Raw genomic sequence first — 71,788 nt, 5'->3', positions numbered from 1 at the left:
TTATTATTATTATTATTATTTAGTTATAACATAAAAGAGCAAATTATCTTGAAATTCACAATATATAACAACATTTTTATATATAGTAAAGTGTTAGGAATAATAATTTTTGTAAAAAAAAAAAAATTTATTCAAGATATAAAAAATATATAATGAATTTTAATACTTTTTTTATATTTTTTAAAAAAACACAAAATTGAACAATATTCTGAAAATATTGAAGAGTCCCTATAAGAGGACATTTTAAGATAGAAAAAGAAGAATATTACACATCAATACAAATATAATGTTCTCATTTGTGGGCCGGAAACATAGAGCCCAAGTCTATTTTAAACTTTCACTCATAGTTCGGACATGACACCGGCCCAGTTCTCCACTGTATGCAAATGTGTTGGTGCAAATTTGAACCCAATTAAGCCCTAAAAATGCCCAATAGATGGAATGCACGCAGGATATATATTTATTCTCAGTAGCAGATGAACATAATTCAATAACATTTTGATCCATTCGAGAATGTGAAATGCCTCATTAATGTCAGTAAAACAAAAATCGTACATAAAAAAATGACAAATTAACTGTGCAGTGAAATATCTAATGCCGTCCACTTCGAGTCACGATTCTCCCGATAACGTGATGTAGCAAAGGAACACAAATATTCCCCCGAGAGTTTTCATGGCTTTTGGACACCTCTTCCAAATGAGCCAGTTTTTCGTTAACTACCAGCTTTTCTTTATTCGCTGCCTTGATTCCTATTAGCCGGCCCAGAGAAACACTTCGGTCCCGAAAGAAAGATGCTGTGGACTGCAAAATGCATGTAACAAAACCATAGCTACACGTGAAAATCGGATTCAAATAGTTTTGGGAGATCTTCATGTACATAGTTTACCTCGGTGTCAAGATTAGAGGATGAATATGAAGAGAAACTAAAGGAACGGGGGATTGCAGAAGGGTGAGTTTGTGTTGGCGGTGCCGCCTGCTGAGCGGAGAGCTCAACACCGCGAATTCTATAACTCATGTTTCCTAGCCCAAGAGGCCACCCGTTCGATATCATCTCATCAGTTACCTATATCAAATCAAAAACACCCAAACGTTTGAAATTTAACTTAATTCATACATCTGCAAGCACATGCAACTGTAATTTTAATTTATTTCACTATGGGAAAAACATGAGAAAGAAATTGCAAAATACTTAAGAGGAAGCTAATTTAAGCTGGATGAATTCAGGAAGATGCATGATGAGATCGAGATGAAATATACCTCGATGAGTACCATTGTTTTGGAAAAAAAGTTGATCTCTTTGGGTAAAATATTATCTAACTATCACTCTGGTGAAAGATTACATCTTCATCCGAAAATGGGCACTGAAATACTTGGAAATTGACTTCATGTGTCATGCATGTGAAGTCTCTTTTTATTCTTCAATTCTTGATTGTTGATTCAACGTTCAAATATAAGATAATTGTTTAGGCCCCACGCACAGGAGAGGCTTGATAGTGCTACTGTATGTATTTGTGCTGACCAAGAGAATTTTTTTTGAAATAATTTTTTGTTTACCATTTCATTTAAGTTATGAACTCTATATAGATCATATATGTTATTTTGTATTTTTACCACATATCAACATCTACGCAATAATTAAGTTTTGGAAACAGCAGTACTATTTTCCGTTGAAGTCTTTCCAATTTGAGTGCTCATTAAATACCCCACATGATGCTAGTTAATACACATATGTGAGTATGAAGCAAATTTGTTTTTTTTTTCCTTTTTTTCCTTTTGGTCCAATCCCATCTAAGGAATTTAAGGAAAAATGGGTGGGGGTCCATGCATGCAAGGGGTTACAAGGTCTGTCGATTAGTGGTTATATTGCTCAGATCCCAACTAAAAACAACAATTACTTGTGGTCTACTACAATGATCTATTCAACAAATTATGGTTGATCGATGATGATGACTATCTACATATTTCTGCATATATATAATTATTAGTATTATAGTGGTTGAGAAATATATATTTGACTACCATTAATATTACATTTTTGGTTACATTGTTTCAATGGGTAGGTACAAAGATTAACCTAACTATCTAATGTTTTTATTTTTATCCACGACTAACTATTAAAAATACCTTGAATTCGATCGAGTTTAGTAAATTATTGTTGATATGCCATGCACATAAGTATCTAACTTAACCATAGTTTCTATTACGTCGCTATCACACATAAAAATTAATAATAATATAAGAACTCCCACGAGATCATCTTACGAGTCAATTTTACGATACAAATTTATTAATCGATCCAATGTACTAATGAAAAATGTTAGCTTTTATTATTATTATTATTATTATTATTATTATATATATATATATATATATTTACTGAAGTTAGAAAACCTACTTCATAAATAATGGGAACATGTATATCGATCTATCAATTTATATCAGTCAGTAAATATATATTACTATTTACTACTAGACAAGTATTAAATATTGATGTATATTTGGTGTGGCTTTTTGTGAAGGCCTCGATCGAGCGCCATTTCATTCTTCACCAACCCAATATAAATGCATTGGTTGGATATGTTGTACTGCATGCGCTAGCTTCATTTATATATTCTTCAACTGCCCTCTTGTTTTCTGAAGTACTCTAAAGTCTTTTTTTTTTTTTTTTTTTTTTGAAAAAAAAGATCTCATAATTTTATTGTACAAGATCAATCATCCAGAAAGGAAAACACCTGCGCACCCAAACAAAGGGTGTGAGTGAGGAAGCAGCAAAAGACGCAATCGAATGAGCAACTCTAATCGCAGATCTAGACATATGACGAATAGAATTAAAATGTTTATCAAGTTACACATGCGATGTCACTATGTATTTTAAAAAACATCACATCGTTATCGAAATTCACATGCAACCCTCGATGAACCAATGGTTGCAGTTTCGATCGGGATATATGAGATGAAGAGACTGTACTGTACGTTAACCATAATCGACTGGTTCTTGCAGACACTATCAGTGATACCTAGGGAATCATGGGGCGGTGCTACTTAACGCTCTTACCATGATTCGATGGGTTAAATCAAAAATGAGTTCTGACATTTTATGATCAAGGAGTTGATGCATAAAATAAGGCTAATAAGGGTAAGCCTAGACCCACAACTAGCTGTATCCCTGAACCATTGAGGGTTACACAAGTACTGGTTTTCCTGTTCCCATTGAGATAATAAATTCAAAGAGTTGAATTTATGATAAACAAATTTGACTGGATCGATAGATAATCTTTATAAATGGTTTATAAAGAATTATAGAAATTTTGAGAGCAAAATTAATTAAAAGGATTTAATTAATTTTTTCGAGTTGGACTCGGATTTAAGGACTCACACAATATATATAAATGCATATATATAGATATAGAGTTTCTTTCAAGTGCCCACCTACCATGTCCACCACCATGCTCACCAATGATGTGGCACTATTCTATTGGACCTACAGTTTATCACATTTTTATCACATCCAATAGAATAGTGTCACATCATTGGTGGGCATAGTAAGTGGGTACTTGAAAGAAACTATATATATATATATATATATATATATATATATATATATATATATATATATATATAATAAATATATATATTTATGGATGTGGGACCTTATGTTTATGATAATATATTATATTATTATAATTATTAAAAAAAAGAATTAAGACAACTCATTAAATACATTGCAATTGTGAATTGCAATTAGAATTTTTGATTCATTCAATTTCCTTCGGCTTCCTCTCTGCTCTCTCTGTTTTCGCTCTAGTTACTTAGAATTGATACGATCAATTCTTAAGATCGATTTCAACGCAAAATTTTTTCTTCTTTTAAGTGCGATTTAGAAGAGGAACAGGAAATCCGGTCGTGGACCTGATTTGAAGAAAGAAGGAAAAATCCAGTTGATTGTTCGTAGGGATATACAACAAGAGCTATTTTCGATTTTTCGAAATAGTTGGAGCCATCATCAATCTTTTAAGATTGATAGGTATAAATCTTAAACAACTCGGTCTAATAAAATGCTAAATTTTTTTTTAACATTTAAAAATACTTAAAAATAAATAATATTAAGAATACATATATGCCCATATATATATGTATAAATACTTAAAAATACATTTAATAAGAAACTTGACAATTAACATAACTGAGTATTAAATAAAATAAAAATCTTGTAACATACAATACTTCAAATAAAATCCCAAACCATTATTCAACTCGCCAAACATATATAATAAAAATACACTACAAAAAAATTGATTTTCAAGAGCGGTTTTTTAGGGACGGTTTGTAAAACCGTTCATAAAAGTTTAGCAATAGAGACGGTTTGAACAAAACCGCTCCTAACGTGTTAAATTATAGGCGCGGTTTGAAATATGCTCTTAATGAATACTTTTAGCATCATTTTGTATAAACCGTTCCTATCAACTGTTCCTATTACCTTAAATTTTAAGTTCAGTTTGAAAACCACTCTAATTGATTACTTTACAGCAACAGTTTGTGTAAAACACTGCTATAAAATCGTTTCAATTACTTTATTTATTAAGAACAGTTTTTAATCATTCCTATTAAAATAATTAGCAACATTTTCTATAAACCGCTGCTATAAATTACTTCTACTGCTTTAATTTGCAAGATCAATTAGAAAACCGCTCCTACTAAATACCTTTAGAAACAATCGTATATAACTAATGTTAAAAAGATAAGACTCCTAAACGTTACATAAATTTATAAATCTTTATGTGGACGGTAGTCGGTAAAGCTATTGGCCAGTTATTTTTAAAATTCCTCTTGTTTTAAAGGAGTAAAATTCAATAAGTATTCTTATAATTATTTAAAATAATTAGTTATTTATATTCTATTTTGTTTCTTTTTAATGTATATAGTTTTTAATAATATTCTTTGTGTAGGACCGAGTCTTTGTCGATTATAAATTTTAGATTATGGTAATGGTATAATTCAAATCTTTAAAACCGCACATCAACTTAATTGTCACGTTTCAATTGTATATATACAAGTAGAGACAATTATTGCACTCAATCTCTCTCCCATTAATTGCACTCTTAGCAATCAGTGGGAATCGAACTCATGACATTGACTCTGATACTAATTGTAGGACTTAGCACTTTTCACTTTACGAAAGATTATTTTAAGACTAAGCGTATGTTATCCTACTGATATTCATAGCTGAACACAACTCAAATATTTTAAATCGCATAGCATCTCAAGTGTCCCGTTTCAATTGCTCCTGTAAAAAATAAATATATGAATTTATATTATATTCATTATTTACTATATTATAATGGATCCACACTTATAAAAACTATTTTTGTAATTTAAGTGTTCCTACTAAATTGTCTTACATAAAAATTACAATTAGATACATTTTTAATTTAAAAGGAGTAAAAACACTTAAAACCCATACCCAATTAGATCTAAAAGCACACATGCTTATTTCTTAGAATACAAACACACGTCAATGACACAAACACACAAACTAAGTTCTCGAAATTTTTAATAATTCATAGTATTTTTTTTTCAAAATTTTGATATTATCTACCTCATTTTCAAAATGAATTTTATCTGAGAAAAGTGAATATCTACTAAAATTTTTTAATCATATTAAAAATTTAAAAATATTATATATTTTTATCTAAAAAATAAAAATTTTATATACACACAATATGTGTGTGATGCGGTGACTAATATCATCTAAAATTGATAGTAGAGATTCTAGGAAAAACTTCTTAGATTTTTCTTTGTTAAAAAAAATCTGAAAAGTGTTTCCTAAAAGCTCTCTCAAACACTACTTAAAAAAAATTTAAACTCTTTAAACTTATCCATTTTATTTTTGATAATGTGAATTATCCGTTGCGTTATTTTTTCACTAATTTATAAGTTTTTAAAATTCTTCAATTCAAGTATTCAAGTGATTTATTCTATCCCTAAAATTAAGTATGTAAACAATTTATATTCAGTTATTTTTAAATCTTTAAGTCTCCACACTTAATATTATTATTTTATCTTCTTATCTCTTACTTATAAAATTTAAATTTTTATTTTATTTTGGTCACTATATATTAATTGTAAATTTCAAACTTTCGAGCTTTCAAAACAATTATTTTACTAATTATGTTTTCAAATTTTTTTAAAAAAACTAGCATTATAATTCTTTATATTAATTAATTAAATAACAATTAATCATAAACCATTCATGATTTTCATCCAGCGCCACTCAATCCTAAATTTCACAAATCCATCGCGCCCTTCACATTTCTATAATTTCGAATTCCCGCTCGCGCCTCTCATTTCTACTTTCTCACATTTATAATTTGTGCGTTGATTTACATTCCATCCGTGCACTCGTTTCCTTCATTAGAAATTTATCATTCCCACTCTAAAAACGTCAATATTATTCCTCCTCTTTTTGTGCCGCCTCATCCCAGCCCTTCTCTGTAGTATTCCAAATTCTGGAGGTAATGTTTTAGTACAGTATTTTATTTAGTGCATATGATATTTATAACTTTGTTGATTTTATTTCATTTATTGAATTTGGAAATATTTTGATGGAAGTGATGGTTGGGATGTCTTGGTTATCTTGTTTTGCTAGAGTTGTTAATGTTTATCTTATTGCTAATGTTTTTTTTTTTGATGTTACAGGCACTGAGTTTATTTTGGAATTTCTTGAAGATGTTGCTAGCTGATGATAATCTACCACTGTTTAAAAACATAATCACATCTAAAAGGTACAAATTTCGAAGAAATATGATTTTAATGTCAATATCTTATTTCAAAACACATCAATATTTTATGTTGCTTAATGTGATTGTGCAAGGTTGCCTTCCAGATATGCATACGGGAACACATACAAGAAAGGTATTTGATTATATATTATCTACATTTTTAAAAAAATTACTAAACATTGTACAATATTAATTTATTTTTATTTTTATGATTTTTTTTCATGTATATGTTTAAACTTGAACATTCGTCAAATTCGATGTCTGAGACGATATGTACTCCACCAAATACACAGAACAATAGCAGATATCTTCCACCCGTGGAACCAGATCCTAATTCTATAGAGTTTTAAATTGAAGTTTCATTTAACTTATTTTCGTAGTTGTGATAGTATTTGTTTTATCTACAAAATTTGTTTGCTAATGTTACATTGCTTTTTTATTGATATTTTAAATGTACAAAGATTTTTGTTGTTTAATAAATGAGTAATTTTTTTTTTTTTGTCATTGAACGATTAATTGTATTGTGATTTATGCTATATTAATTTATGAAAATAATTAATATAAAGTCAAATTAAAATGAATGCAAATTTGTTCCATGGAGTTTTGAAAATCGATTCTATAATATGCGTTTTTTAGGAGCATATTTTGGCTCAAATCCATGGCTCCAAGAACGCTTATAAATTGTTATATGAACGGTTTGAAATTGTTCTTAATGCACATTTGAAGAGCAATTTTAAACCGCTCCAATCCTAAATCTTCAAGAGTGGTTTTAGACTAAATCTAAAAGTGTAGCTTTAGAGTCGGTTAGTGTCGCTTCTATATCCCACAATATCAAGAGCATTTTAAAAGCATTCATGCATGCTATAGCTTTAAGATCACCTATAAACCATTCCTAAATTCTAAACTTTAGAACCGGTTTGAAATTGACCCTATATTCACGATGTATAGAGGCGGTTTCCCCCCGTTCCTATAGTGCACAATAGGGGCGGTTTTTCAACTTTTACCAACGGTGAGGAAAACCGATCTCCAATCCTAAATCTTCAAGAGTGGTTTTAGACTAAATCTAAAAGTGTAGCTTTAGAGTCGGTTAGTGTCGCTTCTATATCCCACAATATCAAGAGCATTTTAAAAGCATTCATGCATGCTATAGCTTTAAGATCACCTATAAACCATTCCTAAATTCTAAACTTTAGAACCGGTTTGAAATTGACCCTATATTCACGATGTATAGAGGCGGTTTCCCCCCGTTCCTATAGTGCACAATAGGGGCGGTTTTTCAAATTTTACCAACGGTGAGGAAAACCGATTCTATAAGCTATAGGAACGCCAACAGGAGGAACGGTTTTGTAACCGATGGTAAAAGCTTAAGAATGGTTGAAAACCGTTCTTAAAAGTAAAAATAACCGCTTCTATACGGCTACTTTTTTTGTAGTGATAATATTTTGAAACCACCATAAAAAATGAATGCGGAAGTCTTATTTAAAAGGACTGATAAAATCTCATGACATAGAAACAATGATAGCATCGGTCACGGGTGCCGTCTGCGTGTGAACGCATAGGCCCTCACCGCCGGTCGGAGCTATCGTGTCATCAACATACTCACCTGCACCATATAAGCGTAGTGAGCCTAAAGGCCCAACATGTTTTTATCTCATAATAACAAGGTTTAAAATCATGCAAACACATAATCATACTAATACATCTACGTACATGAACATGCATGCATGATAAAAATATCATGGTTATCTGACTGAACATAATCATAACTGAACATACCGAGCTTACTGAACATAGTTGAGCATATTATTTTCTAAATAGTCTATGGTTATATCCGTGAGTGTGACTAAATCTTTGCCGACTGATCAGTATCTTGAACCAATGTATGTGGCGGTGAAAAATCACCTCTATGCCGGTAGTAAACTACCTTCTGAACTGTGCTGGTGGTAAACCACCTCTGAACTGTGCTGTCACACCACTTCAACTTCCATCATAAAAATATTTTATTGCTCAACTCTTAATCATGATCATAATATAACTGAACATTTCATGTATGCATGCACTAAAAATATGTCCGTAATATATATTTAATTAATTGTCATAATAAAATACTTACACTTAAAAATAACTTTCATGCATAAAATCAATTAAATATATATTTCGGACTTAGTAAATTTTCATGGGTTGGTCCAGACTGCTGATCACTCATTCTAAGCTCATAAAATCTTAATGTTGCCCATTACTTAATTAAAAGTCCATAATATAATTTAATACTTAACTAAAAACCCTTAATCACAATTGGACCTAAATAAAAAAAACATTTAAGCCCATCAATTTAAACTAAGCCTAAAAATTATATTATAGCCCAAATAAATTACTTAAACTTAACTTGTTCATAAAGTGCATAAAATCTTTGGGTTGCTTGGTCCATCCAGCATAACATCACGATAACATTGTTCGGCATGAATATATGTTAATAGACCCCTGCTTAGCGAAAAAATTTCTCCAATATTGTAAGATAATATCCATTTATTTAAATATCACCCTTCATGATAAGAACTAAAAATGGATGATATATAGTGGTCGGAATTGCACGGCCTGTCTTCCCCTTGTTGGTAAGAAAACTTAATTGAGAGGTGTCCTTGGACATGAGGTAGGCTTGAAATTACAAACAGAACATTAGAAAGGGGCCGAGAGGACGTTGTTTTATGAAATCTCTTCCAACGCTCAAGTCGGTGTCGGATAAGAACAAAGATAACTTGAAAGATAAATATATTGAATGGAAGTTACCTTTTTGGAACACTTGGAAAGGGCCGACCCATGGGCCTTTGATGTGCCTCTATATATTTGTCTGTGCAATTGATTTGATACCTATGAATTTACTAACATAACATATGTTAAAGAATTAAATAATAATCAAAAATACGTAATTTACATATTAAGTTAGTGTTTGAGAGAGCTTTTAGAAGCACTTCTCACCTTTTTCGTTAACAAAAATTTGAAGTTTTGTAAAATTTTATTAATGAAAAGCTGAAAATTACTTCTAAGAAGCTCTCCCAAACACTACCTAAACTTATTATGAGTTGCAAATGCTTTAAATATGTTGATATGTTATCTTGCCATGCTCCATCTATTCATCAGGATTGAAGCTGAGGGGGAAAAACCCGAAAGTAGAAGAAGATTATAAACGATGAAATTAGAACCACGTCGAATTTGTAGAGTGCATCCATAGAACAAGTCGATCGAAACATGCCATGTACGTACGTACATATATTCGCCAACACGACTGAAAGTGAAGATACATCTTTTACAATATTCCATTCAGTTTCCATAATTCAAAAAAAAAAAAAAAACGTACATACGATCCTAATGTCCTGAGTCAAATCCTGTGGTTGCTATTTGAGTTAATTCTATAACAACTGGTATATGTCCATTACACACAGACAAAACTCAATTTCTACATCAATATAACGTGCATTGCTCTGAATTACACGTATCTATCGATATCAAATATATAAAGACGTAGCCAATGTTTAAACTAATTATGAGATAGCTTGTTTGTACACGCATTTCAATGATCGAGCCTTGTATAATATTAATATGAGTGATTCTTTTTTTTTTTTTGAGAGGTAATATGAGTGATTATTGAGAGGGTACATTCACACACACACCTATATTATTATAAGATGGAATCGATCTTTACTCATTAGGGAGTGTTGTGTTGCATCACTTTTTTTTTTTTTTTTTTTAACCACGTACCAAAATCATTATAAGTACCTTGCATTCTACGTACCTTTCAAGTTAAAAATTTCGAAAATAAATATAGTTCCAGAATCCTCGTGACGTAAGCTTTTTTTTATACCGATTTCGTAAGTTTTCTCGCAACCTGTTCGAACGCGATTTTCGGCAGCCGCCGCCCCTGCTGCCGCCGTTCGTCGCCTAGGATAGAAGGAACACTACTTGAGTTGTTTGGACCTTTAATTCAAAGCTTTGAGGTAATTTCGAGATTAGGGTTCGAATTTTGAGAATTTCGATTCAATTGACTTTCGATAATTGATATTTGATTTGTTATTGATTGTAGGTATTATGTCGGAGTCGATTGCAGATATTGGCTATTTTTCAGAAATTATTGGGGCATTAAGTCGAAATTTCAGATTATATTCTTTGAGATTTTCGAATTGTAGAGATGTTTAAATCACTGTTTTGGATGTTTAGATGTGTTAGAATTGTTATATATTAATTTCAGGATTTATGAGCAATTTTTCTGGAATTACAGATTCTAAAAATTTGGGATTGGAATATCCGAGAACTACTTGAGATATTTTTTGTGGTAAATTAAGTATTGGTTGAGGTACGTATGAGTTGTTTACATTACGACGCCTATAATGACATGTAATAATATTAAGTATTTTGTAATGAGTGATAATGTTTTTTATGTGCTTATGTGAATTATATGATTGCATTCACTCATTTACATTGATTGTTAATATGCAGAATTGAGAATAATCCCTATTTTCTTTTAATAAAATAAAATAAATTTCAAATTTATTTTTATTGGAAATATTATGAGATATTCGTCAAATAAGCATGTTAATAATTTTTCATAGCAAGTTTCAAAAAGAAAAAATAATTTTTCATAGCACGTTGAGTCTTGACTCCTTTGATTGCTATTGATATTGATCTCTTGAGATGTATTGAGTCATCGATGGAGCGAGTGACATTATTTAGTGCACTCCTGAGTTAGCACAAGACCGAGCGGGTAGCAACTGTGCTCTCGATGCTACGTACGACACTCCTGATGACAGCATGAGGCCGGACAGGTAGCTCATGTTGCCCTCGATGCTACGTGTGTGGATTAGCAGTGATGATTCAAGGTCTGCTGCGTTCCTGGCACGGGTGGCCACTGAGATTATTGTGATACGATTATTTGGACTCCATTTGGTATCCCTTATTCTATTGATACCTGTCACCACTACAAGAAAAACGCTAAAAGACAACGGATTTTATCCGTTGTCATAGGGGGTAAAAAACTGTTGTAACTAATGGTGTTGTTAAAAACACGCTAAAGGACAATGGATAAAATCCGTTGTCGTTGATATCAAAGACAACGGATTTTATCCGTTGTCGTTGAGCGTGTTTTTAACAACATCATTAATTACAACAAATTTTTACCCCCTACAACAACGGATTTTATCCGTTGTCGTTTTCCATATAAAAAACAAAAAAAAATTTAAAATTAATATACAAATTTCAATATTATAAATAAACCAAAATTTAAAATTTCAAAAATAAAATTTCATATACAATATTTTAGTATTACAAATTATTCGAAATTAAATTCTAATGCAATTCATACTACAAAAAAAATACAAAAAATTAAATTATATATTTCGATAGAATCAAATGTAGCTTTCAGATGAATCCTTGGACAACCCAATAAAGCGCGCCTCGGTTGCTCACAGTTGCTCACTCATCTCTTGGAGCAGAATCTAAAGCTATAAACTTCATTAGTTACAAGAGACTTAAATAATGAAAGAAACAATATGCATGTTAAGTACCTTGTAAAAGTTCTTTGAAACAAGGCCATCATTTTCAAAAGCACTCAATTCTTGCACAATTTTTTGAGCTCTTTGCTGATGGCTTGCATTTACTCTGCCAAATACTTCAACTGCAGAGTTCACAATATTCAAACTATTTCTCAAATCTGAAACCTTAGTAAATGGAGAAGAGAAATATAAGTTCTAGAAAAAAATTTCATATTTTAACGGGTCACAATTAAGAGGAGGATAAACATAGGATGTAAGGAATTGCACTCAAATTCCTTTCAAACATTGATTCTAACTCAACAAATGTCTCATTAATTAACAAGAACCATCCTACACAAATGTAGAAGCCGAGGTATAAATTAGGAAAACAAAAAGAGTGTGGGCAATTAACTCGTGTGGTATAGCCGTATAGATATCTCTATTGATGATGGTGTTTTCAGTTCTATTCGATCTTCCATAAGCAGCAATTGAGAAATGAATAACACACAAAACAAATGACGAGAGAACAAGAGAAGACCAAGGATTTGAAATGGAATCGAGAAATACCATTTAATTTTATCATACCTCGGTTTCTTTCTAGAGAGAAAGTAGACATGTCACAAGAAACTTGGCATTCGGCCTTTCTCGTGCTTCATATTGTAGACAGCGGGTAGCTAACCGTACCAACTCGGTTACGTCATCAGTAGAAAAATGACTCTCCAAACAAGAATCCATCAGCATCAGAACTAAAACCATAAAATAATCTGCGTAAGAACATGTATGACCGCAGATTAGAGAACTTCTCATGAAAAATTCATATAAAATTAATTTTACATCCAAATGTCCTATACCAGTGTCAAATCAAAGAACACACAATTATTGGATCGACGAATATATACCTCGACGTAGTCCAACCATCACACCTACAACATAAACAAAATTAATAACCAATATTAGTATCATAATTGCAATAAAAACAAAATAAATCAAAGTGGGTAACATCCCGAACTTACAAACTAGAAGAAAACAGTTAGAATCTTGGATTAAAAACTGAACCCGAGCTCAAATAATTCCTAGGACTCAAAATACATTCAGTTGGAATAGGGGCATCACTTTCTTACAAGAAAACTTGCCGAACAGCCCGAACGTGAATGAAGGGCTCAAAAAAAATTGGGCTTGGCTAAGATATTTTCTAAAATTTTGAACCAATTCTAAAAGTACACGACCTAAAACAAAAAGAAGATGAGCAACGCGACGTTCTGTCTCAATCTCAGAGCTTCGAGTCACACAAATCGGAATTTTAAACTCGAGATTCAAGGCTTAGATGTGAGCGTATGTTTAAATTAGAAAAAAACCACCTAGCCTCTTGAATCTCAGGCTTTCTGATCTGTGGTTTTTCTCACAAAGATAAGGTTCTTGTGATTCTTCCAATTGGAAATGTAATACGATGGTTTAGTATTCAAGTCCAACGCATAAAAAATATTTGTACAAGCAAACAACATAATTAAGGCTAATACACTCTACATTATCCCAACTCTGCATCTAAGTTAGCACATACTCGAAATTGTGCTAATCATTATCAATATCAGAACATGTTAATTTAAACTGGTGAGTGAAGGTTGAGTTGAAATTGACAAACATCTTTCAAATAATTTTGCAGCACAAACATAAAATATGCCACCAAAACAACCGAAAATAAAACTTTTCAATGTCTCAACTTAAAAATCAGATCATATTTTCGAATTATAAATCATGTCATATAGATTTGTGACTCTCGGCCACTTCAAGTAGCAAATTATTAACTAAACAAAATAATTTTCTTGTCACGACAAGAGCATCAAAATAGCAATCTTTAAACATTTTCAAATGTCTAGTTTCATCAAATTTATAAACATTAAAAGATATGCATCAGTAAATCCAATAATTTCATAACACTCTTCATCTAAAAATTGCAACAAAATATTCTATATCATACGAGGCAAAGTACCAAGGTACAACATAAAATTATCTTACTTTCCCCCTCCTCTTCTCAATATCAATATCAATGTGTCGCACAAATGAGTTACCTGTTTCAAGTTGTCTGCATAATCATTTAATTAAAGTTTATGTCTGCTTCCACTCCTCGAAGCTTAATGGATGTTCTATCTTATGCAGTGAAATATTATATAGAACAGAAAACTCGGGACCATTTCATTTCATTTTTTTTAAAATAAATATGTTGTAGCGATAGAGAGCAGAAGAGGGATCATACCAGCCGCCATGTGAGCCGTATCGAAACCTCCTGTAAAGTTTTTAGAATCAGAATGGTTTTACTCGTATTTATAAATGAGTGTATAGCTATGAAATTAAACTTACCTAAGTAAACTTGCTTTACACAATCCCTGAATTAATTAAGAGGATAAATAACTACCTTATATTGTATCTCACTAGTGATTTCATACTGCATTTGAGAACAGATGGATGACAACGGGAGGCTGTGCCACCTCCATCGTGTCGGCTGACTCCGATTGCTGGAAGTTAACTCCCATCCAGTGATCCCTCGAAATTGGGCGGCGCGCCAGTACTCCACGTCTCAGACTCACCCGCCCGGAAAAAACTAATGGGTCACTGAAAATTCACTTTCTGGCGAGAGAGGACCCAGTTCGTCATCTTTGCTGTTGCCCACAGAAAACCCGAAGATTCTACAACCGTATCTTTTGCTTGCATTCCTCTCTCCTGCATCTTCATCCGAAACCTTCTCTTCTATAACCAAATTTTCAAAACCAAAATTTTCAAAACCTGAATCCACGATAGAAAACCAAGAATCGACCAAAAGTATGCGTTCAAACTCACCAGAGAAGAAGCACACAAATCGCGAAAACACTTCGATCGCACGAAGAGCTCAAATCAGTCGATCTTAGTATGAAAACAAAGATTATGTTATGGGAAACAAACCACAAAACAATTTTTATGATTCAGGAGAAAAGGAAGGTGACTCGATGGCAAGAGTGTGCGGTTAGGGTTGTGAGACGAGAAAGGAATCGAACTTGACGAAGATGGAAATGAAAGTGCAAGACAAGAAAAATAATATATAATTTTTTTTTAAAAAATAAAAAATCAAAGACAATGGTTTGACCCAAAAAACTACAACGGATTTTATAACTGTTGTCATAGACCCTCCAAAAACACGCTCATATACAACGGTTTTTTTAAAAACCGTTGTCGTAGATCATAAAAAACACGCTCATAGACAACGGTTTTTAAAAACCGTTGTCTTTGACATATAACCGTTGTCTTTGTTTATTAAAATATGGCCAACAACAACAGTTTTCGTAAAAACCGTTGTTAAAGACCATAAGACAACAATTTTGTTAAAACACCGTTGTCTTTTTTATGTTGTTGATACCCAAATTTGTTGTAGTACACGTATTGCATTGCATTTCATTGCATTGTACTTGATTTTGTTCATGTCAGTTATATTTGTCGTAATTTTCCTAGTTCATCGTACTGGGGTCCGACCTCTGTTTTCTTTTATGCTGTGGTTGTTTGTGATTCCATAGCAGGTTATCCAGGGAGATTTGACGTATCTGGTGGAGCCTCATCTAGTGGCACCCAGTGAGTCGAGTGTGGAGTCGCGTTCCCAGATATATGTATATATCATATTAGCGAGTTTTATATTTTTCGGGGACATGCCTTGTGTATCTGTATTGATAGGTTTTACTTTGTTTTGGATTTGTTGGTGTGATCGAGCATTGCCGGCTCTGCATGTGTTTAGTCCTGGCTAGGGATGTAAACGAGCCGAGCCGAGCCGAGCCGAGCCGAGCCGAGCTTTTGAATGTTCAAGCTCGGTTCATTTATAAACGAGCCGAGCCCGAGCTTATTTAACGAATATATTCATGGCTCACGAGCTTATTCGAGATTTTATCGAGCCTAAACGAGCTTAATATATTTAAACTATAAATTTAAATATTCATTAAATTAATTAAAAACTAAATTATATATTTAAAAAATATATAATATTATTATTAAAATTTGTAATTTTATTCTAATAAATTAATTTTTATAGATTTTTCAATATTTTTCATAAGTAAAGTGTAAATTTATAAATTAAATATCAATACTTATTTTTTCGTCTAAGAGATGACTTACGAGCTTGTTAACGAGCCTGTTAACGAGCATGCTCACGAGCTAACGAGCCGAATATTGTAAAGCTCGAGCTTGGTTCGTTTGCCTTAACGAACCTCATTAAACGAGCTCGAACGAGCTTTTAACGAACCGAGACCCGAACAGTTCGCGAACTGTTCGTCTTATTTACATCCCTAGTCCTGGCCAGTGCGACTATAGGTTTGTAATTTGGTGTTGTGACTCTATTTTCGAGTATATATTGCTGGTTGTGCAGTACAGGTTTTTGGGATGTCCTATTTACGAATAGGTCATGCCGAATTTTCTGTAGACCCAAAACGCAAATTTTTAACTCGTTTTCGCTGTTTACATTAATTAATCCTGGTTTTTTGCTCATTAAATATAAATCAGGACAAGGACCCTTTTAAAAAAAGACTTGTAAATTGTGTGTCATTCTAAATTATAATGGCCACATGTGAAATGTGGTGTGACCGCTTTAAACAGGGAAAAATTCATGCTTAATATATATACATTATGCTTTAAAAATGTAAATTTATTTTGATCCTCAAAATTAATTCTAAAATACGCACCATCATAGCTAATGACTAGTACATTAGTTTTAGAACTAATTTCAGAGTACTTGATTGATTACTATCGGACGAACATCATATTTTTCAGATCGATCGACTTCAGGAAGGCTCCAATGAAGATCAGAAGTAAGAGAGACATAAATTAACTTTACACAAAATACACTTTAAAATGCCCTTAATTTTTATATAATTCCAATAACGATGATAGAACAGGGATCATATTGATATTGGACCACGGATATTGATATGATTATTATTTATGACTAAGCTCGCACTAATTAATAATTAAAGAAATGCTGAAAGACGAAGAAAAAGGGCAAGAAGCTAGGGGTGTAGTTTGAAAGTAAAAAAAAGACATGGAAACTTGAAGCTTAATATAACAAAATGTGTGTAGAAAATAAAAGTTAATTGGCCTGCATGTCCACATTCCATTCCCGTCATCTGCGGGGGAAAAATGTCCTGATGACGCTTTTACTTAATTTTCATTTATTTACGGGTCAATTTTATTATTACTTTCCTTTCCATATTTTAATGGGATCAAAAATAATAGGAAGTACTCCATTTATAAAACTTCACATGGGTTTATGACATATTATTATTACTATTATAATTATGATTTGATAGAGGCAGGTTATTATGATTGATACCAGACTTGGATAATTGGTCCCATTGGGCTACAAGATAATTTAGCTAATATACAAAGGATCGGACAAAAAACTGTAAAAACCCTTTATCTATGTTTACATTTTATATTACCTTTAATTAACGTACAATACATGTGAATCTTCTCCCTTTTTGGTAGGCCAGCTAGGGAGGCTTTACAAAAGCAGTGTTCACGGATCATAATAATGCATACTTAAAACATTCTAGCTAGCTAGTCAACATAATTTAATTGCAACATTAACAATTAATATTCATAATAATTATGGATACTTAATTTTAATCCAGTTATTCTACAGGAGATTAACTTACATAAAATTAACACAAAGTTCAACTTATATATATGTCTTCACACATTAATTAGGAAATTACAAAGGATAAAAACTTAAAAAGAATATTAAGTTGAACACAAAAAGACAGTGCATAAATAAAACTGTAATTTTGTTTTCTTACCGATTAAACATTTATATATGGTATTTTTTTTTATAAAAAAAAAATCCTGAAAACCATAATTGATAACGTGGACATGCAATTTTAAATGAGATCTCCAGACTTTAGTCACGTTGGTCGTTCGAATTTCATGGCAGGCCGTTGTCTTCTTCGTCTTGGAAATCATCTTGGTTATGGTATCCTCCATTAATGGAATCTTCACCGTTAAACTCAAACGTGTTTTCACTGTCACTGTACTGTTGATTCCTTGCTCGAACACCACCGTTCAATCTCGTATACGGATGGTTGCTGCTGTATTTCTCAGAATTAACATCATAATAATATTTCCCACTTTCCAGGGATCTCGTATCACTCATGCCTTGCGGCTGATACCTGTTAGTTTCGCCGCCATTGTTGAAGTACTTGTTGTCGCTGTTAAAACTGCTGCCACCGCCGTAGTAATTACTATTGTAGTTGTTTCTGTTGTTTACTGTTTTGGTGGTGGGGTAGCTTCTGTATTCTGCTTCTTCTTCTTCTTCTTGCTGTGTGTTGGGGTAGTTATTGCTGTTTTCGTAATTCGTAGACGAAGGGGAGTCGCCTGTATCTTCTGGTTCGGTGACATAGGCTACGGGATTGTAGTTCTTGGGGCGGTACTTGTTGAGGGGTTGTTTAGATTCCACGTCACCGGGAACGGTGGTGGCGGCGGAGGAAGGAGGGAGTTTGGTGGATTCTTGGCCGTAGCCATTCTCGTTTTCGGGGAGGAAATCGGGTTCTTGTTGTTGCTGATTGCTCAGGGGATGTTCTTCGTGTGGATCAAGAACATTGTTGTTGGTAGCTGTGGGGAGTTTGTTGAAGAGTTGGCTGTCTCGTGCATGAGTGAAATGCAGTGAGGATAAGAGGGTGAGGAGGAGGAGGAGGAGGAAGGGAAGCAAATGTTTGGCTGAAAAGGAAGCCATTGGATCGAAAGATAGCTAGCTAGTATAATGTTGTGGGAGTACTCTCATGCTTAATTCTTTCTTTCTTTATATAGAGAGGATTATATAGAGAGGATTTACGAGATGGATCGGAGTACTTTCTTGTGGCTAGTGGGAATGGGGTGATAGGATGGTGTTTTTTGTATTTAATTTTCAACTTACTTTTGTTGCTAATGGGGTACCTCCACTTATGCGGAAGGGGGGCATCTGCCCCACCTTGATTTTTTTTTTTTTAAAAATTATAAATTAGTAATATTTTTATAGTTTAAAAATTGTAATTTATGAAAATAAATTAGAAATCAAACACGGAAATATAAAAAAAGGTCAAAAAATTTAAGTTAATTTTTATCGGTTAATGTGTGGAAAGTGACCGAAAATTTGTGGCTCATATTCTGTAACAAATTGTAGCCCAATCACTATGTTTTAAACCTAAACACAAATGAGTTTTAAATTTTTATTTCTGAGAAGATTATTATGAATATTAATTAATTATACTTAATAAATATATATATATATATATATATTAATTTGTCGAATGAAGTTAATATTAATTATTTTGAGAAAATGTCAAGTCGTAAGGGGTAAATTGTAAGTGAAATTTGAAATCTAAAAATATTATTTAAATGAGAGTATTGTATTTAACTTTTGTTATATGATGATTATTATTATTATTATGATTATGATTATTATTATTATTATTATTATTATTATTATATATATATATATATATATATATATTTATATATGATCTTTTATTATGTTTGGCTGCCCTCCCTTGATAAAATTTTTAGATCTGCCCCTGAATATTTAGAGGGAGTTGTATTTATTGATTATATATGTTTTCATTTTATTAACAAATTACATGCGTTTTTTTATTGAGTAAAGGAATGGGTGTATATTTCATTTAGTTTGGAATTCAAAACTTCAATTACATGCGATTTTAGTAAGCGTTATGCTAAAATAAATTCCCATTTATATGCATTGGACGTTGGCATTAGTCTCGCCCTGGCCATACTGGATCCTACATGCACTAATGTTTCGAGTTTGTTTATATTACTTTTTGAAGATCATGGTAGGTGCTTTTAAAACATTTTAATTTCTTCTCATAATATGTTACAAATATGCTAATTAAAAAATGTTCTGATAGTGTACTAGCATCATGCAATATAATTTAACCCAGATTGTATTATGTATGAAGGCCAAGTAGTCGTTATGTGTCCCGCGGTATTCTTTGTTAGAGTATATTCACGAAATTTACACTAGACTATAATAATAAATAATTTCAAGGTAGGTTATGTATAATGCAAGCATAGTCTCTTGACCAAATCAAGGAAATAAAAATTAAACAAAAAATAATGAGAAATGTGGAAGGACTTTGCCGGTTCATTATGCGTGGATTGAGGAGTGGGTGGGACATGAATTATAGAGTACTGAGTGCACAAGGCATGTCCCCTGCAAATATTATTATTTAATAATATTGAAGGTCACACCAAACTTTTTACACTTATTATTATCGTGGTTTTTTTTAGTATAGCTGAATTTCTAGAAATTATATGTCTCTTAAAATTGAATATTCATTATTCATGGGTTAATTGTTTGGCAAACAGACTATATATTAAAGCAGTAGTACTTTGCAACTCAAATCCATTAAATCCTCCACAACGCCTCAATCACGGCAGATAAATAAACATATAACATATATTAATAATTTCCTTGAAATCAATGTTATCGGTGCTTGAGCGAAGCAGGGTGGGAAGTGTAGTTATATTATATAGGTTCTGGTTTGACCGGCCAAATGACTTTTTTGCACTTTGTCAACAACTTCACGTTGGTTCTTTCTTGGGCTTCGTGAAAATCTTGCGCGATTAGCGCCATTCAGTCACGATTTAAATCAATATTTTAATCCTATGATCAATCCTCTTTTGAGTTTCCATTTTCCTTTTCTCCCCTATAGCTAGTAAAATACAATGTCACTGCTCACACTGCAAATTGCAACCATTCTTTTTTTTTTTTAAGATTTGCGAACAATCGAAACATAATTAATTACAATGAAAGAGATTAAAATCATAGCACATATATATATATATTTGATCAAAAGCCAAGAAACATATATAGATAGCTAGGTGTCATCCATCATATGGAATGGGATCCCACAACAAAAGAGAGAACAACAACATATTTGGTAAAAGAATCGGAATCCAGGGGTTGACATTACTCCCGAGGCGTTTCCTAGTGAATCTTTTCCACACATATTCTCTCTTTTCTTCCTCGCTCCACCGTGCTTCCTCCACTCCCTTGGCCAGGACCAGCGGTGGGGGGAGTTGAAAGGGGCATCTGGAGCGCCACGAAGTCTGGTGAATCCCCGGTCTCGATATCCTTTCAAAGAAACGAGAGATGGCCCATTTCAGCAGCGGCGGAGGAAAGGCGGCGGAGGATTGGTGGCAAAGGAGATAAGGTGGGTAGTCCCAGTTGAGGTAGCAGGGTATTTGGGTGGCTATGAATAGCTGGGAATGAAGTGGCGGCGAGGTTGTCGGGGTGGTCAGAATATGAGTCAACGCATTCATCTTTTGCTCCCACCTAATGTTCTCCATATTCTCACTATGGTTGGATCTCTAGCATGAAACATATTCATCTTGGAATTTATTTATTTTAACCGCAAACTCCATGAATATTGATCTTCATCAATCATTGTCATTGGACGAAATGGTGAATATCGAACGCGCCTTATCCTTAAAGTCAATGTTCATCGAGTGACTACTTTCGGGCCTAACTGATGGGCCTATAGAGAAGTGATGAAGTATTGATAACTAATACATTGAGAAGGCCCATTGTTTCAAAAAATGGCCCATTTATTTGGGCAATGCCCATATTAGTTATAATACATTTTTTTTTTCGAACCATTACATTTCTATTTTAAAAACTGTTGGTTGTACTATAGAAATGTAATTTTCCTTATAAATATATTTTGTTTATATCTCAAACTATTTATTCTCATCTTTTTCAAAATGATCTCCAACAAAAAAAAAAAAAAAAAAAAGATCCACGTCAGAAGGCGAATCAGAATCTAACAGAAATCTGGAAAGTTCCACGTCTTCCCAGACCTATCTCTTCATCGCCATCATCATTATACAATATGATAATATATATACAAACACAGGCGTCTCCTCATTCAATCGATTTCAGTATATACACCTTTTAAGATTTGCGAATTCGAATTCTCCCTTTAAGTTGTGTCTCAAGTTCTCAACTGCGAATTGTCTTCACTTTTAAAGCAGATTACCAGAGGAAGAATTTATAAGGTATGGGCGTGGATTACTACAAAGTCTTGAAGGTTGATAAGAATGCGACGGACGATGAGTTGAAGAAAGCTTATCGAAAGCTGGCGATGAAGTGGCACCCCGACAAAAATCCCGACAATAAGACGGCGGCCGAGGCTAAATTCAAGGAAATTTCTGAAGCTTACGAGGTATATTTATAAGCTCTTTTCCTCTTGATCTCTATCTGTTTCCCCTAGCTAGGATGAATGCACGTGCATGTTGATCTCTGTCCATTTGTTGAGATTTATCAGTTTTTACACGAACTTTGATGCTAGAATGATCATTTGTGTGAGGAGGAAACTTTTTTCATTCATCGTTATGTTTTTTTTAATTTATTTACGAACCTGGAACTTTTATTGTGTAGAAGTAGTTTTTAGGAAGTTATCTTAATTTAGTTAGAGATGTGATTTATTTATTTATTTATTGTTTAATAATCGTGGAATTTTAGATGTTAATAAATTTGTGGCCATAATTTGTTGGTGGCGCTATGTTTTTAGTATGGGGGATCCTGAATGTTATATTCTAATTGTTTGTTCAGGTTCTAAGTGATTCCCAGAAGAGGGCAATCTATGATCAGTACGGGGAGGAGGGACTGAAAGGTCAGGTGCCCCCTCCGGATGCTGGTGGGCCTGATGGGGCAACTTATTTCCGGACTGGGGACGGACCCAATGTGTTTAGATTCAACCCCAGAAACGCCAATGACATCTTTGCAGAGTTTTTCGGCAACTCGGCCCAATTTGGAGGCATGGGAAATGGCAATGGAGTGAGAGGTGGTGGCTTGAACTTTTCTAGTTCCATGTTTGGAGACGATATCTTTAGCTCCTTTGGAAGAGACAGCAGAACCATGAGTTCAGGTCCTAGAAAGGCGGCACCTATTGAACGGCTTTTACCTTGCAGCTTGGAAGAGCTCTACAAAGGAGCTAAGAAGAAGATGAAAATTTCCAGAGAAATTGCCGATGCCAGCGGGTATGTAGTTAGATTGCTAGTGTCCATTTAAGTCTTTTACTTTGCTCTTCGTTTACCGTGCTTGCTTGTTGGATATCTTACGATTCTTGCTCTGTTTGGACAGGAAGACTTTACCGGTTCAAGAGATTTTGACAATTGACATCAAACCTGGCTGGAAAAAGGGAACAAAGATCACATTCCCAGATAAAGGGAACGAAGAACCAAACGTGATTCCTTCAGATTTGGTATTTGTAATTGACGAGAAGCCACACAGCGTTTTCACAAGGGATGGCAATGATCTTCTTGTCACACAGAAAATTTCTCTTTCTGAAGCATTAACAGGCTACACAGTCCAATTAACCACGTTGGATGGGAGGAACTTGAGTATACCTATAAATAATGTTGTTCATCCAGGCTATGAAGAGGTGGTGCGTGGAGAAGGAATGCCGATTTCCAGAGAGCCCTCGAAAAGGGGTGATCTGAGGATCAAGTTCAACATAAAATTTCCGATTAAGTTGACTGCCGAGCAGAAATCCGGCATCAAGAAACTGCTTTCTCCTTAGTTACTGGGTGTAATACTGTATAGAGCTCAAAACTGCCCATCCGGTTGCATATGTTTTTTTGTTACATCTATCAGTGTGTTGCTAGTCTTTGAATTCAACTTGAGAGATTGTAATCAAAGCTACATAGTTTAGTCGAAAATCTTGATTCACTCGATAAATATTCAATATGTGGTGTCAAATGTATTCAGCATACTGATAACTTGAAATTAGCACCAGATTTTAAGATACCTCAAACCTACTATGGACTGTGAAATCTGTCTAGCTATATCACTTTTTTTCTCTGTTGCATGAGTACAGAGATAGTATCATTAAGTTTTTTTGTTCCTCCGTAATCTTACATCCAAAATACAAGCCCTGTAGGGGGCTGCCTGGTAATAGAAGAATATCGAAAGAATGAGTAAACATGTCAACTGCCTGGATCTTGTTAAGAGAACTTGACAGAGAAGTGTAAGATCACTCCAAATTTATTGCTCTCTGTTTTGAGGGCCTATGTTAGCATCGGCACGATGCATGAAATTGTGAAGAGTTTTTGGGACGATGAAGGAGCACGTGTGAACCCTTGGGTTAGTAGGGGCGTGCCTTATCTTTTGAGGCGAGAACCTTTGAATCTTTTGCTGATGATATGGAGGCCGATGGATGCATTCCAGATACGAAAACTTGTAATAGAATGTTAGATGTTTTTGGGACAGAAGAAAAGTTCGCGAAGATGCTGAATTGATGCAGTTAAAACTAGTAGTTCAGATATCGTTCTTGATTTATATGTTTGTATACTTGTTAATTGAATTAATTTGAAATTTTTCATTCTGTGGAAAGATTCGACCAATTAGTAAAAGTGAAGCAATGAAATCTTTCATCTGAGAGCGGAACATATGAAGAAGTAGAATTACACAGAAAAATATGCTAAGATTTCTTGATGACATGAATAGACTGGGGATATGTGACAATGTTTCCTTGTATCAAGCGGTGTTGCTGGTTAAGGCGAAAATGCCAATGATAAAATGGCAATGATTTTGCTTTATAAAGGAAGCACTATGGTTTTCTACATGAGATTTATCTAAATCTACACTGTCAGTTGAGGCCAATGTTTTCTTTCTATGAATGAGTGGAGTTGAATTGGACTCGAGTGTGTTCTTTTATATAAAAATTTTATTTTTTTGGAAATTGAAATATAGAATTTATCATTTTGGTCTTTATAAATTTTATTTTTATAATACGAAACAAAATAGGGATGAAATATGAAAGGGACTCATCCGTGATTTTACCCAATTCCCGTCCCGAAAATAATGAAGAAATTTTTTTTCCCTCATCCTGTACTCGACAGATTTCGGGATCCTGAGTGTTCAGAATTTCGTCGGATAGGAAGAGGAGAGTATCATAATATGCATCGAATATTAATATCGAATTATTATTAATAAAATGTTTGGAGATTGTCACATTATGTCTTATTATAGTATTTGTTCTAATTATATAATTATAAATATGAATTAATTAAATTATTAATTTAATTTTTTTAAAAAATACACAAAAAATATTATTTCGTTATTCTACTATTCGATTATTTCAACAATAAACAATTATATGAATTAAATTCACAATTAATTGTTATATGATTGGTAGAACAATAATATTTAACTCAATCTATTAATAAAATTAATGTTCTAAAAAGCGATAGGCGATAGGCGGTCACCCACCGTCTAGCGTCTAGAGACTCTAGACGTTTGTTTTTTTTCTTAACCTAAATATCTAATTATTTTAATTCGACCCATCTTAATATTTATTCGATAATTCTTTTTTATCGAATTCATCTCCTTTAAGTGGTATTTTTTAGTCTATGCTTGAGATTTTTTACAAAGGCTCGGAAGTCAAACTTTGGTCAACTCATATTCACCTTCTTCCTACATATAAACATCCAAATGGCCACGTAGCAGCAGCCCACCAAAAGTCCATTAATAACATTATAGGCCTTGTGCTCGCCATCGCCTCCTGTGTCTCGAACTCGCTTTCCTTGATTACTCAAGTAAACATATTGGAATTAACAAGGACTCGAGCAGCATGCAATGTCTTCGTACACAATGTTGGTCAAAATATATGGCAGTTGCTCTCGAGTTATATATCAAACAAATAAGTTATAAAGATCGGTTTCGACTGCAGGCCAAGGTGAGAGAGAAGTACCCTTGCCATTTTTCAAGCACGACTATGATTTTGTTGGTGGGATCGATTCAAGCTGTGGCTTATGCACTCTCCACGGAAAAGGATTGGAGCCAATGGAAACTCGGATGGAACCTCAGGCTCCTCAACGTAGCTTACATGGTAATTAATAATGTTGTGCATCTTTAAATATAACATATAAAATTTAATGTGTGTGTGTGTCTATATATATATATTCGTACAATTTTTGTTTGTAGGGAATCGTGGGTTCTGGAATAATGTCGGTTTTGGTGATGTCATGCTTGAAAATGAGGGAGCCATTGTTCGTCTCCGTTTTCAATCCACTATTGCTAGTACTAGTAGCAATTTCTTCCTCTCTGTTTCTTGACGAGAAGTTACACTTAGGATGGTAATTTAATTCATTGATCTCTTTCAAGTTTAATAAATATAAAATCACCAAAATCACCATTAATCTTCATGCAATTCAGCGTGCTTGGAGCGGCAGTAATCATTTGTGGTTTGTACTGCGTTTTGAGGGATAAAAGCAAGGAAATCAAGGTAGTGTGTAGACTCACTCCATCGAGTGAGGAACAAATCGTAGAGGGTGATATCGATTGTAATGGTGGTGGCATCAAGTCTGTGGCGCCAAATTTTGTACCAACCACTGAAATCATGCAAGTTTCGGATAAAGATACAGATTTAGAGGCGGTCTAAGAATCTCAAACAACCACTGAAATCATGCAAGTTTCGCCAAGGTGTGGAATTGGAAAGCTTCATTGATTAAACACACTCTTGTGTTCTTATTTAGACAAAACAAGTTCTCAAAAATCGTCTTGTTTTCTGATTTACAAGACCTCCTTCAGAATAACGAACATGAACGTACAAAACAATACTTCACACCATATACTGAGTCACAAAAGTCACATAAAAGAGACTATTAGTTGACCTACTCACCAGTTACCAAATTGACAAGTTTCCTGGAATAACACAATCTTTAGACGATATCACTACATTTCTTTTAAAAAACATTTGTGGCTATATTTTATACATTTCCATAACCATATATCATTTCTTGTGTCATGCATATCTTTACTCGAATCGATCCCACCAACAAAATCATAGCCGTGCTTGAAAAATGGCAAGGGTACTTCTCACTCACCTTGGCCTACAGTCGAAACCGATCTTTATAACTTATTTTGTTTGATAACTCGTGAGAAACTGCCATATATTTTGACCAACATTGTGTACAATGACATTTCATGCTGCTCGAGTCCTTGTTAATTCCAATATGTTTACCTTAGTAATCAATGAAAGCGAGTTTGAGACACAGGAGGCGATGGCGAGCACAAGGCCTATAATGTTATTAATGGACTTTTGGTCGGCTGCTGCCACATGGTCATTTGAATATGGGTTGATCAAAGTTTGACTTCCGAGCCTTTGTAAAAAGTCAAAAGCATATTAAACAAACGTTTAAGTGGTGGAGGATATATATCATGCTCCCAATCACACGTTCACCACTTCCTTCTTTTGAGGGAAGTTAAACAAAATGTTTGTTTAAATATACTCTATATTGATTTATTATATTTTATTTAAAACTATTACGGTCATGTTCCATTTTTTATTGTATTTATTATAATGATAAATATGTGGTTGGAGTATGAGGTATGGTTTTGAGATTGACATCATCTCCAGTAATTTTCCTATTACTTTTGTAAGATGCCACTTGTTTTGTATATATATATTTTTTTGACGAAACTTGTTTTGTATATTTATGTTGATGAATGTTTATGTGTATGTTTTGCTAAATGATTTAGTTTAAGAGTTATAAAACTTATATTTCATATTTTATTTTCATAGTCTGATTATTTATAGGAAAGACAATGGGTCGAGTCTAAATCCGACCCCGCGTTGAATCCGACCTGGCGGAGCGGATTTAGACCCGGCCAAACGTGTCCACATGCGGGACCGGGGCGGGTCCCGGGTTTGGCCGGACCTGCCCCGCCAAAAATATATATATATTAAATATACTTTAATATAAATATAAAATATACATGTATATATATTAATAATATATAATTATATTATTTATATTACATAATCAATATTTTATCCCTAATTTGAGTTTATAATATTTTTGAATTTAAATAATTTAAATATATTATGATATTTTTAATATGAAAATATATTATTATGATTTTTCTTTTGTTATTAATTATTAATTAAATAAAAAATGATATATTTTAACTTGTAGGAATATTTTTTTGTCCTAAATATTATTAATATAAATTTTAAAAATAAATTTAATGATGAATTGTTAATTTTTTACTTTTTAAATTTTTTATTTAATAAAATTTAAATTATATTTAATTTGACGGATCCAACGGGTCTAATCCGGATTAAATCCATAGGGTCCATGGGGCGGGGCGGGTCTAGGGTTTGCCCAAACCCGCCCCATTGTCATCCCTAATTATTCACAATAACTTTTATGATTTAATTTTCTCATGAGTGATGATGAAATAAAAACCATATCAGTTATTAAATCGGATTTCAAATCTGATTTTGTTTCTTGATATTCGGTTTAGGCACTGAATTAGATTAGTTTGTATATTTATCTAGTTTTTTATATTGCAGGATTTAATGAGATTAAATTGAGATATTATAATATGTTTTTGCATTGGATTTGCAAGAAGGATCGGAGCTATATGAATGGATTTAATTGTTAAATTTCATTCATTGCCATAAAAGTGCAGCATCATAAGCTCTGGCGGGGGGTCTAGGCGGTTTTTTTTTTAAAAAAATTAAAATCATGAGTTTTATTGTGAAAAATAATTTTTATGTCTTATGTTTTTTCAGTTTTTTTGTATAAAATTCTTTTAAAATTTTAATAATATAGTAAAATATATATACTAATATAGTCAATACTCAATAGTTGGGGAGGCAGCAAGAAGGTTGAACATTGACAAGTTCACGACGGCTTTTCTTTGTTTTTTTCCACTTTTGTTTTGTTTTGTTTTGTTTCTTCTCTCTTTTGATTGTGGTTTTGTGGCCTTTTTTCTTCTTTTTATTTTTTTTTTATTATTTAAAAAATTAAAAGTTTTTTTATTATATGGGTAAACCGCCTAGGCAGTGCCCAGTGCCCAAGGCAGTACCATAAAAACTATTATTGCGAAATTTTTTTTAAAAAATAACCAATTGGTTGAAAATTGAAATATTTGAGAATTATTGATTTTGCAATTATTATTGAGTTTGTATTGCGATTTTTTTAGTAAGAATAACTTAAAATTCAATAATTATGAGATTTGAAAAATGACAGTTTGTTATAAATTTTTGGGATGATTGAAATTTTCTAGTTAGGTATTTCAGGAAATGAAAAAAATAAAAATTTAAAAGTTTTTTTTTAAAACTGAAAGAGTATATTAGGGGCAGACATCAATTACAGTTTGGGGTGAACAGAAAATATCAATTTCAATCGAAATAACCTACCGAGTTGAATTCATCTGAAAAATCGGTTCACTTTATTCAGAAGTTCGATTTTAGTTTTTAAATATATTAGTTAGGTCGCTTTGGTTTCAGATTTTTAAACAATATTTTAGTTTACTGAACAAACCTAATATATATATAAATTAATATTATTAAATTTTCTAATAAAAATTTATTGAACAATAGAACTAGATTTGAAAATATAGTTTTTAATAAATAATTTAAATTTATATAATTTAATTTTTAACTACAATTTTTGAAGTAGAACTTGATTTTTTTTAAAAAAAATCTAAAAGATCGAGATTGTTTAATTTGGTTACTGATCAAAATAATAGATTCTTTTTGTTTGATTTTTTGGTCTTCATAGTAAAGTTCGATCTTTTCGTTTTATTTTAAAAAGGGTTATTTTGATTTTAGAAAATTCGGTTCGATTTTAACTGACTTTTCATACATATATATTGTTTAACGTGGGACAGAGCCAGGCCCAAGTATTTTCAATCCTGACTCCGCCCCTAAAGATAATACCTTCACCAAAATAGCTCAAGCAGCCAAAGCTATTTGAACTCGAATTTTGAACACATGCTCTTGATTTTAATCTTGACATCGACGTTGTTTAACAATTTAAAATTGAAACAACAAGCCTCGTAGTACAATTCTTGCCAAAAACCAGTCTATTTCATAAACCATAACTGTTTTTACAGTGAAGAACACAAGTGCGGAAGTAATAACGTAGTAAGAAATAAAACTGAAATAAATTCTTGAATTTTCATATCTTGAACTTGATCACCAACCCCAAAATGCGTGTTGTTCATCATCTTCCAACTGATCTTCGCCCATATCTGGGGAGGAAAGTAAGGGGGGTGAGTGTTTTGGGAAACACTCATCAAGTGGGGGCCAATCGTACACAAAAATATCGAATATATATACATGATACGAATTCAAAAGAAGACATGTTCCAGAACATGTCGCAACAGGAGTCAAGATATAAGACAAACAGAATTCGAAACAAAGCATCAAGACAAATCATAACTTAAGCATAACTTAGACATAGAACTGTTATTCATCTCGTTAATTCTGGCTACTGATCAGTCTCTAATTGTTACTCCTCTAAGGGGACGAGGCCTTAAACGGTTATTATAACCCACCGCATCAGGGCCTTATCATATCATGTTTTCAGAATTTTCTTACCATTTCTTAATTTGAATCCTAACAGTGCATTTCAAGATCTCATTGCATAACAGAGAAATCGTACAGAACAAAACATGAAACGAAATCAAAGGACATGAAACGAGAAATGTACGATCGAGTTTTCAAAACAGGAACATCATTCTTTTAAAAAGATATTTATTCATATCTTTTCATAATGACCATGAGCTTTTACTGGTTTTGGGTTCCCTCTGGGGCTTTTTCCCATGCATGAGCTCCCTCTGGGGCCTTTTCCCTCACAGGCTTTTCCCAATGCGCCATTATTCAAATCAGAATCATAACAAACGAACATATCACATGGGTATCAATTGGAACGAAAAGAACAAAATGAATCTGAACAAAGGCATAGCAAAGGAATGCATAACGAATCATAAGGTACTTCCAAATGAAGCATAACAAAGGATTCATGTGGAACGAAACATATACGGAGTCAAAGGACATAAAACAAACAGTGTACGATCAAAACTTGAAACGGATACTTGGTGATTTCAAACAAGAATAAGCCCAAACAAAGATTTCGATGGTTTCTTAGAATAATGCTTAGAGAATCAAAATGAACAAAAAGAGTCCAATAGAAACAAGACTCAATGATTTCCATCGAATTGAAACAAAGATGGCTTAAAGAAACAATAACCCACTTACCTGATTCCCATAAAAATTGAAGTATATTGGATCTTTGGTCAGAACCCTAACTCAAAATTGGATGACACCTCGATCAGGACTTTCAACAGCACTCTTGCTCGACTACTTGCTTTGAACACAAGCTACTCCAGATTCAAAAATTAGGCAGAGTTTCGACCACTATAGATACTAAATTTTGTGAGATATGGAGAGAGCAAAGTTTGGGTTTGGTGTATCTAATTCCTTGCTCTATTTATAGGTGAGGTTTAGTAGAAGGTGAAAGGACACTCTTAATGGTCATAAAAGTCCTTAATCATGTCCATAATGATAATTGATGATGGGAGTTTCATGGTTTGTCCTTTGGCTTTCCAACTTCTTGAGTTAATGCCAACATTAATTGAGATAATTAATCTTACATAACTCTTGGTATAATTTCTTTTGAAATTGCATGCACATAAATTTCTTGATCTTTACATTCCACCCTCCTTATTTGAAGTTTCGTCCTCGAAACTTAAATCGTGGTCTCCAACTAATGTATTTCAAGAATTCCTCCATGATTTGCTAAATTAGATATGTTTTATCTAAAAATAGGTTTCAATGATATATCAAAACAAAATTTATTAATTTTCATATAATTCAAAAGGAAAGGTTGGAGTACAATCTAACGAAAAATAGAATATCGATGACATCCTAATCTACGATTTCTCCATCTATAGGTTCTTCATTTGCTCCTTCACTCGTGCATTCACTAACTGCTGCAAGTTCTCCATTTGGCCTTGTAAATTGACAACTTGAGTAGCCAAATTTTGGCTATCAACTCCCAATTGATTCACCTGGTTTTCCATTGATTGTCTGTATGCATTAAATTCCTGTTGGAGTTGATCTTTTAATTGTTTTGCGATCTTATAATGATCACACCACGCTTCAGCAGTTGTCAACATTTGGAGTCCATACTTTTGCGCCTCTTGCAACTCTTCCTTGTAATCCTTGAGTTGTTTTTCCGCAAATCTTTTATCAAAAGCGAGTTGGCTCGCTTCTCTTTGAAATTTGTCCCTAGCCTCCTTCAACTCATCCTTGTCACGGAGCAAACTCGCGATAGTACTCTTGAGTTGCTCAATTTCATTTTCGAGACCCCTAAATGCGTTGGCTTGGTTTGCCATGTTCTCGAAAGTGAGCTTGAGGAATAGGATGGGGCTTGCTCGAAATTTTGGGTAAAATTGTTGCTTGGTGTGCTTTCTTTCATCTATAAAAGTGATTTATATAGGTGCCTAAGGGAGACTAATTTGGTAGGATAATAATATTGATTTGAATGACCTTGATTCATGCCTAAATTGAGTTCAAATCTTCCTTGGAGTATGACCATAATCATCTCCCAATTCTTGATTGAATTTGATCAAGGATTATGAGAATATAAAATTCCATTTTCAAATTAACTAACTATAATTCGAAAATATGGTATAAGGAGGTTCAAAATTGGAAATCATTGTCTTCCAAATTAAGAAAATAAAAATGGATTGGAATGATCATTTAATCGGGTTATTAAATATATTTTATAATTGAAAATCTTGAAGATATTCATGTGAATTGGAAGCCTAAGAAATCAAGGAAATTAGCAAAATTAGAGTTTCTATCCCAAAAATTATTGTCGTGTTATTCCGATGATATATCCTTGAAATCAAAATATATTCTTGGAACAAAATGAATCTGAACAAAGGCATAGCAAATGAATGCATAACGAATCATAAGGTACTTTCAAATGAAGCATAACAAAGGATTCATGTGGAACGAAACATATACGGAGTCAAAGGACATAAAACAAACAGTGTACGATCAAAACTTAAAACGGATACTTGGTGATTTCAAACAAGAATAAGCCCAAACAAAGATTTCGATGGTTTCTTAGAATAATGCTTAGAGAATCAAAATGAACAAAAAGAGTCCAATAGAAACAAGACTCAATGATTTTCATCGAATTGAAACAAAGATGGCTTAAAGAAACAATAACCCACTTACCTGATTCCCACAAAAATTGAAGTATATCGGATCTTTGGTCAGAACCCTAACTCAAAATTGGATGACACCTCGATCAGGACTTTCAACAGCACTCTTGATCGACTACTTGCTTTGAACACAAGCTACTCCAGATTCAAAAATTAGGCAGAGTCTCGACCACTATAGATACTAAATTTTGTGAGATATGGAGAGAGCAAAGTTTGGGTTTGGTGTATCTAATTCCTTGCTCTATTTATAGGTGAGGTTTAGTAGAAGGTGAAAGGACACTTTTAATGGTCATAAAAGTCCTTAATCATGTCCATAATGATAATTGATGATGGGAGTTTCATGGTTTGTCCTTTGGCTTTTCAACTTCTTGAGTTAATGCCAACATTAATTGAGATAATTAATCTTGCATAACTCTTGGTGTAATTTCTTTTGAAATTGCATGCACATAAATTTCTTGATCTTTACAATCTTCTTTAGACCATTTCCACTTGTAGTCTTGTTTAAGTTTTACCTGGAGAAGTTTTCTGATTTCTGCAAGTTTCTTAATGTAATTTCCAGAGTAAGTTAATAATCCTAAAAATCTTCTTAATTGATCCTTATCCTTGATTTCACTAGAAAAATCGTGGATTTTCTTAAGTATATGCTGTTGTAAACAATGTTTTCCATCTTCTATTTGTAATCCTAAATAATTTATTTTTGTTTTAAACAATTGTGCTTTCTTTTAAGAAAGTATAATTCCATCTTTATGACAAATTTCTAACACTGTCATGAGGTCTTTATAATGTTGTTCTAATGTTTTTGAATAAATTAATATGTCATCCATGTAAACACAACAAAAATCTACATATGATTTAAAAGATTCATCCATATATCTTTGAAAGATTCCTGGTGCTTGTTTAAGTCCGAAAGGTAATACAGTCCATTGATACTGTCCTTTTGGACAACTGAATGCTGTAAGTAATTGTGTTTGTGGTTCTAGCTGAATTTGCCAGAATCCTGATTTACAATCTAAATTGGAAAAATATTTCATTTCTCCTATATAGGATAGTAAATCATTCTTATTTGGGATATAATATCCGTCCATAATTGTTGCTTTATTCATTTTCCGACAATCAATTACCATTCTTTTCTTATCAGTATCTTTTTTACTGACATAAAAGGCTGGTGAAGAGTGTGGACTCTTACTAGGGATGATTATCTTAAGTTTTAATAATTCTTGAACCTCTTTTTCAAATATTTTTACATCATCCATGTTACATCTTCTTGGTGCTTCACGAATTGTGATATTAGGGTCTTTGAGTTTTATTGAAGCAATAAATTGTTTTATTTTCTTAATTTTGTCCTGAGAATTTTCATAATAAATATCATGAAATTTCTTCATGATTTATTTTTCAGGATTAATCGTTAAAATATTTTCTATTTTAAGCTCTATTGGATTTGTATTTCGTTTATGAAAATTCTTCGTAAATCCTTCATTTCCTACACGAAATGCTGTTCGTATTTTAGGAATGTAAATCATTGATGATCCTTTGTTTAAAGTTATGTGATCTTCAAATTGTGTAAAAGGGAGATATTTTCTTAAAAAGTTATTTCCTATTATAATGTCCATTCCTGATTCTATTTGATATATAATGGGTATTACAAATTTTGTTTCTTCGATTTCTATTTTTAATTTTTCTGCTACTGTATCAAACATTATTATTGATACATCTCCTATTCGGACTTTTAATCCTTTATCATATTTCTTCCAATAATGATTTGGAAGTATATGTTTACTTCCTAAACACATACTTGCTCCTGTATCAACATAAGCATGTATATGATATGGTTTATGTTCTTTAATTTTAATTTGAATTTTTATATAAATACTATTTGGATTTGTTTTGTTTTTATTATCCATTCTCTCAACATTTTTTTTGTAGTGATTTATGAGGATTTTTAATAGATAAGGGTAGAATTGATATTTTTAAACAAAATATTCTCTTTCCAGGGAGTAGAAAATAAATTTTTATGGGTTAGATATTAAAATGTAAGTTGAAAATAGGTTTGGGTATTGATTGCAAATTTACCCTACTTAAAACATTCTAGCTAGTTAGTCAAAATAATTTTTTTTGCAACATTAAAAATTAATATTCATAATAATTACGGATATATACTTAATTTTAATCCAGTTATTCTACAGGAGATTAATTGCATAAAATTAACACAAAGTTCAACTTATATATATGTCTTCACACAATCACACATTAATTAGGAAATTACAAAGGATAAAAAGAATATTAAGTTGAACACAAAAGACAGTGCATAAATAAAACTGTAATTTTGTTTTCTTACCGATTAAACATATATATATGGTATTTTTTTTTAATAAAAAACCCTGAAATCCTGAAATTGATAACGTGGACATGCAATTTTAAATGAGATCTCCAAATTAACTTGAGTGCACGTTGGTCGTTCGAATTTCATGGCAGGCCGGTGTCTTCTTCGTCTTGGAAGTCATATTGGTTCTGGTATCCTCCAATGGAATCTTCACCGTTAAACTCAAACGTGTTTTCACTGTCACTGTACTGTTGATTCCTTGCTCGAACACCACCGTTCAATCTCGTATACGGATGGTTACTGTTGTATTTCTCAGAATTAACATCATAATAATATTTCCCACTTTCCAGGGATCTCGTATCACTCATGCCTTGCGGCTGATACCTGTTAGTTTCGCCGCCATTGTTGAAGTACTTGTTGTCGCTGTTAAAACTGCTGCCACCGCCGTAGTAATTACTATTGTAGTTGTTTCTGTTGTTTGCTGTTTTGGTGGTGGGGTAGCTTCTGTATTCTGCTTCTTCTTCTTCTTCTTCTTCTTGCTGTGTGTTGGGGTAGTTATTGCTGTTTTCGTAATTCGTAGACGAAGGGGAGTCGCCTGTATCTTCTGGTTCGGTGACATAGGCTACGGGATTGTAGTTCTTGGGGCGGTACTTGTTGAGGGGTTGTGTAGATTCCACGTCACCGGGAACGGTGGTGGCGGCGGAGGAAGGAGGGAGTTTGGTGGATTCTTGGCCGTAGCCATTCTCGTTTTCGGGGAGGAAATCGGGTTCTTGTTGTTGCTGATTGCTCAGGGGATGTTCTTCGTGTGGATCAAGAACATTGTTGTTGGTAGCTGTCTCGTGCATGAGTGAAATGCAGTGAGGATAAGAGGGTGAGGAGGAGGAAGGGAAGCAGATGTTTGGCTGAAAAGGAAGCCATTGGATCGAAAGATAGCTAGCTTGTATAATGTTGTGGGAGTACTCTCATGCTTCTTTCTCTCTTTATATAGAGAGGTTTATATAGAGGATTTACGAGATGGAGTACTTTCTTGGGGCTAGTGGGAATGGGGTGATAGGATGTTGTTTTTTATTTAATTTTCAACTTACTTTTGTTGCTAACCGGGGTACCTATAGAGAGTAGTATTTATTGATTATATATGTTTTCATTTTAATAAAAATTGCATGCGTTTTTTAATTGAGTAAAGGAATGGGTGTATATTTCATAAAACTTCAATCCAAATATAATCAAGACAATAGTTTCGGATGAATTATAGAGTTATCGAAAAATTACATGAGATATTAGTAAGTGTTATGCTAAAATTAATTCCCATTTATATGCATTGGCTGTTGGCATTACTCTCGCCCTCCATACTGAATCCTACAGGCAATAATGTTTCAAGTTTGTTTATATTACTTTTTGAAGATCATGGTAGGTGTTTTTAAAACATTGTAATTTCTTCTCATAATATGTTACAAATATGCTAAAAAAATTTCCAGTTAGTGTACTAGCATAATGCAATATAATTTATAAACCCAAATTGTATTATGTATGAAGGCCAAATAGTTGTTGTGTCCCGCGCGCGGTATTCTTTGTTAGAGTATATTCAAGAAATTTACACTAAACAATAATAATAATAAATATTTCAAGGTAGGTTATGTATAATCCAAGCATAGTCTCTTGACCAAAGCAGGGAAATAAAAATTAAACAAAAAAAGGATGAGAAATGTGGAAGGATTTTGCCGGTTCATTATGCGTGGATTGAGGAGTGGGTGGGACATGAATTATAGAGCACTGAGTGCACAAGACATGCCCCCTGCAAATATTATTATTTAATAATATTGAAGGTCACACCAAACGTATATTATATAGGTTCTGGTTTGACCGGCGAAATGACTTTTTTGCACTTTGTCAACAACTTCACGCTGGTTCTTTCTTGGGCTTCGTGAAAATCTTGCGCGATTAGCGCCATTCATTCACGATTTAAATCAATATTTTAATCCTCTTTTGTGTTTCCATTTTCTTTTTCTCCCCTATAGCTAGTAAAATACAATGTCACTGCTCACACTGCAAATTGCAACCATTTTTCTTTTTAAGATTTGAGAACAATCGAAACATAATTACAATTAAACCGCAGATGATAAAGAGAGAGAGCCCTTTGGATCATACATGTCGATCAATAGGATAGAAAGAGATAATAAAATCATATATAGCACATACATATATTTGATCAGAAAGCCAAGAAACACATATATGGCGAGGTGTCATCCATCATATGGAATGGGATCCCACAACAAAGAACAACAACATATTACGTAAAAGAATGGGAATCCAGGGGTTGACATTACTCCCGAGGCGTTTCCTAGTGAATCTTTTCCACACATATTCTCTTTTTTCTTCCTCGCTCCACCGTGCTTCCTCCACTCCCTTGGCCAGGACCAGCGGTGGGGGGAGTTGAAAGGGGCATCTGGAGCGCCACGAAGTCTGGTGAATCCCCGGTCTCGATATCCTTTCAAAGAAACGAGAGATGACCCATTTCAGCAGCGGCGGAGGCAAGGAGGCGGAGGATTGGTGGCAAAGGAGATAAGGTGGGTAGTCCCAGTTGAGATAGCAGGGTATTTGTGGGCTATGAATAGCTGGGAATGAAGTGGCGGCGAGTTTGTCGGGGTGGTCCGAATATGAGTCAACGCATTCATCTTTTGCTCCCAGCTAATGTTCTCATTGAACATTTCATCCTACCCCATGGGTTTTACCCTATGTGATACATAGAAATACATGATTAGTCAAATTATGTCGGCCCCACATAATTATTGTGAGGCCTCCATGATTGGACCAATGAAAGAGTTCCACCTACCCCATGAGGTAATGCCCATGGGATAGGATCGAACAAACCGTTCTCCATATTCTCACTGTGGTTGGATTTTTAACATGAAACATCGTCAGCTTCTCGTAGCCATTACGATTGAGATAATTAATTTATTTTGGAGGATGAGATCCTTCAATAACAACCGAAACTCCAGCCAGGGGCCGAGCTAGAATCAAGTAAATCATGCTGATGAAAGGTGCTAATCTCTATTTTTAGCTGGTTGGACTTGGCAGGTGGAAAATATTTCGCTAAAAATTTAACCGCCATATCCTCCCAAGCAGTGATGCTTGGCTAGCGGCAGCAACAACTGCAACCAGCTTCGTGCATGATCCTTGAGAAAAAAAAAAAAACAAGCGTAAATGTATAATATACTCAGGCACACCATTCATCTTTACCGTATCAGTAATCTCCAAGAAGGTGCGCAGGTGTAGAGGTGGATTTTCGGTATACCGTATCTAAAATATTGGTATGAAAAAAATTCATACAAATACCGATATCGAAATTTCGAAATTTTGGTATGAAAAAAAATCCATATTGATACCGTATAGATACTGAAAAAAATTCGATATACCAAAAAAATGTCTAAAAATCGATAAAATTTCGGTACGGTATCTCGAAAAGTTGGTATTTTAGTTAGGTATCCCAGCCCTACGCAGGTGTAGATGATGATCAGCAGTTTTACTTCCATTAAACTGGTTCTGTTGAACCATGTTAATCAAAGCCAACTTCAGTTCAAAATTGTTTGCATTTATCGTCCCTCGAGCGATTCCAGAATAGTGAACCTCGATCGTCAGCCGAAAGTGATATCTGATTGGCACCAAGGGAGCTTGATTTTCTTCAGCCATATTTTGTTGTTCTTATCTTCTAGCTCTTCTCAAAGCACGTGCAGTTCGTTCGATTTCTGGATCAAAAAGTAAAGAATTCCGCTTTGAGATCTTCTCATAAACTGCAATGAAGAACAACAGAAATCAATTAAAAACTTAAACTAAAATAAATTAAAACTCTAAATTAAAACTTAGAATAATTGATAACAAGACTAAACAAAATCAAAAATTACTCCCTGCAACGACGCTAAAAAACTTTTTGCGATATTTGTGCCCGCAAGTGCACGGTGTCAAGTTTTAATATAGTGATAAAAAGAGTATCGTTTCCACGAGGAGTAAATTAAAAATATTCAATGCTTGTAATTAAAATAGTCCTTATTTTATTTAAAAAATTAATTTTTAGAAGATTTGCAGCAAAATAAAAATAAGCAAAGGAATTTTTAGCACGCTCACAATTCTAAAAGAAATATCAATCAGAGAAAAAATGGTCTAGTGGTTTAGATTTCACTTGGTTTCAACAACAATCACTCCTAAATAATTTATTTTCATGAATTTCATTCAATCAATAGCCAAGAACACTTAGATTATTCTATTTCCCTATTCCGAGCAACAAATAGATTATATCAACTATAATTTAATTCCAATATCCCTATTAAAAATCTACTTGTAGTGATCTATGCAAAACAATGTTCTTTTTAAAGCTCTGTTAAAATTATATCCTCTCTCGAGCTATATAAACAATTAACAGTATTATTTCTATTGGTCCTATTCAAAATCTCTCTCCAGAGTGCCAAATTTCAAATAAATATTATAATTCAGTTATTAATCAAGTAATTGAATAGACATTCAAATCTAGAAAACAATTACTCTAGAGGAACTCAATTCAATAAAATCAAAAATTTATGAAAGTGTCTACACTAGGTTCCATCTGACCTCTAGACTCTAAAAATTTAGTTTATAATAAAATTTTGATAAAAATAATTCATTTTCAGAAAATTAAACATCAAATAATAATTTAATAAATAAAGATAGAAAACAAATCCGTCGTCGGTCTTCTATGTCCAGTCGATCGATCTCCGTATTTTTTCTTCATGATAAACACAAATTCCTCTTCAGAAATTCACGATCAAATTCTTCAATCTTTTTCTCTGATATGCGTGTGGCGGTTCTCCCCATTGTTCTGACTTCAGACTCCTTTTTATATCGTGCAAATAAAAGCCCATTAAAAAGCCCAAAGTTTCCTTGCTGACAATTTTAAAACATAAATCTTGAGCGACGGGGCGGGCGTTCAAAGCTACTACGCGGGCGCGCATCAAGCTCGCAGATTTAATTCTTCAACAACACGGAAATAGTGCGATAGCACTTTTTTAAGCGCGATAGCGCATGAATAAGCGTGATCTTATCTACTTTAGCGATGTATTTTCTTTAGCGCTATAAACAAGCGCTGATTTCTTCTCTTTCTATTCTTTTCTTTTTCGTTCTCTTTATTCTTCTTATTTTCTTTTCTTCACAGCTTCTTCTTTTCTTCATTTTTACTCTTTTCTCAACACAATCTTACTAATTCCCCTACAAGCACAAAAATAACAAAACTTGCGCATAAATTTGCTCGAAACAAACAATAAACCATTAAAATCATAATCAAATTAAGTGTATAAAATACATTTACCAGTATTCTTGACTATTAATTGAAATGAATTCTTGAAAATAAATTATTTAGGAGTGATTGTTGTTGAAACCAGGTGAAATCTAAACCTCTAGACCATTTTTCCTCTAATTGATATTTTTTGAAAATTGTGTGTGTGCTATCAAAAAATCCTCTGATTATTTTTATTTTTCTGCAAATCTTATTATCATTAATTTTCTAAATAAAATTAAGATTATTTTAATTACAAGTACTGAATATTTTCACATTACTCTTCGTGAAAACGATACTCTATTTATCACTATATTAAAATTTGACAACGTTCACTTGCGGGTACAAATTTCGCAACAACCCACATTTTGATGAAAACCATAAGACTTTATAGCTTCATCAAATTTGATATTTCATGATCTATAAGCATGCTTAAGTCCATAAATGGATCTTTGCAGCTTGCAGAATTTCTGCTCTTGGCCTTTAACTATGAAACCCTCTAGTTGTTCCATAAAAATGGTTTCCTCAAGATGGCCGTTCAAGAACGCCGTCTTAACATCCATTTGTCATACCTCATAATCATAATTTACAACAATGGATAAAAGAATCCGCATAGATTTCAACATGGCAACCGGAGAAAAAGTATCCTCATAGTCTACTCCTTCCCTTTGGGTAAAACCCTTTGCCACTAACCTAGCTTTGAAAGTCTTTAATTTCCCATCGGGTCCTCTCTTTTTCTTGTAGATCCATTTGCAACCAATAGGCTTAACACCTTCAGGTTGATCTACAAGTATCCAGACTGAATCCGAGTACATGAACTCCATTTCCAGTTTCATGGCTTCTTGCCATTTTCTTGATCAACATCAAGCATTGCCATCTTATATGTCAATGGATCATCGTCACCTCCATCAGTAACTGCAACTTGTGCTTCTCCTTCTTCACGATAGCAAATAGGTAATCTTATTTCCCTTTCAATACGTCGTGGTGGAGGTGGTGGAGTTGGAACTTGAGTATTGGTCTCCACTATTTGTTGTTCAACAACTCTTGTTGGTATGAGGCTAATCTCATCAGCCAGCAACTCTTCTGGAACTACTTTACTTCTGGGTTTGAAGTCTTTCATATAGTTATGCTCAAGAAAAGTAGCATTTGTCGATACAAATACTTTGTTTTTGGTAGCACTATAAAATAAACCTCCTCTTGTTCCCTTAGGATAGACCACAAAAATACACACTTCTGAACGAGGTTCCAATTTTCTAGTATTTCCTTTCAGCACATGTGCTGGACACCCCCATATGCGAATGTGTCTCAAACTAGGTTTGTGACCATTCCACAACTCTAGGGGAGTTTTAGGAATTGATTTAGATGGAACAATATTCAAAATGTATACAGCTGTTTGTAGTGCATAACCCCAAAATGAGTTAGGCAAAGAAGAATAACTTAACATTGATCTCATCATGTCAAGCAGTGTTTGATTTTTTCTTTCGGCCACACCATTTTGTTGTGGTGTCCCAGGTGCAGTGAGCTGTGATAGTATTCCATTGTCATGAATCAAGTGGTCTTTGAATTCATAATCCATGTACTCTCCTCCTCGATCAGATCGAAGAATCTTGATTGATTTGCTTAGTTGATTTTCTACTTCAGCACGAGATTGTTTGAACTTTTCAAAAGATTCGAACTTTCTTTGCATTAGAAATGCATATCAATATCTAGAATAATCATCAATAAATGCGATGAAATATTCGTAGCCTCCTCTTGCTTTGACATTCAAAGGTCCACATACATCAGAATGTATAATTTTTAGAGGTGCCTTCGCTCTTTCAACTTTTGCCAAAAATTATCTTTTGGTCATCTTTCCTTCAAGACAGGACTCGCAGACTGATAGAGAGCCAACGTTTAACTCCTTCAAAGGACCATCATTTACTAGTTTTTCTATCCTTTCTACATTAATATGACCAAGTCTTAAATGCCACAAAAAAGTGTCATTATTTTCATGAGAAATCTTCCTTCTTTTAGGGGTTGGTTCAGCGACTTTGAGCATTTCAGTTTGAAGTAAATTATGTGAAGTTGGTTAATGAAATATAAACCATTCTCAACATAACCAGAACAAATATTCATACCATTCTTATTATTTGAAATAGAATCAATCTCAAAAGAAACAAAAATAAATTGTTCATGCAACTTGTAAACTTAAATCAAATTGCGTTGGAAACCGGGAATAAAGTAAAAATTGTTCAAAAGTAAAAAAATATCATTCTTAAATGACAGTCGCATTGTCCCAACTTCCGTCACTGACAATCTTTCCCCACTACCCACTCTCATCATGAAAGCTCCCTCTTCAAGATCCTTGGACGACTCCAACATCTGCAAAGAAACAAAAACATGGTTAGATGCACCTGAATCAATTATCCAGCTTGAGAAATCATTCTCAACAAAGCATGCTTCCATGACTAATAAATCTAATTTACCTTGTTTTTTCTTTTATTTCAGCTTATCAAGGTACTTCTTACGGTTCCTTTTCCAATGAACATCCACATTGCAATGGAAACATTTTCTTTTTGGTTTAGGTTCAACACATTTCCCTTTATTCTTTTGGATCTTTTTCTTGCCTTTAAACTTTCTCACATTTTTCTTCTTTGTATTCTTAGAAGAAGAAGCCTTTCCCATAGCCACATTGGCTTCAACAACATTTGCCTTGCCATTTTTGTAATCAATCAGAGATTCATAAATTTGTAGCTCATTCAGGAGTTGTGTCATGTTATAGACCCTATGATTCATCACATAGTTTGTCCTGAATTGGAGAAAGGCAGAAGAAAGTGTCTCCAAGATCATGCCAACTTGAGTTTTTTCATCAATGTTCGCACCATTGATTTCACCATCATTGAAATGATTAATCAGTTTCAATACATGCTCACGGACTGAAGAACCATTCTTCATCTTGCAGTTCATAACCACTTTCACAGCTTCATGGCGTGCTTGTTCAGATGGACATGCATCCAAACATTTTATATAGAGATTCTATGATCCCTTTAGCAGTCTCTAAGGCTTCATATATGCTTAGCTCTAAGAACTTCATTCATCAAAGCTAACAGATAGCAACGTGCCTTATTGTTTGCAACAATCCAATTGTTATAAGCTTGTGAGACAGTCCTTGAAGCATTGGCTGGAGGTGCTGGAGGACAATCCTCCTTGAGGACAAAATGGTAACTTTCATTGATCAATAGAATATTCATGTTGCTTTTCCATTTAACGAAATTTTCACCAGTCAAAATTTCAGATGAAAGAAGAAGAAGGATAGGATTTGTCATACTTGCTGAAAAAAATGAGAAATATTTTCAATATATATGAATGCATAAATATCATTAACAATTAAAGATAGAGTAGATATAATGCATAAGAGCACATGATAATACACAAAACATGTTTACTCAAAGTTTAAGGAATTATAATCACCACAATTAAATGCATCCGTAGGGTAGGTCAAAAATTGCTAATTATAATGAGATCACTTTCTCAATTAATCAATGCTATCTAAAATATCTCATATTTCTAGCATATCATAATTTCCTATAAAATTTAGTCAAGAAATAATTTAAAAAATATAAATTATTTCTTTATGATGTAACCTACCGTATCAGATTTTAAAACTTAATTTAGAAATTGCCTCCGTAGGATATGTCAATACTAAAATAGATTTTAAAATATTATCTCATGGAAGACAACCTTGCTATTGTAATTAGTAGACACCCTCCATAGGGACAAACATAATCAAAGCATCTCAAGGCACTACTAAAAACTCACGTTTTTGTTCAAACGGTGGAGACTGAAGGTTAATATTGTCATATTACCCGCTCCCACTCACCATTTTAAAAAAAATGTATTTTATTTATAAAATAACTCTTATTTTATAATATGCAGTGAATTTAAACATTTTAAACCACTTATAACAAAATAACCATTATTTTGTAAATTATCAATCACGTAATATTTTAAACAATTTAAAATTAAGGTAAAGCATATTAAGAATGCAAAAACAGACAAGAGGCAAGACAGGGAATGTAAAATAATAAAGAATAATACACATGCACCATGCCTATGTTGATAATAAATCAATCATCATGAAATATAGTATACTGCACACGAGGTACTAGAATCACGAAATAATTGAACAAAAAGTTTTAGATATGCAGAATAAAATTATAACTGGATAAAAAAAAGTTATTATAAAATCCAATATTATAAAATCACCATTAGATTATAATCTTGGATTTAAACATTTTAAACCACAAAGTTTTTATAATTTTAAAGATTTTAAAATTATAAATCGATGATGGCAATGAATGAAATTTAACAATTATATCCATTCATATATCCTTTTTGCATATCCAATGCAAAAACATATTATAATATCTCAATTTAATCTCATAAAATCCTGCAATATAAAAAACTTGATAAATATACAAACTAATCTAATTCAGTGCCTAAACCGAATATCAAGAAACAAAATCAGATTTAAAATCCGATTTAGAGGGTGTTTAGGAGAGCTTAAAAGCTCTTCCAAACAGCTTATAAGCTGTTTTAGAGCTTTTAAGCTCTCAAATTTTGTTTGGCAAAAATTTTTAAAAACAGCTTATAAGCTGTCAAAATAAATTGTTTGACAACTTATAAGCTGTTTTTAAAAAAGTAAGGGGGAGATACTTTTTTCAAAAAGATCTTATTTTAATATTCTATCTCTCTAAAATATCCTTGAATATTTTCATAAATCTCTATCATATCCTCCACTCATTAAAATATTATTTTTTAAAAAAATTACAAATCACATAAATTTTCTAAAGTAAAATATTAAAACAATTTTATTTTTTAATATATGTTTATTCTAAAACTATTTCCGTATGTGTATAATTCAAAATTTTATTTTCATAGAATTATACCCTTTTTGGTAATTTTGACAATAAAAAGATCTTATAATACCAAACATATCGACATCTTTAAGTTGTTTAAAATAAGTTTACTCAAACACTTTAACAGCTTATTTTTAAAATAAGTTCTAACAGCTTATAAGCTCGTAAAACAGCTTTTAAGCACTAGGAGCTTATAAGCTATTTTTAATAAGTTTAGTCAAACACACACTTAATAACTGATATGATTTTTATTTTATCATCTCACATGAGAAAATTAAATCATAAAAGATATTGTGAATAATTTGACTACGAAAATAAAATATGAAATATAAGTTTAAAACTTTTAAACTAAATCATTTAGCAAGACATACACATAAACATTCATAAACATAAATATACAAAACAAGTGGCATCGTACAAAAGTAATAGGAAAATTACTGGAGATGATGTCAATCTCAAAACCATACCTCATACTCCAACCACATATTTATCATTATAAACTAGCGACTGGGCACACGCGTTGCGTGTGTAACCTAATGCATAAATTTATATATGGATTTTGCTTTATAATTTTTTTTTTCTAAAGTATTATTTTTAGTCAGTACATTTTAATTTTCATATTCATGAGATATAAATGTACTCCATTTATTTGTACAATGAAAAAATATATATATCAATTTTAACAATGATAAGCATAAAAGTTTATAACAACGATAAGTCATAAGGTCAAATTTATTTGCAAACCATCACAATATTTAAAGTCTTTGGAAGAAATAGGGAAAAAGTAACTATGAAATTTTCACAAACGATTAATTTGCGACCAATATATGCACCAATCCTTCAATTATCAGAGTAACAAAAAAAATTGGTTCACAAAAAAAAAATAATGTAAACCAACATAAAACACAACCCGGTGATAAAAATCTATATAAAAAACCTAGTACCATTAGTCGTTTAAAATTCCAAATAACTGTGAATCAATTCTCTTCCAACATGGTTCGTCATTCTTGAATTTTAAAAAAGGAAAACATAAAATAATAATAAAATAAAAATATATGTAAAAGGTCATCAAACTAACGGTAAGTGAAGAGAGGGAGAATATTTTAAACCTGCGATATGAAGGAATTTGTTGCAAAAGGCCTATTATGCAAATTGGGAGTATAAAATGTCAAGGCAGTTGTAGTATCTCTCCATTTTATCACCCACGACCACTGAAGAAGAGTGGGAAATTTTTTTTTTTTTTTTTTGGACGGAAGAGGAGAGTTTTTGTAATAACTATGGGCCTATGGCCATACCAACCGTAGTGTCAATTTAATAAGAGTATCAACAAATCATCATACAAGTGTTTTAATTTTAACAGCCAATGAATTTAAAAATAGTTACCATTCTTTCGGTGATATCTTTAATTACTTTTCATCTTCTTCCAAGTTCATTAAAGGTACCTAAAAAACCAACACAAAATAAGTGAGTTTAATTTGAAAGAAAAATTCACTGTAAGTTAGCGTAGTCATAATTTTTAGCAAAAATATTGTTCTTTTTTACACATTCAATCGAACATTTAATGATTTATTTCTCACTAACAAAAAATGAGTATAAAATAACTATAACAATCTTGTCTTGGGGATATATTAGGAGAAAATTATTAAAAAATAATAGCCCCTATTTAAACACAATAAATAAAAAAAAATGTTTCTTATGTTTAAAATTCTAGAACGACCAAGTCATCCATCAGTAAATAATAGTGTGACCACGATACATTAAAATTCAAGCTTTGGTTAGCAAACAAAACTCTTACATGTTTAAAAATTTATTAATAAATTTTTTTTGGACAACATAATTGCTTATCATCCCATCAGAAGACATAAAATCTAGAAAACAACATAAAATTTGTGCACAAATTTTAGAATTTGACTGTGAGAAACTTATTTCCCATTGAGTTCGAAAGCAAGAGATGTGGAAGGTATTTCAGAGCATAAAGTTTGAAGATTTTGAAATGTTTCTAGGGTTAGAAAATTACCAAAACTGGCTTGCGAGATGATGAGAATATAATGGTAAACCGAGCCATACTTGAATCGCATCAGAATTATAGGAGGTAGAACGCTTTTATTATATTCTTCCAAGCACTGTTGGACCAGCATACCGCCGGCCAGGAACTCTTGTGAGAAAAGGAAGGAAGAAACCATATGTGAAACAAATGAAAGTGAGAAGTAAACTAAACAGACATACATAAATCTCTGCCCATGAAAAACACAGAAAAGGAAACCAAATCAACGCATTAACCAAAAGAAAACCATTTCAAACATAAACGATAATCGAACTAAAGCGACAAAACTAAGATCATATATATCGCAACCTATGAGTAATCAGAGCAACCGAATATGACATAAAAATTCAATACGATCATAATTCATGAAAAATTTCCGATTTAGTCAAAGGTCATGTACAAAATCGAGCAAAAATAAACAGCAAGGAGAGAAAAAAAAAACAAACAAAAAAAGGGAGATAACTTGAAGTAGTAAGTGAAGTTAGCATTTCGCAACCGTCCTGAGGCTGGAGGCTGGTAAGATTCCCAAGCTCTGCGCTGACACATGTAGTTCACCATTATTCACTGTAAAAGATTCGAATCTCCGAATTTCTCGCTCACTCTGCGAGTCCTTTGCTCTATTCTTATGTAGGTATCTGAATTCAATTGTCGCGTTCAAGCACGATGCGACATTGAGATAAAGTGGGACGGTTTTTTACCCACGTTTGTGAGAATAGGAGGCAAGTTTTAATTTTTTGATACCAATGCACCATATCCAATAAGTTAGTATTAGGCCCACATCTTTAATAGAATAGTAAGAGATACCATACAAAAAGCCAAATAAGGAAAAAATTCTGAATAGAGGTTACCTAACCACTCTGATAAGAATCATACATTCTGATCTTTTTCATTCCTTGGGAAAGCATGCCATTGTGCGATCATAATGCCCCAAATCCACACACAATCAATTGTTTTATTTAAAAAGGCTACAATAACGTGAAAAACACCATGTTTAACTGAGGTAGGAGTAAAAAGTGGATAATAAACAAACAATGACAGACAAAAGAGTATATAACTACAAATAGACATGATAGCTTCCAACGTGAAGAGCATAATTGGTTGTGAGAGCCTAGTAATAGTTTTCATTAACCTCAATCCTCAAGAAGAGTATGAAGCAATGAATTTGCAAAAAGATGTTGAAATTAAAAGCCAAAGGTATGTTCTGAGAAAATGTTCAATAGTATATAGCAAGAAACTTACTTGAATATTAAAAGGCTCACTTAATTTTCGATTAAATAGAAAAAATAAAATATGGTTGAATAATCATAGGTGTTTCACGTATTGGTATTGGTATGTGAGAATAAAGAGTTTTATAAAGCTAAAGAAGCCTTCTGAAACTCAAATTTTATTACAATTGAGTAAAACTAACATTCTGGAATAATATGTGCCATGGAAAGCTAAACTGTAAATAAATATATATACCTATCAATCGCAAATAGTATCCAGTGTGAGTCGCTCTAGATCACGGAATTCGTGGAGCAACACAAACTTATATCCATAAAACACGAAACATATATCACACATGAGAACAAACACCATAACTAAATAAACATTAATATAGATGGCAGAAACCGATTGGGGGTCTTTGGTGGATCCTGTGCGTTTGGATTTTTTTTTTGAACAGAGAAGTTCGCACTTTTTGGAGAAGATTGCAGACGTGTTGAAGGGGTTGGGAGATGTGATGTTGCAGCGGTTGAGTTTTTTTAACGGAGAACTTTTGTATAAATTCGTATAAAAGAAGGGTAAAATAGGAAAAATGTTTTGGTGTATTAAAGCCACACCAAAAACAGTTTTTAAAAGTGTCTCATGCTTAATATAATAGAAAGAAATACAATAAAAAATGGAACATGACCGTAATAGTTTTAAATAAAATATAATAAATCAATATAGATAATTGACCGCTAATATCATTTGTTGATTTCGTAAATCAAATTTCAAATTTTTGTAACGAAAATATGATATAGATCGAATTGTATAAAAACAATTTTCTTATCAAAATTTGTTTAACAATCAATATCTATATTAATTTAACATCAAATCAACTAAGAATAGAAAATATATCAATATGCACTATGAAGTATGCTTAAAATTGTTCACCCTATCGTATTCCCAATCTGTATATCTATATATATAGATATATATCTCTCTTCCTCAAATTTTTTGAGGAAAAAAAAAATATCTTTACGTATTATTTTATCTCAATTGGTTGAGATATGATCTCAACCATCTCATCTATTTCCTATAAAATTTAAACAAATATTTTGTTTAAAATTTAAAAATTACTTCCCTCAAAAGAGGGAAGTGAGGGACGTGTGATTGATGAGGAGCATGATATCCTCCACTCAATCTTTAGCATGATGGACGTAGCAACCAGAATATATTAGAACATGTTCAAAATCAAAATCAAAATCAAAATCAAAGCTACATAGCAATCAGAATGGGGCGATTGAACAACGCGATGCAACTCCTGATGCAACCGTTGTCAACCTGTTGTACAGAATGGCAACCAATGACGGCATGCACATTCGAGTTCTTGTCGCTTATTGTCTCATTTTCGCGGCCTTCACTATTGTTCCGATTGCCCTTATCTTTGAAAGGTGGGTTGCATTAATTAAGTAGATTCATCTCTGGAATACGGTCGGTCGATCCAGGCCAGTTATAATTTGCTTTTGTGATTTTGAGATTGAAATATTAAAGCATATATAATTATTTGTATAAATCTTAAATTAATTGCAGGAAAAAGAGGCCAAAATTGATTTGGAAAATTGGCTTTCAAATATTTCTTTCTGCGTTGTTTGGGTGAGTGCGTACATATTTTGTTTTCGTTTCTTTTACATTTTAAAAGTCGAAAATTAATTAAAAATATTTTTTTAATTTGAATATATTATGAATACTGCAGGGGATTGATGGCACAAAATTTATATGCGGAGAGTTCGGAACTGACCACGACCGACCGTATTCCAGAGATGAATCTACTTAATGCAACCCAATACCTTTCAAAGATAAGGGCGTTGCCATTCTGTACAACAGGTTGACAACGGTTGCGGCAATTTGCAGGAGTACCATCATCATTGTCGACTTCAGGAGTTACATCGCGTTGTACAATCGCCCCATTCTGGTTGCTACGTAGCTTTGATTTTGATTTAGATTTTGAGCAGGTTCTAATATATTATAACATATGATGAGAACCACCCAATGAACTTCATGTTCTGCGTCGGATAGATGTAATTTGTAGAGAAAATTATTGTGTATATATGGCGTACGTGGTGATATTTATAGAGAATGTTAGAGACATAAGCTTTTACATAGATATGGTAAATTAGTAATGAATTCGAAGTTGATGGCTGATTGTATATATATGGCGTGATGACATTTATGGTTTTTTTTTTTTTTTTTGGCTAGAAAAATGAAAAAGATAAAGAAAAAGAAGCCATTTATATGTATCTTGACAAAATTGAAATAATTATATTAAAAAAAATTTCCAAGATGGGGATTACGAAAACGAAGGTTTTCCTATTTCCGAATTAATATCAGAAATAGAAATTGTTATTTTAATTATGATTTCATTGATAGTAAGAGTTTTCAAACTTTGAATAAAATTTAAAAAATCGTAAATCCAAAACGAAAAAACAAAACACCGAACCGAAATGAAAATCAAAATTTGAAATTCGGATATAGATGTTGAAACTAATTCGTTCGGTTTCGGATTATATATTTCAAAACCAAAACCACAAAAAAAACCAATTTTTTTAAATTAATAATTTTATTTATATATTTATTTATACTAGTAAAAGTTACGTGTATCGCACGTAGTAATACTTTTTATTATAGATAAGTACTGTTATTAAATAAATGAGATAAGAATATTAATTAATGATTTTCATGATATTTAGTCAATAGTAAAATTTAATATAATACTCACCTCGTCCTATATATGTTGTCTTGTTTTAGTTTTCACATGAATTAAGAAAAATTTATAGGGAAAGTAAATTTTATATAAACTTTCTATTTTATCCCTATTTAATTTATTAAAAAATTATTGCACAATTTTCAAGGTGTAGTTAATAGGGGTATATTAGTAAAGATTGTAAAAAAAGGGGATAATTATTGACTATGCCCCTAAAGTTTCCTAACTTTCCCAAAAATATACTAACACATTTTTCGAGGCCAATTACGTCTCTCTTTTTATAAAAAAGTTCCCTGAAATGTCCTCCAAACTAAAAAGGTTCCCTGATATGTCCTCCAAACTAAAAAATTTCCTATACTATCCTTATTTTAATTTTTTTTCCCTTTGGCTCACAAAATGGTATCAAAGCCTAGGTAATTTTATTCAGACTTTATATTATTCATTAAATCATACTTTTCTTTGTTGAGAAGAGATTTTCAACAAACCATGGATTCAAACAAAAGTTTGAACCAGGAGGATTTCATTTATATGAAATCCTATGAACAAGTGAATCTATTTAAAATAGATTTTTTACAAAAATTAAGGAGGCTTAGGTCTTTTATGCTCTCTAAAGAAATTAAAGAATTATGATTTCTAATTCTCAATTTTTAAAGATCACACCAGATTCCTCTAAACTCTCCGGAGATCTTAGAGAAATTCAAAAGACGGTACAATATTACAGCAATCAGCTGTATGAGATACCTCGGAAAATGGACGAAATCCTTAAGAAACAAGAAGAAATTCTTGGAACTCTAAAGGATCTTCAAACCAAAATCACAAATCTAGAACACTCTTCTGGTTCTAGAAAGGGAAATACAGGAGGAAAACTACCACTCTCATTTGGTACCGAACCTCTGTTACATCAGAAAGGTAAAACCAAAATGGTTCAAAAACCTTTAACTGATGATGAAAGGATGATTAATCTTATAAAAGCAGTATCAGAGAAAAACACTTTCTGATGACTACTTTAGAAAGATTAAATCTCGAGGATCTATAAGATCTTGCGGATTCTTTTGCGAATCTCAAAGTAGTAGATCTAAAAATGAATTCCCCTGAATGTGAACATCCCATAGGGAATCCCCCAAGATATGTGGTTAAAACAGAAGAACCACATAGTGAGTTCCAGGTTGGAGAATATTCACATCCAGCAGGTACCAGATCAAGAAGGAATAAAATCCCACTCCATCAAACTCCTTACGGGAAAACTGTTTTAGACCCAATACATCCTTATGGGGTTATGTTAAACCTTGATGTTTTGGACTTCAAAAACAGAGAAGATCTTATAGATGATTGGACGTCAGCTATGAGAATTGCAGCAGGGACATTAGATCTCAATAAAGAAGGATTCATTAAACATCTAGAAATGAGTCTAATGGGATCTGTCAAGATTGCTTGGGAGATGACTATGCCAGACACAAAGGAATCAATCTTAGCAGGAGAATCCCTGCGAGATTGGAGAAAGAATAGCCACCCTATTCAAAGCACAATTCATAGGGGTAGACTATTTCAATAATCAAGATACAGAAAAAAAGAGAAGATATACTCAAGCTCTGTACAGCCTCGAATTACATGACATCTGTTTAGTTGATGAATACATTATGTTATTCACTAAATACAGATGGAATTTAGGAGTTGAAGAAAATGTAGCTATTCAGCTATTTTTCGCAAAAATGCCAAGTCCTTGGAGAGAAATGCTGATTAAAGAATACGTTCCAGGTCATCTTGATATATTGGCAAGACGTGCGTCCTTTTTAAAAGGAAAATTGGCAGAATGGTGTCATATGGCAGCATTACAGAAGAACTACAAGAAAATAAGGGATATAAATAAACGTACACCTTTATGTTGTAGAGAAAATGATCTTCCAACGATCATTTGAAATAGATCACAGAGATTTAAAAGGAAGAAATTTAGAAATAATCCCTATAATAAAAGAATGAGAAGTTCTTGGAAACCAAGAACATTTTGATCCAAACAAAAGACCAGATCTTATAGATCAGGAAGAAGAAGTGGACCTACAAGAACATCCCCAGTAACTAGTTCATCACAAAGCAGGGGAAGAACACCATCAAGAAGAACTTTCAGAAGAACTCAAACAAGAGCAAGTGAAAGTTTCAAAGATTGCAACTGCTGGACATGTGGAGCAAGAAGACATATATCTACAAATTGTCCAGAAAACGAGAAAAAAGGAGTTAAACTCTTTGAGGCAACTTCAGATATGGATGATGCAGTCTTCTTTCAAAATCTAGTCCAAGTATATCAATTTGAGGATATCCCCTTAGATGAAAGCATATACGAAGAAGAGATATTGTTTAGTCAAGAAGATTCTGAGGATGAATCAGAATCAGAATCAGAGTAAAGAGGAAGTGTTTCGGCATGAAACACACGAAAGTTTGGCTGGGTTCTTTAGTCAAACCACGATATCTCATAATATGGTTCAAAGAATTATGAGAGAAAATCCAACATTACAAAAGTACCAAGGATTTTCGGCAGGACAAGTTGAAAGAGTCTTAGGTAATCTAGGACTAAGACAAAGAAGACATAATTTGATTTATAAGGTATCCAGAAGAGAAATGGCAATCCCTATGGAATTAACCAGTAATCAAATCGAGATGCAGTTAATTCCTTTTGAAGAAATAAGAGAGGAATTACAAAAGTTGAAAGGAGAAGTAGCAAGGACGATGTCTTGGATTCATATTGAAGCAATCCAAATAATGATTAAGGCAGTAACTTTTAAAGAAGGAATAGATTCACCCATAGATATCGTAGTATGCGATAAAAGAATGGGGAATATTCAAGATGTTGTCCTGGGTACTATCTCAGGTAATCTTTGTGCAGGAAAAATTGTAGGAGTTATTTATCCAAGAATAGCCTACAATTTAGCTGACAGGGACTTTAGTCGAGCCTTAACATTGCATCAAAACTTCAAGGAAAAAAGACTAATGAAGGAAGGTAATAGACCATATTCTATTACATATCAAATTTCATATGCTCTTTCTAATACTCACCATTCTGAATTATTTATTAGAAATGAGTTCATTGAAATTCCAGAGATCTTTGGGAAAGTTGCTCAAGCAATATATCCGGAAAGAATCGAGTTTCCTTTAATTCAGGAAACAGACATTCAAATTCAAGACAGACCGGTTCTATACAGAGATCTAAAAATAGAACCCTGAAGGTTATCTTTCCAAGGAAACCGAATGACAAGCAGAAGATGTGACAAATCTCCTATTCAAGAAATTCCACCAGAGGAAAAAGAGTTTTCTATAATAGGAAAATTTAGATCTCCAGAAGGATGGAAAGAAATAAAAATAGTATTCGAAATTACAAGTCACCGAAACCAGTTCCCTTGTAACTCGATTTACTATTTGGAACAACATGAAAAAGGAACTTACCAAGGAGTGATAAATGTGGGAGAATTGGAAATTCAAATCAGTGGAATTCCAGGAAAAAAAGTGGATCCGCTCATTCTTGGCCTAGAATTTTTGGAGGACCATAAACCATGGAAACGCCTTGAAAAAGGAATAGAGTTCATGGCAAAAGAAAAGACTTGGAGGATTCAATAAGAATTCTACGAGATGGAAAATCAAGAGAAGTGGATAAGGGACAATCCCTTAATCAAATTTGAAAACTCTGTATACAAACAGAGGAAGAAGCAGTTGTTGAAATTAGTAAGTCATGAACATGATTTACTAGAACGCATTGAAGAGGTAGAAAGATGCAACCATACTCTACCTTCTGAAGCCTTAGAAAAACTAAAGGCGAATAGTCTTAATCGGATTACTGAGTTACAACACAGTCTGTTAAAAATGGCAGAGCCATTTAGTAATCCCTTTAAAAAATGAAAACAAGTCCATTCTCCATATACATTCCGATAGGGATGTTGTATGAACAATATAAGGCTGAATACTTTGCATCTTATATTGATTCAGGAGCAGGAATTTGTACAGCAAAAAGAGGAGTCTTCCCTGAAGAATGTGAAGAAGAATTACCAAAAACTGCTGGACGAGATTTCTCTCGAAGAATTTTAATTCTTTGTAAAGGAATAAAACAAGCAGAGATCCTTATGGGAGGAGCAGGTCAGACACCTTGGTACAAGATAAAGACACCACCAATCTATTTCCATGATACAGGAGCTGATATCCTGTTAGGAAATAACTTCTTACAAATGTTTAAGAAGTACACACAAGAAAATGAGTCAAGAAAACTTATGTTCACTACAATTTGTGATCATAAAATCATCGTTCAAAGACTCAAGGTGGCTTTTTATCGACAATTGCCGATAATATTTTGCAGCCAGCGTGGTGATAAAGGACAACTTTTTCACCCAAAAATGAAAGATCCAAGAAGGTTTGGAGAAACCATGTTGAAGATAACAACAAAACAAGAACTCCAAACAGAAGATATGGAGCTTCTCAAGGTAACTCTAAATCACAGAGATATAGAGTTAGAAAATAAAATATCCCTTGAAGATGTCAAGAAGAGGCTCAAAGAAAGTTACAACGAGCATCCTTTGGCTTGGTGGGATAGAAATCAACTCAAAGACAACCTTACTTTAAAGGAAGGCAAAGAGTATGAATTTGTCAGATATAAGCCCATCCCGATGAACATAACAGATCAAAAGGATATGAGAATGATTATCAAGAAACATCTGGATCTTGGCCTAATCAAAGAAGGAGTTTCACCATATAGCAGCCTAGGTTTTCTTTTCAGAAATCATGGTGAAATAAAAAGAGGGAAACCCAGGTTGGTTATTAACTACCAAGGTATTAATAAAATCCTAGAGTTTGATGGGTACTTCATACCCAGTAGAGAACATCTAATTAGCTGTGCGCGAAATGCTAGAGTGTTCTCAAAATTTGATTGTAAGTCTGGGTTTTACCAGATTCAGATGGAAGAAGGCAGTAAAAAATTCACAGCCTTCTCTACGCCACAAGGACACTATATTTGGGAAGTTATGCCTATGGGATTGGCAAATGCACCCCAAATATTTCAAAGAAAGATGGATAATCTTTTTAAAGATTATTTAAACTTCATGTTTGTTTATATTGATGATATTCTTATAGCATCAAAAAATATAGATGAACATGTTAAACATTTAGAGATTTTCTCTAAAATTTGTAAACAGGAAGGACTGGTTTTATCTGAGAAGAAAGCCGTCATAGCAACAAGGAAAATTGAATTCCTTGGAATTGAGATTGATGAAACTGGAATAATTCTACAACCCCATATTGTGGAAAAGGTAAAGAATTTTCCAGATAAACTCAAAGATGTAAAACAATTTCAAAGTTTTCTAGGTGTAGTTAATTTTGCAGGAATGTTCATAAACAATCAGGCAATGTACCGAAAGGTGTTCAGTCCTTTGTTAAAAAAGGATGCAAGGTTTATATGGACCGATGACCACACTAAAGGGGTGAACCAATTAAAGGAGATATGTAAGAATCTCCCAAAAATGGCTATACCCATGGATGAAGATGATCTGGTGTTATTCACGGATGCCAGTGACGAATGGTGGGCAGCAGTGCTTACTAAAATCACTCCAGATGGAGAAATACCATGCAGATATTGTAGCGGTATTTTTTCAGAATCCGAGGCAATCAGATGGCATATCAACGAGAAGGAATTTTATGCAGTTAAATGAGATTTCGAAAAATGGCCATTATTTTTACTTGCTAAAAAATTCACTTTGAAAATTGATAACACTCAGGTAAAAGCTTTCTTAAGAAATAAGATTGAATCTAAACCTGAGAAAGCTAGGTTATTAAGGTGGCAAGCTTTATGTCAAAATTATACTTTTGATATTGTTATTATTAAATCTCATGAAAATATTCTTGCAGATTTCTTAACAAGAGATGGAAGGCAATGACGTAGATTCCATCATGAAAATGCAGAGGCATCTCAGGGAACACCTTGGGTTGCTTCAAACTGAGTTCAACCAACTTGTCATAAGTGTTGATATGGCAGGAAGGTTACAACAAGCTGATCGGATCAAAGTATCCAATCGAATCACAGGATGTATGCAAGCTCAAACTCAACTATGGGCTGCTATTCAAGGGCCGATTATGCGTGCCATAGAGAAACCATTGGTTTCTCAGAAATAAAAAATGTTAAAACCATTGGTTTTACAAAAACAAAAAATACAGCCACAGGTTGTAAATCAAGAAACAAGCGCTAATCTATCATCAGCTTTTGATGATCTAGGCAAAGCAACAATTGATGAGGATAACTCATCAAGTCAATCCTCCGCCTCTGGGGTAAAAGAGGAAGAGATTAATCTTAGGCCCAATACTGACAAGGGCAAATCTAAGATTGATACTAACCCAGCTGTCATTTCTCCATTTCAGGTTTATCAACAAAGATGGGAGAAATTAAGTACAAGAAGTGAAATCAACCCGATCACTTGCAGGGTTGATGTTGCAGGAATATATCCAAGGGTTTGGCTAAAAAATAATGTCAGTCATAAGGATGTAAAACTATGGTATGAATTTGGGGCTTTAGCCTCAGTTTATACAACTTCACCAGGCTTCCAGGAAATATCTCAGCTACCAAAATGGATTCAGGAAGCGGTCCAAGAAACATGGGCGAATAATGACCATTTGTCCAGAGGAGATGCGCTCGAGTTATACTTCTTTAGTGCAGCTCTAGAACCTACAGGGAAAGGATCACACGAGCCTTTTCATTTCATCAAGCTAAGGAGACCTGACATAAATAATCAGAGATTTATCAAGGATCCTACATCTGAAGAAATACCATTGGTGTCCACTTTTGGAGAAAATGAAATTTCAACCAGAAGGGCATGGGGTATTTGGGTTTGTCTCACTGAGATGGACAAGGTCAAGTTTCCGTTCAAATTTTATCAGAATTCTGTGAACGGATCATTCATGTTAAACAAAATGACAGGAAAAACTACAGCGTTTGCGGAAGAACTCTTCGAAAAGAAGAGTAACTTTTTGTGGAACAGAAAGCTGCCAGGGAGTAAAGAAACTCGCCGAAAATTTTGTAACATGGCTCATATCGAAAGATGATCAGAGAATATCTGCCCAGAATGTCCAAACCAGAAGGAGCCAGAATTCAGAAAAACCTTCAAACCCCGAACGGATCGAAAAGATTTTTCCGAGACAAGCAAAGGTGGACAGGGACCACCAAAACCGCGTTTTCCCAGGGGCCCACTGCAAAAGCAAAAGATGCCCCGACAACAATAAAGGAGGCATGTGAGGAGAATAAATCCAAAAAAAAAGTCAAACATGTGACTCCTCCACTGGCAAAAGATGCCATCAATAATGGCATAAATAATTCAAGACAGCTGTAAGATTCCCTGAAGTTTCTCGGTGAAACGCGTGGAGCTTCAGCTATAAATACAGGCCTTTGAGGAAGCTGAAGACATCGATCATTCCCTTCAGTTTCTTACAAATAAAACATTGTAATATTTCTCTTTCTAATTTTGTATTCAGTTTTAATTTTATGTATTTCAAGAATCAGGCTACCATGAGTACCTAAACTAGTTATCTCCTCTTCTTCAAAGAAGGTTGATTTATGTAATAATATGTTGTCTGAATAAATTTCCTTAAGTCTCTTGTTCATCCATGCTCATATTTTATAATTAATATTATATACCGTACGCCTTAAGGTAGAAAACGAATTAAGGCTGTGCTGGGTGTCGTTGAAGGAGCTTGTGCAGAAACCATCTGTTGCGACTGCGTGGTTGAGGTGTGAGGAACACTTCGTAAAACTCGGCAGGTATGACCCGACGACACTTTGGTCAAAGAGGTATTTAATTTAATTAATCTTACGGAAGCATGATGGGCATATGCATAATGTTATAAAATTGGGAAATAAAGGGAAGAATAGGTATTATTTAGTTTCAAGGACATGTTCGAGACACTTTTTAATTATTAAGGGATATTTTCAGGGCAAGAAAAACAAAAGGGATATAATTGGCTCGTTAGCGAAACTAGAGGGATATATTTAGGAATTATCCCTAAAAAAAGTATTACTAAATATGATGTATGACTATATATTTGGAATAAACAAAAAAAAATGTGAACAATATAATTGGCACGAAAGGAGTATAATACATATAACATGTATTATAAAATGAGTGCGAACAATCTTTGTTCAAATATTTTATGTGTTACAAATCTAATTGAATCTATAGTTGTTGCAAACCATGATTATAATAAATTAATATTATAATTTTGTATAACTTAAACATTGAGAAAAATATATAATTTGATGTTTTGACGTATTTAATAAAATAAAATTTAATAAAAGATATAAAAATACATACCATTAAAATTATTTTATCACTAAAGGTTATGTGAAAAAAAAAAAAGATAATGCATTACATTTCTACGTCTTTTATTCCTCTATATAACCATTTTTTTCTTTCACAATTTTTTTGTTTTCCATCGTTTTAATGTTGCTTTATCAATTATTTGCATTTTTATACTTTTATTCTTTGTTTATTTGTTGGACAACCTTGTTTTATTTTTTTTATTTTTATACTGAAAATAGTCCTTTGCAATAGTATAAATATTTTCGTTGTCTTCTGATAAGTGCATTTTGTGTGCATATTTTGGTGTTGTTTTTTTTATTTATTTTGCATGCATTCATAGTTTTTTATAAGTTTTATTCATGATTTATTGCATGTGTGTGAATTTTACTCTCCGGGTTTATTTTTGTAGAAATATTGAAGAAATCATGATTTCTGGAGCAAGAAAAGAGCCGCAAGCATGAATTACGAAGCAACACTTGTCAAAAAATCTATTTTTAATGCTAGAGATATTTAAATCCAATCTTCACCGTTCAAAATCAAATTCAAGATGTTTTGAAGCTGTTGTCCAAATTTTGGCTCGATCCGACGACTGAACTCGAGATATGATTTTTCAAGAAAACTGCGCGCTGGCAGAGAGGTATGCACGGACCCCATGTATGGGTCCGGATAAGGGTCTGTGCATCTTCGTAAAATCGCAGAATCATAAAAATAAAATTTTCAGAAATTAAAATTCTTAACTTTCCGGGCTTTATTTTATGGGCTTTCAAAGACATATAAATAAGAGAGTTCAGAGCGTGATTAAGGGGTTCGAATTGCATCAAAGAGGCGGCGGCGGCTAGAAGGCTTGGAGATTGAAGAACGCTCCATTCGAGTTTTTCTTCCCTTGTTCTTTTGATTATTAAACTTTTAGTTGAACTATATTTTTGTTTATTGATTAGTTTTTTTCAAAAAAGACGGCGAGATTGGGACAAATAATTTTATGTTGAACATGTGGATTTTGATTTGAGATTTTTAGATTTTTCTTCAAATTATTGATTATTGGATTTAAATTATGTCCTGTGAATAACCTGATCAATTAATTACTTGTTTGTTAATTAATTCCGAGTCGAAAGGTTAGGAATAGATTTTGATCACTCCAATAATTAACATATGGTTAAACCGACTAGAAATAGTATTCGGTTTCAGTATGCAGTTTTAGGTTGAAAAATGAATTATCACAAATATTGAATGCATTCATGTTTGATTATAATTATGAAAATTAATCCGTCAAATTTTGATTTTTATTTCGATTCGGTGTTTTGTTTTTTCGTATTAGATTTACGATTTTTTAAATTTTATTCAAAGTTTGAACACCCTTACTATCAATGAAATAATAATTAAAATAACAATTTCTATTTCTGATATTAATTCGAAAATAGGAAAACCTTCGTTTTCGTAATACCCATCTTGAAAAATTGTTTTTAATATAATTATTTCAATTTTGTCAAGATACATATAAATGGCTTCTTTTTCTTTTTCTTTTTCTTTTTCTTTTTCTTTTTCTTTTTCATTTTCTAGCAAAAAAAAAAAAAACCATAAATGTCACCACGTCATATATATACAATCAGCCATCAACCGTTTTGACTAAACAAACTTCGAATTCATTACTAATTTATCATATTGTTACCTCGATAAAATATTTCCACCCGAGCCCGTTTATAATGGGTTTACCTAGCATAGCCTAAGGTGGTAGGGTCCAGTCCAGTCCAAAGCTATGTTGGGCTTTGTCATGACCTGAGCTGGTCATAAGGCGCCGAGCTAGGTTATGCTTTAATGGGCCATGTACAATCTTTTTCTAATTCAAGTGGGATTTTGATATATACGAGATAAGCTTAGATCTTATCAAATATTTATGAGATAGAGATAAGCTTACAAAGGGACCAATGAGTGAGGAGTCCTACTCCCTAACATGTTATAATTCGACTAGGTAACTTATTCTATTTTTACTATAAATACAGGTATTATTCATTATTCATTACTCACTTGACATTCACATACTCATATCTCTTAGTTTTCGCATTAATCATACCCTCTGCCTTCAAGATACTGACTTAGGCATCGGAGGGGTCACGCCGAAAACACTTTCGGCGTCCCTTTGACCTAGCTGTTGCTTGTGCAGTTTCGTCATACCCGACCCGACCTGCTTCATTAAGGATTTGGAGGATCCATTCTACCAGACCGAACCCAAGGTAAAATTACGACATCATCAATTGGCGCCGTCTGTGGGAAATTGAAGAAAAAGAGTTTCGATGGCTGATCAGAATGGAAATCATCCTAATTTAGAGTTGTTAATAGCTCAGGCTGTTCAGAGGGCTTTGGCAGAGAGGGATGAGGCAAATATTCCGCACCCCGATCATAATGCCCACCTTGAGGAGATCAAAAAATTGAAGGAAGAAATGGAGCAGCTCAGGAAGAAGCAGGCCGGGTACCTAGCTACCACAATCAGAAACATTCCTTTTACTCAGGAGATATTGGACGCTGACCTTCCCAAACAATTTAAATTGCCCCACGTCAGGGAGTACGATGGTAAAGGCGATCCAGAGGAACATTTAGCACGCTTCGAGAATGCAGCTCTGCTGCATAAATATTCGGATCCGATCAAGTGTAGGGCTTTCCTTACTACTCTCATAGGACCAGCCCAGCAATGGTTCAATACGTTACGCGCTAGGGAGATCAAGGAATTCAAGGATTTTAGCAAATCCTTTTTGCATCACTTTGCTAGTAGCAAAAAGCATCCTACCACTACTTTCAGTCTCTTTGCAATCAAACAACGGGAACATGAAAATTTGAGGGCATACATTCGAAGGTTTAGTGCCTAGGCTCTCGAGGTACCCATGGCTACCCCAGACCTGCTCATCAGCGCATTCATGCAAGGGCTGGATACAAAAGATTTTCTTAAATCTTTAATAAAAAGGCCGCCGGAGACGTATGAGGAATTACTTGCCCGAGCTGAGAAATATGTCAATATGGAAGAGATTCAGGTCTCGCGAGCGGCTGTGAAGAGGGAGCGACCAAAAAGTCCAAAGGGCAATAGGGTTCCGAGCAATGGGACAGGAATGGGACAACCATTCCGACCTGCGCTGTTGGGAGAATTCAGCTCTTTCACTCCCTTGCGCATGAGTAAAGTCCGAGCCCTCCAAATTTGTGATGATCGGAAGCTCACACAAAGGCCTCCATGGACTGAGAAGGGACCTCGGAACAGGGAATCAGATAAATATTGTCACTTTCATAATGAGTATGGGCATATTACTGAGAACTGTCGTCAATTAGATCAAGAGATTGAAAGAATAATACAACAACATGCTGAATTAAAAAATATATTGACCCGTCAAGAGGGATATCGCCTGAACAAGAGACAGCAAGAAAGACCAAGGCAAAGAGCCAGGACTGCTCCTCCCCATGAAGATTTCAATCACCCGAATCAGGGCCAGCCCGACGATGACCGAGCTCATCAAAGACCAGCTCCGCCTGCTAGAGGAATTATAAACATGATTTCTGGAGGCCCTACTGACGGAGATTCCAATCGAGCTAGGAAAACTAGCAGTAGAAAATTAATAAATATGGAGATTGGGAATCAAATCTTCCATACTGGCCTGACCCTCTCCTTTGGTCCAGAAGATTTGAAAGGGGTTTCCAGCAACCATAACGATGCGCTGGTAATAAGGGCCACAGTCGCAAACTATGACGTAGCTCGGATATTCGTGGATTCAGGCAGTTCAGTCAATGTTTTATTCCAAGAAGCAATAAATCAAATGGATTTGGGACAGTACAAGATGGAGCCTGTGGTAACATCACTCTTTGGTTTCACGGGTCATGCCATCCGACCTGTTGGATTAGTCCACCTACCCTTAACTCTTGGAAAAAACAACACTCGCAAAACCCAAATTGTAAGTTTCATTATAGTGGACGCCCCATCCGCTTATAATGCTATACTAGGCAGACCTGCCATGACCACTTTCATGGCTATGGCATCAGCTCTGCATCAGAAAATGAAATTCCCAGTGGGTAATGAGGTTGGGGAGGTGCAAGGTGATCAAGTTATTTCGCGCAAGTGTTATGTGGAGGAGGTCAGAATAGAGAAAAAAGTAGCCAGGACTGACAACGTCGACCGACCTGGAATTTCTGGCATGGAAAAAATCAACTTGATAGAAGACACATCTGTCACCACTGAAGAAGAAACTGAAGAAGTAATAATCTCCCCTCCTTTCGGGGTAGTAAAAATTGCTCGAACCCTGGAAGCAGAGTTGAAGCGAACACTGCTGGAATGCCTGCAAAAAAATAAAGACGTCTTTGCATGGTCAGTTTCAGACCTGGTAGGGGTCCATCGGGAAATATCAGAACACAAGCTCAATGTGATAAAAGGTTATCGCCCTATTATTCAAAAGAAACGACACTTTGGTCCTAAAAAGGATGCAGTAATAAAGGAGCAAGTGGACGAGTTACTCAAGGCGGGGCACATTGAAGAAATCCACTTCCCGACCTGGTTGTCCAACATAGTCCTAGTTCCAAAGTCTACGGGAAAATGGCGCATGTGTGTAGATTTTTGAGATTTGAATAAAGCATGCCCTAAAGATTGTTACCCCCTACCTAGAATCGATCAGCTGGTTGATTCGACTGCAGGGCATGAATTACTCAGTTTTTTGGATGCTTATCAGGGATATCACCAAATTCCCTTGGCAAAAGAGGACAAAGACAAAGTGAGTTTTGTCACATCAACTGGAACTTATTGCTATGTGGTCATGCCGTTTGGACTCAAAAATGCCGGGGCAACATATCAGAGACTAATGGACAAAGGGTTCGAGCAACAAATTGGGAAAAACATTGAGGTATACGTTGATGATATCCTGATCAAAACCCGAACTGCAGACCAGTTCATCACCGACCTGGCTCAAACATTTCAGACATTGAGAAATTATCAATTGAGGCTAAACCCTAGCAAGTGTACTTTTGGAGTCCGGGCTGGTAAATTCCTAGGTTATATGGTTACGAGAAGGGGAATTGAGGCAAATCCTGAAAAAGTCCAAGCTATCATTTCTATGAGCTCACCCAGAAATGTACAGGAAGTACAAAGGCTGACAGGAAGAATTACCGCATTAGCCCGGTTTATAAGAAGATCTGCAGATAAAAGTTTATCCTTCTTCAAGGCACTGCGAAAGACCAAAAATTTCGAATGGAATGAGGAAAGTGAGAAGGCCTTCCAGGATTTGAAGACCTATTTAAAACAATTGCCCGTGCTGAATAAGCCTATTCCAGGGGAAGAGTTGTTCCTATATCTGGCAGTCACACCCCGAGCAGCCAGTTCAGTCCTGGTCAAGAAGGACGGGGCAAATCATCAGCCTGTTTATTTTGTGAGTCATGTCTTGAAGGGAGCCGAGCTCAATTATTTAACCCAAGAAAAACTTGCCTTAGCTCTGGTAATCACCGCAAAAAAATTACGGCCTTACTTTCTGTCACATCCCATCACCGTGCTCACCAATAGCGTCCTGGAAAAAATTGCAACTAATCCAGATGCATCAGGTAGACTGGTCAGATGGATCACAGAATTGAGTGAGTACGATCTCAAGTTTGAACCTCGGACAGCTATAAAAGCTCAAGCCCTGGCTGACTTCTTGGCAGAGACAGTCCAGCTAGAACAAAAAGAGCTATGGAAGATTTTTGTAGATGGGTCATCATGTCAGTCAGGGAGCGGAGCTGGAATCGTGATCATCTCACCTTGGGGTGAAGAAACTAATATATCAATCAGATTGGACTTCAGAGCCTCTAACAATGAAGCAGAATATGAGGTATTGCTACTCGGACTTAAGGCAGCACGAAATTTGGGTATCTCCCGGGCTACTCTATATTCCGATTCCCAACTAGCTATTCAGCAGAGCAACGGAAGGTTTGAGATCAAAGATGATAAAATGAGGAAATATGTTAAGGCATTAGACACAGCTAAGGAAGGATTCACCGAGCTGAATTTAGAGCTCATCTCCCGAGCTGAGAACATCAAGGCCGACCATTTGGCTCGCCTAGCTAGTGCATTGAATGATCGGCCTGATCCCATTATTGCAGGTCGGGAACTTGTGTCTCAGTTGGAAACTCTTGATGATATGCTAACTCAAGTACCAGAAGGGGATTGGAGATATGACATACACACATATCTGACTAAGAAGGAATTACCAAATGATAACAAAAAGGCCAAGGAAGTAAAAAGAAGGGCTCTTCGCTTCGTCATGATCGATCAAATTTTGTTCAAGAGATCTTTCTCTCAGCCCTTGTTAAAGTGTTTAGGCCCTGACGAGGCAAATTACGTATTATGAGAAATTCATGAAGGGTCTTGCGGAAGTCACCTGGGCAGTCTTGCCCTAGCTCGCAAAGCTCTTCTTGCTGGTTTCTTTTGGCCTACTATGCGCAAAGACTCCTCAGATCTGGTTCATTCGTGCTATAATTGCCAAAGACACGCTAACCTACAGTGGAGACCTGCAGAATACATGAAGGCAGTGGTGGCTGCTTGCCCTTTTGACCAATGGGGGATGGACATAGTAGGGCCATTCCCTGTTAGCACAGGACAAAGGAAATTTTTGTTGGTCGCAGTCGATTACTTTTCCAAATGGGTGGAGGCCGAACCCCTTGCGAAGATTACGAAGAACGAAGTGCTCAATTTTTTATGGAAAAATATAGTATGTCGCTTTGGGATCCCTCGCAGGCTAGTATCAGACAATGGGCGACAGTTCTGTGGATCTAAAGTCCGAGCATGGTGTCAAGAAATGAAGATTGAATAGGTTTTCACCTCTGTCGCGTATCCACAGGGGAATGGACAGGTCAAAGTTACCAATAGAACGATAGTCCAAGCTCTCAAGACACGACTGGATGCGGCTAAGGGCAAGTGGGCAGATGAGCTCCCTTCCGTATTGTGGTCCTATCGAACTACAACTCGGTCCGGTACAGGTGAAACCCCTTTCAGCATGGTATACGGGACTGAAGCTGTGCTCCCAGCAGAGATAGGGCAAGAGAGTGCAAGAATCATGGCATATGGGGAAAACAATCAAGAATTACGAGCAATGGATCTAGATTTACTCGAAGAAAACAGGTCCCGAGCCGCAATTAGGCTAGCGGCCTATCGCAAACGAATGACCCAAGCATACAACAAAAGAGTATACCCCAAGGTTTTCCAAGAGGGAGACCTGGTTATGCGAAAAATACAACATCAAGGGGAACGAGGAAAGTTAGAAGCCAAGTATGAAGGCCCATTCAAAGTGATAGGAAAAGCCGGAGTAGCCGCATATTACTTGGAAGATGCTCAAGGTAAAAAGGGAAAAAGGCCATGGAACGCTCAGCACTTGAAAAAATATTATCCCTAACAGCTCAGTTCGGGCCTCATCATGTTATCTATTTTTCACTAAACTGGCACTTAACCAGTTATTTATATTTTTGAAGTTTTCTTGTTTACATTAGGATCATTCCTGTCTAGTGTCAATTTTATTTTGGAAATATGGCGCTGAAAAGTTTTGGTCTGTTTTTATAAAACAATTTCTTGAGAAACATACCTTGCAAAAGCCCAGGCAGGTCTGGCACTCAAAATCCACATCAGTGGTCTCAAAGCCCAGGCAGGTCTGGCACTCAAAATCCACATCAGTGGTCTCAAAAGCCCAGGCAGGTCTGGCACTCAAAATCCACATCAGTGGTCTCAAAGCCCAGGCAGGTCTGGCACTAAAAATCCACATCAGTGGTCTCAAAGCCCAGGCAGGTCTGGCACTTAAAATCCACATCAGTGGTCTCAAAGCCCAGGCAGGTCTGGCACTCAAAATCCACATCAGTGGTCTCAAAAGCCCAGGCAGGTCTGGCACTCAAAATCCACATCAGTGGTCTCAAAGCCCAGGCAGGTCTGGCACTCAAAATCCACATCAGTGGTCTCAAAGCCCAGGCAGGTCTGGCACTCAAAATCCACATCAGTGGTCTCAAAGCCCAGGCAGGTCTGGCACTCAAAATCCACATCAGTGGTCTCAAAAGCCCAGGCAGGTCTGGCACTCAAAATCCACATCAGTGGTCTCAAAGCCCAGGCAGGTCTGGAACTCAAAATCCACATCAGTGGTCTCAAAGCCCAGGCAGGTCTGGAACTTAAAACCCATATCAGTATTAGAGCTTAATAGCTGAGCAGGTCCAGCACATCAACTACTTCGGTAGTAAGCAGGTCTAGCATTAAAACAATTTCCATTAACGGTACTTAGAACTTAAAAGTTTAAATATGGATCGATCTCAAGGGCTGAATTAAGGTTGAACAAATTCATTATCGTCGTGCCGTAATTAAGTCAGTTCGGGCATATATAAGTCGGGACTTTATAAACTTGCATGTTTGTTCTGTTATTAAGTCAGTTCGGGCACATATAGGTCGGGCTTTATAAAACTCATAAGTCTGGCTTCAGTTATTAAACCAGTCCGGGTACATATAGGTCGGGATCTTATAAACTTTCATGATAAGTTTGGTTTCAGTTATTAAAACAGTCCGGGCACACGCAGATCGGGGCCTTAAAATAGTCGGACTTGGTAAAATTTCTCGCATTTTTTAAAGAAACCCGAACTAAAAATAGAATAAGAAATAAACGTTCATTCATAGCAACAATGTATCAGCCCGACCTGGGCAATAACAAAAATCGATGACCACGCAGGGTATCATTCATATCATGTTTTTAGACAATTCAGAGCAGGAAGAAGAAATAATCAAGGGGTGGGGGCATCCTGTGGCCTTGAGTTTTGGCCGGGACTTGTTGTTCTCTCCGGCCCGGCCTCCTCGGAGTCCTCATCAGGCATGTCATCTAGGGCCTTGGAACAGTCCAGGAAAAGGGCGGGGTGCTCGGTCTCTGAATACCCATTAGCCCTGAACTGGGCTAAGCACCCCTTAAAACCCTCGTCAAAAAAAGTAGCTGCCTTCTCAGCTACGGCGTTAGCAAAATCAGCGGAATTCAAGAATTCTCTTTTCCCGACCTCCTTCGCAGCCTCAAGTTCCCGAGTCAGGGCCCGTACTTGGTTCTTTAGTTCAATCTTGTCCACTTCCAGCTCGGCAGTTTTTTATGAGCAGCCTCCAGAGCATCCCGTATGGATTCAATCTCCACCCTCATCTCGGTCACCTTTTCATCATGATCAGCCTTCATTTCCCGGGTTTTTCGTGTGAGCTCAGAAATCCGAGCAACAAAGGCCTCCTGGTTCAGGTTGTGTTCCTCCCGGTCTTTGAAAGCTCGGCTGGTGATCTCCCCTCCCCAAGCTAGAGCCTGTGAAAACATGAAGGTTAAAACCCAGCTCGGTACATGACAGCTCCGTATACAAGGTAAGATCGAAAAATGCAATATACCTGCAGGGATGCAAGAGCGAAGTTCTGTTCAGCCTCCAAGGTAGGCACTCCTTGAAGGATTTTTAAATCAGAACGAGAAATCAGGTTCTGCATTATGCCTAGGCACCCTTGGGGGTCGGGCTTCGAGAAAAATGACATCTCTGGAACCCCGGGCTGATCTGGCATTCCCTGAGGTTCAGCGTCAGGTAGGGACCCGAACTCTATTATGGGTTCTTTGCCACGGGCTCGGGACGAGGAAACAAGGGACGGCTGTTCAAGCTCGGGAAGATTGGCGCTGGGCTTTTCCTTGGTTTGGAAGCTTTCTTTTTTGACTGTTCAGGGGGAGGAGGTTCGGGATGAGTTCTGGCCTCACTGTCCTCTGTTTTCTTCCTCTTCAAGTTCTTCAGTGCAACTCTGAAGTTGGCAGGCATAGCGGCAGATTTGATCCTGTCGTCTAAAAATAAAAAAATGTATACATATATAAAAATACGGTAAATCAAAGGCATAAGGGGAATCAGTCTAAGATAAGGATAGCACGGGTACAAGGGTACTACCTACATCCCCTTGGATCTCTACTCCCTTCCCACTGAAGCCATAATGACAGAGCAGATCCTCCTCAATCAGGCTCTCAATATCAAAAGTTTGCGCAGACATGGTATTGATAAAATTGGTAAAGTTGTGAGTAGGTAAAGCTGGCAGTTCAGGACTGGTAAAGTTCATAGCCCAGTTAGACCGGCATTCCCATGGCTGGTTGGGGTTGACAAAAAAGTATCTGTTTGTCCAGCCTTTGTGGGAGCTAGGCTTACCCTTCAGAAAGGGGTATTCGGGTCGCATGGAAATATAGAAGCGGCCCGGGGCGGTTTTCTTAATTTGCAAGAAGTAAATGAAATTTCCTATGTCTAAGGGAATTCGGAAGAAACAGAAAAGTACACCTAATGATAGAATTGAACTAAAAGAGTTCGGGGATAATTGACTCGGGCACACACAAAAGTATTGACATAAGTAGGAAATGCAGTTCGGGACTGGAAATCTTAAACCCATCTTGATTTGATCTAGGCTGAAGCTCAAGAAATTAGGAGGGGGTCTGTGAGCCCGGTCTTTACGGCCCGGGATTATAAGATCATAGGTATCGGGCATTCCCGATTTCTCCCTGATGAGGGGACCTAGGTCTGGACTTAGATGGGAGGCTAGGACTTCATACCATTGTTTCCCTTTGGCAGATAATCGGGCTTTATCCGACCTGAGTTTGTGCAATCGCTTTAATTTTTCTATACGAGTCTCCGACAGATCCAGCTCTGAGCTTGGATTATTGGAATCGGAGGGCTCGGGGTTGTTAGAAGGAGAATTGGATGCTTCAAAAAAGGCTACTATTTCCCGAACAGAAGTCTCGTCTGGGGAGGACATATTAATCAACCTAGTATAAGGACGGTAGGACTTACAGGTGAGAGAGTTGTAGCCCGGGATTGACACAAACGATAAAGGCAGCTCAGGATTGCGCAGTCCAGGTCGGGAGGGCTCTTGAAATTTTTGCAGCGTAACAGTACGAGAGTGAAAGGTGAAAAAATAAATTTTTACCGCCTAGTATATATATAGAGGTGGTGAATCGATCTGGACCGTTGATTTTTTACTGGATCTACGGCTCGGGACGGGACAAGTCAAGGTTTTTGGCTTCGATAGATGAACCGTCCTGAGACATCTGAGCCGTCCATTAAAAGCACATCACGCGGATCTTGATCTGGACCGTTCAAAGAAACACATCTCGTGGATTCAATTCTGGGCTGTCTGTACAAAGCCTGTATAGAACGGGGTCAGGACTGAGTAATTGGTCTAAACTCATTCTTCTTTTAGACCAGTTAGGGAGGTACTATTGTTACCTCGATAAAATATTTCCACCCGAGCCCGTTTATAATGGGTTTACCTAGCATAGCCCAAGGTGGTAGGGTCCAGTCCAGTCCAAAGCTATGTTGGGCTTTGTCATGACCTGGGCTGGTCATAAGGGGCCGAGCTAGGTTATGCTTTAATGGGCCATGTACAATCTTTTTCTAATTCAAGTGGGATTTTGATATATACGAGATAAGCTTAGATCTTATCAAATATTTATGAGATAGAGATAAGCTTACAAAGGGACCAATGAGTGAGGAGTCCTACTCCCTAACATGTTATAATTCGACTAGGTAACTTATTCTATTTTTACTATAAATACAGGTATTATTCATTATTCATTACTCACTTGACATTCACATATTCATATCTTTTAGTTTTCGCATTAATCATACCCTCTGCCTTCA

The 71,788-nt window shown here is 34.6% G+C and overlaps 7 protein-coding genes, 2 long non-coding RNA genes and 1 pseudogene across 9 annotated transcripts; 5 read left to right on the top strand and 5 right to left on the bottom strand.

Annotated features, from left to right (window-relative positions):
* Positions 1-490: 490 nt before the first annotated feature.
* Positions 491-1,388, bottom strand: LOC140894557 (uncharacterized). The gene is made up of 3 exons (XM_073303105.1): positions 1,258-1,388; positions 887-1,063; positions 491-801 (listed from the first exon to the last, which is right to left on the bottom strand). Exons 1-3 carry the CDS (start codon positions 1,270-1,272, stop codon positions 592-594), a joined length of 402 nt encoding a protein of 133 aa, XP_073159206.1. The 5' UTR covers positions 1,273-1,388; the 3' UTR covers positions 491-591.
* A 4,985-nt stretch (positions 1,389-6,373) lies between these two features.
* Positions 6,374-7,166, top strand: LOC140859867 (uncharacterized). Its single transcript, XR_012143551.1, has 3 exons — positions 6,374-6,512; positions 6,697-6,782; positions 6,872-7,166. It is a non-coding gene; the product is annotated as an uncharacterized lncRNA (long non-coding RNA).
* A 10,816-nt stretch (positions 7,167-17,982) lies between these two features.
* On the bottom strand, positions 17,983-19,074 carry LOC140866854 (uncharacterized). The gene has a single exon (XM_073271913.1). The coding sequence runs from the start codon at positions 19,035-19,037 to the stop codon at positions 18,231-18,233; it is 807 nt and encodes a 268-aa protein (XP_073128014.1). The 5' UTR covers positions 19,038-19,074; the 3' UTR covers positions 17,983-18,230.
* A 2,005-nt stretch (positions 19,075-21,079) lies between these two features.
* LOC140867424 (uncharacterized) lies at positions 21,080-21,773 on the bottom strand. Its single transcript, XM_073272496.1, has one exon. The coding sequence runs from the start codon at positions 21,644-21,646 to the stop codon at positions 21,182-21,184; it is 465 nt and encodes a 154-aa protein (XP_073128597.1). The 5' UTR covers positions 21,647-21,773; the 3' UTR covers positions 21,080-21,181.
* Positions 21,774-22,208: 435 nt separating this feature from the next.
* LOC140863272 (uncharacterized) lies at positions 22,209-24,059 on the top strand. The gene is made up of 3 exons (XM_073266582.1): positions 22,209-22,521; positions 22,911-23,338; positions 23,442-24,059. The coding sequence occupies exons 1-3, from the start codon at positions 22,357-22,359 to the stop codon at positions 23,878-23,880; spliced, it is 1,032 nt and encodes a 343-aa protein (XP_073122683.1). The 5' UTR covers positions 22,209-22,356; the 3' UTR covers positions 23,881-24,059.
* Positions 24,060-26,076: 2,017 nt separating this feature from the next.
* LOC140867706 (WAT1-related protein At1g68170-like) lies at positions 26,077-26,742 on the top strand. Its single transcript, XM_073272754.1, has 3 exons — positions 26,077-26,190; positions 26,286-26,437; positions 26,517-26,742. Exons 1-3 carry the CDS (start codon positions 26,077-26,079, stop codon positions 26,740-26,742), a joined length of 492 nt encoding a protein of 163 aa, XP_073128855.1.
* Positions 26,743-35,676: 8,934 nt separating this feature from the next.
* Positions 35,677-36,573, bottom strand: LOC140867591 (uncharacterized; annotated as a pseudogene).
* Positions 36,574-41,786: 5,213 nt separating this feature from the next.
* LOC140867690 (uncharacterized) lies at positions 41,787-43,900 on the bottom strand. The gene is made up of 3 exons (XM_073272733.1): positions 43,462-43,900; positions 43,218-43,347; positions 41,787-42,633 (listed from the first exon to the last, which is right to left on the bottom strand). The coding sequence occupies exons 1-3, from the start codon at positions 43,898-43,900 to the stop codon at positions 41,787-41,789; spliced, it is 1,416 nt and encodes a 471-aa protein (XP_073128834.1).
* A 6,337-nt stretch (positions 43,901-50,237) lies between these two features.
* On the top strand, positions 50,238-51,363 carry LOC140867619 (uncharacterized). The gene is made up of 3 exons (XR_012145205.1): positions 50,238-50,532; positions 50,672-50,734; positions 50,835-51,363. It is a non-coding gene; the product is annotated as an uncharacterized lncRNA (long non-coding RNA).
* A 14,733-nt stretch (positions 51,364-66,096) lies between these two features.
* Positions 66,097-67,536, top strand: LOC140867677 (uncharacterized). The gene is made up of 3 exons (XM_073272723.1): positions 66,097-66,486; positions 66,649-66,828; positions 66,985-67,536. The coding sequence occupies exons 1-3, from the start codon at positions 66,097-66,099 to the stop codon at positions 67,534-67,536; spliced, it is 1,122 nt and encodes a 373-aa protein (XP_073128824.1).
* Positions 67,537-71,788: the final 4,252 nt, after the last annotated feature.

This window comes from Henckelia pumila, chromosome 4 (genome assembly GCF_033568475.1).
Source record: "Henckelia pumila isolate YLH828 chromosome 4, ASM3356847v2, whole genome shotgun sequence".
NCBI classification, from domain to species: domain Eukaryota; kingdom Viridiplantae; phylum Streptophyta; class Magnoliopsida; order Lamiales; family Gesneriaceae; genus Henckelia; species Henckelia pumila.
Note: the sequence above shows the minus strand (reverse complement) of the source record. Positions and strands in the feature narration are given on the sequence as shown.

Excerpts from the sequence above, each read along its gene's own strand:
- LOC140894557 (XM_073303105.1), bottom strand. Across the intron at positions 802-886 it reads CCTCTAATCTTGACACCGAG|TCCACAGCATCTTTCTTTCG; the intron begins GTAAACTATGTA and ends TGCATTTTGCAG.
- LOC140867706 (XM_073272754.1), top strand. The coding sequence starts at position 26,077 with ATGATTTTGTTGGTGGGATCGATTCAAGCTGTGGCTTATGCACTCTCC. Across the intron at positions 26,191-26,285 it reads TCCTCAACGTAGCTTACATG|GGAATCGTGGGTTCTGGAAT; the intron begins GTAATTAATAAT and ends TTTTGTTTGTAG. Across the intron at positions 26,438-26,516 it reads GAGAAGTTACACTTAGGATG|CGTGCTTGGAGCGGCAGTAA; the intron begins GTAATTTAATTC and ends CATGCAATTCAG.
- LOC140867424 (XM_073272496.1), bottom strand. The coding sequence starts at position 21,646 with ATGGAGAACATTAGGTGGGAGCAAAAGATGAATGCGTTGACTCATATT.
- LOC140863272 (XM_073266582.1), top strand. The coding sequence starts at position 22,357 with ATGGGCGTGGATTACTACAAAGTCTTGAAGGTTGATAAGAATGCGACG. Across the intron at positions 22,522-22,910 it reads AAATTTCTGAAGCTTACGAG|GTTCTAAGTGATTCCCAGAA; the intron begins GTATATTTATAA and ends TTGTTTGTTCAG. Across the intron at positions 23,339-23,441 it reads GAAATTGCCGATGCCAGCGG|GAAGACTTTACCGGTTCAAG; the intron begins GTATGTAGTTAG and ends CTGTTTGGACAG.
- LOC140866854 (XM_073271913.1), bottom strand. The coding sequence starts at position 19,037 with ATGGCTTCCTTTTCAGCCAAACATTTGCTTCCCTTCCTCCTCCTCCTC.
- LOC140867677 (XM_073272723.1), top strand. The coding sequence starts at position 66,097 with ATGAGGAAATATGTTAAGGCATTAGACACAGCTAAGGAAGGATTCACC. Across the intron at positions 66,487-66,648 it reads GCCCTGACGAGGCAAATTAC|TGGAGACCTGCAGAATACAT; the intron begins GTATTATGAGAA and ends GCTAACCTACAG. Across the intron at positions 66,829-66,984 it reads CGAAGATTACGAAGAACGAA|GGGAATGGACAGGTCAAAGT; the intron begins GTGCTCAATTTT and ends GCGTATCCACAG.
- LOC140867690 (XM_073272733.1), bottom strand. The coding sequence starts at position 43,900 with ATGAACTGCAAGATGAAGAATGGTTCTTCAGTCCGTGAGCATGTATTG. Across the intron at positions 43,348-43,461 it reads TGTTCATTGGAAAAGGAACC|GTGCATCTAACCATGTTTTT; the intron begins GTAAGAAGTACC and ends TAATTGATTCAG. Across the intron at positions 42,634-43,217 it reads GAAGTTGGGACAATGCGACT|AAAGTTCGAATCTTTTGAAA; the intron begins GTCATTTAAGAA and ends TCTAATGCAAAG.